At 41.9% G+C, this 69,532-nt stretch overlaps 8 protein-coding genes and 1 non-coding gene across 13 annotated transcripts; 5 read left to right on the top strand and 4 right to left on the bottom strand.

Moving 5' to 3' along the window:
- The first annotated feature begins 1,980 nt into the window (after positions 1–1,980).
- LOC133906123 (DEAD-box ATP-dependent RNA helicase 9-like) lies at positions 1,981–6,607 on the top strand. 2 transcript variants are annotated; one of them, XM_062347916.1, is made up of 8 exons: positions 1,981–2,378; positions 3,380–3,507; positions 3,604–3,809; positions 3,888–4,012; positions 4,817–4,915; positions 5,029–5,253; positions 5,373–5,534; positions 5,643–6,607. In XM_062347916.1, exons 1-8 carry the CDS (start codon positions 2,043–2,045, stop codon positions 6,153–6,155), a joined length of 1,794 nt encoding a protein of 597 aa, XP_062203900.1. In that variant the 5' UTR covers positions 1,981–2,042; the 3' UTR covers positions 6,156–6,607. The 2 variants fall into 2 exon arrangements, with proteins under 2 accessions (XP_062203900.1, XP_062203899.1); XM_062347915.1 differs by having other exon boundaries at positions 3,604–4,012.
- Positions 6,608–23,717: 17,110 nt separating this feature from the next.
- On the top strand, positions 23,718–27,230 carry LOC133906216 (cold-responsive protein kinase 1-like). 4 transcript variants are annotated; one of them, XM_062348040.1, is made up of 7 exons: positions 23,718–23,926; positions 24,101–24,231; positions 24,299–24,435; positions 24,536–24,746; positions 24,828–25,065; positions 25,149–25,299; positions 26,680–27,230. In XM_062348040.1, exons 2-7 carry the CDS (start codon positions 24,165–24,167, stop codon positions 27,034–27,036), a joined length of 1,161 nt encoding a protein of 386 aa, XP_062204024.1. In that variant the 5' UTR covers positions 23,718–23,926; positions 24,101–24,164; the 3' UTR covers positions 27,037–27,230. The 4 variants fall into 4 exon arrangements, with proteins under 4 accessions (XP_062204024.1, XP_062204023.1, XP_062204026.1 ...); XM_062348039.1 differs by having other exon boundaries at positions 23,719–23,926; positions 24,134–24,231; XM_062348042.1 differs by having other exon boundaries at positions 23,723–23,926; positions 24,320–24,435.
- A 350-nt stretch (positions 27,231–27,580) lies between these two features.
- Positions 27,581–30,590, bottom strand: LOC133906215 (septin and tuftelin-interacting protein 1 homolog 1-like). The gene has a single exon (XM_062348038.1). It carries the CDS (start codon positions 30,333–30,335, stop codon positions 27,813–27,815), a length of 2,523 nt encoding a protein of 840 aa, XP_062204022.1. The 5' UTR covers positions 30,336–30,590; the 3' UTR covers positions 27,581–27,812.
- A 109-nt stretch (positions 30,591–30,699) lies between these two features.
- Positions 30,700–34,668, top strand: LOC133906218 (protein LOL2-like). The gene is made up of 7 exons (XM_062348043.1): positions 30,700–30,967; positions 31,365–31,478; positions 33,057–33,170; positions 33,670–33,779; positions 33,878–33,955; positions 34,052–34,123; positions 34,238–34,668. Exons 2-7 carry the CDS (start codon positions 31,367–31,369, stop codon positions 34,280–34,282), a joined length of 531 nt encoding a protein of 176 aa, XP_062204027.1. The 5' UTR covers positions 30,700–30,967; positions 31,365–31,366; the 3' UTR covers positions 34,283–34,668.
- A 739-nt stretch (positions 34,669–35,407) lies between these two features.
- On the bottom strand, positions 35,408–35,494 carry TRNAM-CAU (transfer RNA methionine (anticodon CAU)). The gene is given in 2 exon segments: positions 35,408–35,443; positions 35,457–35,494. It is a non-coding gene; the product is annotated as a tRNA-Met (tRNA).
- Positions 35,495–35,904: 410 nt separating this feature from the next.
- Positions 35,905–37,637, top strand: LOC133906107 (CASP-like protein 1B1). The gene is made up of 3 exons (XM_062347890.1): positions 35,905–36,224; positions 36,328–36,439; positions 37,004–37,637. Exons 1-3 carry the CDS (start codon positions 35,971–35,973, stop codon positions 37,235–37,237), a joined length of 600 nt encoding a protein of 199 aa, XP_062203874.1. The 5' UTR covers positions 35,905–35,970; the 3' UTR covers positions 37,238–37,637.
- Positions 37,638–38,739: 1,102 nt separating this feature from the next.
- Positions 38,740–43,041, bottom strand: LOC133906104 (NAC domain-containing protein 21/22-like). The gene is made up of 3 exons (XM_062347889.1): positions 42,641–43,041; positions 40,251–40,528; positions 38,740–39,438 (listed from the first exon to the last, which is right to left on the bottom strand). The coding sequence occupies exons 1-3, from the start codon at positions 42,828–42,830 to the stop codon at positions 38,956–38,958; spliced, it is 951 nt and encodes a 316-aa protein (XP_062203873.1). The 5' UTR covers positions 42,831–43,041; the 3' UTR covers positions 38,740–38,955.
- A 6,367-nt stretch (positions 43,042–49,408) lies between these two features.
- On the bottom strand, positions 49,409–55,485 carry LOC133906596 (uncharacterized). The gene is made up of 11 exons (XM_062348542.1): positions 55,298–55,485; positions 55,102–55,197; positions 54,916–54,999; positions 54,461–54,535; positions 54,249–54,329; positions 53,430–53,557; positions 53,109–53,342; positions 52,793–52,967; positions 52,041–52,124; positions 50,602–50,949; positions 49,409–49,905 (listed from the first exon to the last, which is right to left on the bottom strand). The coding sequence occupies exons 1-11, from the start codon at positions 55,424–55,426 to the stop codon at positions 49,702–49,704; spliced, it is 1,638 nt and encodes a 545-aa protein (XP_062204526.1). The 5' UTR covers positions 55,427–55,485; the 3' UTR covers positions 49,409–49,701.
- A 12,044-nt stretch (positions 55,486–67,529) lies between these two features.
- Positions 67,530–68,891, top strand: LOC133906358 (uncharacterized). Its single transcript, XM_062348231.1, has one exon. It carries the CDS (start codon positions 67,598–67,600, stop codon positions 68,789–68,791), a length of 1,194 nt encoding a protein of 397 aa, XP_062204215.1. The 5' UTR covers positions 67,530–67,597; the 3' UTR covers positions 68,792–68,891.
- Positions 68,892–69,532: the final 641 nt, after the last annotated feature.

Genomic DNA, 69,532 nt, shown 5'->3' with positions numbered 1-69,532 from the left:
CGAACAAGATCCTTCTTCGCCTTTGGGCTTTGGAACCATCCACCTTACAAAGCGACGCGGCTGGATTGGGTCTGATCGGCTTTTCTGTCCAGCATTGCTTGAATTAAAGCTGGTTCATGCAGCCAATGATTGGTTGGGATGGGATCGGACAATCCCAACTGGAAATGGGGTAAAGTCCAAAGCAGGGTTTGGCTTTGTGTATGCTTCTCTGTCATCTCGAAAAGCCAATGCGCTCCTACAAAATCTGTGGAGGGTAACGATGTTGGAAAATGGTGAAGTTCCAACATTTATGCGCGACGACTTCCTCCACTCGCGATTTTTTTTTGCTTGCTTGTCAAAAATCCAGTTCTTCTGTTACTTTTGTGTGCGTGCCAACGTTACAGTTCCAGGGCCTGGTTGGTTCTGGATTCTAAGAAGCCAAGTTAAAATTTGGTCATGTTAAAATCAAAGTAAATAGAGTGGAGTTAATTTTATAAACACACCACTTTTTTAGCCTAATTATCACGAAACCATCATAATCTTGTCCTGTATCACAGACTTACCAATGACTGAGGCTCCCTTATCGCAAAACTAACATTTCGTTATACTCCCTATTCCTGACCCAGTGGGTGGCTAGCTTACGTGGCATGCACCCAGGATGGCATAGTGATAGTATTGTTACTGGGATTTCTTCTTCACGACACTAGCAAGTGGGTCCCATTAGGTCAAGAACGGGGAGTGTAACGAAATGATAGTTTTGCAGGAAGAAGCTCAAGTTATTTGTGGATCTGTGATACATAATAAGATTATAGTGGTTTCATGATAATTAGGCTAATAAAGTGGTGGGTTTGTGAAATTAACTCATAGTAGTGTTTTGTTTGAGGCCGAGCCAAAAATTTGATTGGCCAAAAGTTGGGGCAGCTATTTTGGTCGCTAAAATCTTGTCTAGCTTTTCTATAGAAAAAATTTTGCCAGCTAATTTTTCAAGATATGGCCAATTGTTTATCTTGATACAAACGGAAGCCAAATTTTTTAGACAGGATCAATTTTTGACTTTGACTCCTGAGTTAAGAACAAACAGCCCTAGACTTTCATAAACTACCGTGTGTAGGACTACAAGTTTTAAGGTGTGCTTGAGACCATTGATCTGAAATCCGACGGATGAGAGAAATGTAGGCAAGTGCTACTCATATGCAGCGGTATGCACTCAACTCATAGCCAGTAATTCCCTAGATTTTTTATTTTTATATTTCATTATTTTATAATAAAAATGGGGTTTGAAACTATTGCCACCCGCCAGAAGGCAGAGAGGCACATGCCGCTCTTCTAACGAGTGACATGTTAAAAAATAAAAATACATCATTCTAATGCTCTCAAAATTCTTTTTGTCTGAAAATTTTGGAGAGCTAGATCATAAGTCTTATACACCATCATTTTTTTCAAAATTTTTTATGACTACTTTGATAGTATTTTGAATTTTTAGAGTAACGGAACGAAATATTATTTCCGAAATTTAAAAAATAAAAAAGCTCCAATTCCCTGATCCCATGTAATGGCCCAGTCAGTGCAAGGCCCACATTTGCCTAATGGGCCTAAACTTCTGTGGAGGCTCACAATACCTGTCAACCGGCCCAAACAAGTAGTAAGCCCATCATCACCTTCCCAACCGCCATAACTTTTCCTCCAAGAATTGCCGCCATTCCCCGAGAAACCAACCATCTCTGCCCCACAACCAACTGACAGTCTGGTCCCACACAATACTACCCCACATGTCATTGACGTGTCTTTATGTGGCCCCACGCCCACCCTTTCACCAAGTGCCGCCCGCCTGTTACTATCGACACCAGCGATAGTCGTAGCAACCATGTTTTCCTCAATGACGTAAGGGCCCACAGTCGGACTGAACACCGGGACCCCACATGTAAGTGAGGTAATACCGAACGCCGTTACATGCTGCGCACGTGACAACAGAAATATCTCTTCTCCTATTAACCCGTTCCCTTCTCGCCCCACTCCCCAAACCCTAAACCCTAGCCGCCGCCGTCACAGCAGCAGCAGCAGCCATGTACGCCGTCCTCCGTCGCGCGGCGCCTCTCCGGCGGCGCGCCGTGTCCATCCTCGCGGCCGCGCTCCTCCAGCAGCAGCCGGCGGCGTTGGGGGCGGCCGCGCGGTTCCACTCGTCTCCGGCGTGGCTGGGGTTCCGGGAGACGAGCGCTGCCGGGGCGGCGGCGCGCCCGGAGTTCGCGGCCGAGGAGGGGTTCTTCGAGGAGGGGAAGAGAGCGAGCGGTGGAGCTGGCGGCGCCGGGGAGGAGGGGCTGGACGTGGCCAAGCTGGGGATCTCGTCCAAGATCGTGCAGAGGCTCGCTGCAAAGGGCATCACCAAGCTGTTCCCTATCCAGGTAATGAGGAGCTGTGGATCGCTGCTATTCTTTCGATCGAAGAGTAACCACATGTCGGTCGAATCACCTGATCACTGCGAAAGTTTATTCCTTTTTTGCAAATTTGTGGTATGATTAGATAGTAGCAACCGTGTGCCAAGATGCTTGGCTAGGTACAGTTCATATAGATGAAATCGATATGTGATGAGTGGTTATTAAGAGAAAAACTGTTTAATTACAACAAAGTTGCATCTTTTTATTTTATTTTTAACAGAACAAGTATTATGTATGATGTTTCAATTGATCTGAATTTGACTGCTCTTGTACGTAGGCCAATCAAAGAGTAGCTCTGATGCCGTGGTATTGTCATGTCCCAAATTTACTCCTTTCTGTCAATTACATTTCCATTTTGTTTGACTACATCAGCATGATGATTTGATGAAATATTAAAAGTACCGGGGTTCGTTATTGGGTTTAGGAGCTAAAATACCAATGTTAGAGTAATTGTGTGCAATTTCCATGGTTCTCAGATATGAGGAACAGATGTCTGTATTGGATCCATACTGAATGAACATGTAGTTTATTGCTAATCAATTTTCTGCACTGCAAGATAGTCTACACTCCACACCTTAGCAATGTACTTACAAAATAGATTGGAGCTTGCATCGCCAAAATATTGTTTAGCACTCAAATTAATTGATGTGTTGATGTTGTTCCACACTCAAATTAATTGTTTTGCTTGTCACTTTGTATAACCTTTCATGCATGTCAGTGTTTTTTCATGTTCTACTTGTAGATTGCTGGCTCATTGAGAGCAGTCTAGTATGCATATTAAATGGACATGAGCACATGATGTAAAATCACCAATACAATCTTTTTTCTTTTCTGCTTCTCAAGCAAAATTCACTTGAATCTTTTATCTTTTCTGCTTCTCTTCTGGTAGTTGTGTAGTTTATCACATCATGGGTGAGCTTTTCATGTTTTTGATATTAAACTTTGCCTTCTATTCTGCCTGTACACAGAGAGCGGTTCTTGAGCCAGTGATGCAGGGAAGGGACATGGTTGGTCGTGCCAAAACTGGGACTGGGAAAACTTTGGCGTTTGGAATCCCCATATTGGATGCAATTATCCGCCACAATGAGAAGTACAAGTAAGCTTGGTTCTTTAAGCATTATATACATGCTATTTTTTTTTCATTTCTTCTTGTAGTTCTCTTGTGCTGTATTTAACCTTGAGTGATTCACAGACCTGGAAAGTTTCCCTTGGCTATTGTTTTGGCACCAACAAGAGAACTTGCAAAACAAGTTGAGAGGGAATTCCTCGAATCTTCCTCCTTGGAAACAATCTGTGTATATGGAGGCACTCCTATTAACATGCAAATGAGGAAACTTAATTATGGTGTTGATGTTGTCATCGGGACACCTGGACGGGTGATTGATCTGCTAAACAGAGGTTCCCTGAATTTGTCAGAGATAAAATTTGTTGTTCTTGATGAAGCAGACCTGATGTTGTCGGTTGGTTTTGATCAAGATGTCGAGACAATTTTGGAGAGAGTGCCCTCACAACGTCAAACACTGATGTTCTCTGCAACAATGCCGACTTGGATACGAAAGCTCACACAAAAGTACCTAAAAAATCCTGTTACAGTAGACCTTGTGAGTTCGAATTGTAGTTTTGCACTTACTTTTGCTTTACACACATTTATTGTTAAACTTAGTAACTTGAATTTCACTGCATAAGTTGTGAAACCATCAGTCCCTTTTTATAATGCATATTCTGTCCGTATGCTCTAGTTACAATTTTTTTTTTCAAACTGGGAACTTGGGAACTTAATCAGCCATTTCTAACAGAAGTATTTGGGTTTTTCGTACAAGAGTTATATTGATAGATTCATCATAAAGAATACTTTGAGTCCATTTTGATTTTACTACTAATTTTTATAACATATGCTAAGAAGTTGTAATGGGTCAAAGATGGGCATTGAGAAACAATTGGATGTTCTAAATGACAAGGCAATTGGACCTGAGGTAGTAGTTTTGATGAAAGTTAAAAAAAATTGGTATCAGAACAGATCTGGAAAATTGGTTCTAGTGGTGTCAGTAGCCACAGTGGCAAATGCGTACAAGCCTCTTACTTAATTCGTATAGTGAAAATATTTCAATGTTTTTTCTTGACGTGATATCTGATAAAGACAAATGTTCTGGAAAGTAGCATGTTGAGTTGGGCTTAGCATGATATTTCCTGCGATGTGTGGCACTTCCCCTAAAGTATAATAGGTGTGAATCCGCCCCGCTAACTGTAATGCCGTAAACTTCTAAAGAAAAAAATATATGGTCGATTGCTCCACATAGTTTCATCTTTGATGAGTTATTTCGTTATACACAGATAGTTCCTATATGCCCTTCCATTAAGAAATCATTGGCTAATACATGGGATTGATTTACTTGTTCCCTTCATAGGTGGGTGAGGATGACCAGAAGCTGGCCGAAGGAATTAGTCTGTATTCTATCAGTTCAGAGAATCGTGAAAAACCTGCTGTCCTTGGACAACTGATTCAGGTGAATATAAATTAGCTTTCTATTGTTTTTGTGTCATTTCTACTTAAATACTTTACCAGGTTATATCTAGTTTTTTTTGCTGGAATCTGTTTGTAATTTATTAATTCATTCAGGAACATGCTAAAGGTGGTAAGTGCATTGTGTTCACGCAAACAAAAAGGGATGCTGATCGATTGTCACACACCATGGGTCGAAGTTTCCAGTGCGAAGCCCTTCATGGGGATATCTCACAAGCCCAAAGAGAGAGAACACTTTCAGGATTTCGTGATGGGCGGTTTAATATTTTGATTGCCACTGATGTTGCTGCTCGTGGATTGGATATCCCAAATGTAGATCTGGTTAGTGCTTCCCCCCTTCTCTGAGTTATTTCCTTAGTTTATTTGTTATCACTGTGTTTTTGGAACATGGGTGATCGACAGATATGTTGAACGTTCACTTACTGGCTCTCCTTGTTCAGGTGATACATTTTGAATTGCCAAACTCTTCAGAAATATTCGTTCACAGGTCTGGCCGAACTGGCCGTGCTGGAAAGAAGGGTACTGCAATTGCGATGTACAACTATCAACAAAGTAGAGCTATCAGGGTTATTGAAAACGATGTTGGTAGCAAGTTCACAGAGGTGAGGGCTTTTGGTTTGCATTGCGTAATGCTGATCACTGCACTTGTTTTCTTTGTTTTTTTACTGCATTATGCTCATGTAGTCATGTGGTTTTCCATTGTCTCGCAGCTTCCAAAAATCAATGTTGAGGGGTCTGACCTGATGGGTGCTGGCTTTGATTCCTTTGGTGGTGGTGGTGGTGGTGGAGGATTTGGTCGTGAAGGGTATGGCGGGTCGAACTATGGGCGCTCACGGAGTTTTGGTGGACGTGGTGGTTTTGGCAACTCGGGCCGAAGCGGCGGGTTTGGTCGATCAGGAGGTGGATTTAGCGATTCTGGATTTGGCCGCTCAAGCGGTGGATTTGGTGACTCTGGGTTTGGTCGTTCAGGTGGTGGTGGTGGATTCGGTGATTCTGGATTTGGTCGCTCAAGCGGTGGATTCGGTGACTCTGGGTTTGGTCGTTCAGGTGGCGGTTTTGGGGATTCTGGTTCAGGCCGGTCCAGTGTTAATCGTTCGGGTGGATTTGGGGATTCTGGATCAGGTCGGTTTGGTGGTGGTTTTGGTGGTTCTGGCTCAGGTGGCTTTGGCAGCTTTGGTGATAAGAAGTCGGGACAATCTGGTGGCTTTGGCAACTCGTCTTAGTCTCTCAACATCTGAACTAGGGGAAAAAAATAACCGCTACTCGCCTACTCTACTGAATGAATATCCTACTGCAGATTCTGCTGGTGATTCTTATATGACAACACGATCAGAACAGACAATGGGATTGCCTAGTCCATTGTTTGCTCCCTCTGAAAGCGGCACAAGGCTGAAATTTCCAGTACAAACAGCATGCTTATCCTTGTGGGCGTAGAGGGAATCAACGAAAGTCAGCAGGAAATAATCAGAGTAGTATTTGTTATTTTTCTTGTTTTTTTTTTTTTTTGCTCCTGCAAGCTATAGCTCTAATCATACCTGTAAAATATGCAGAGGGTCTTCTGCAGATGCTATTCTTATATCGCTTTTTTGTAGCACGTATTGTATGATGATTTGGTACTTTGTAGGTCCTATTGACCAGACTGATGGTCCCTATAAGCATGTCATATATCCGCATAGTGCCCCTTTGTTCTCCCACCTTTCCTCCAGAGTTCCCTTCAGTTGTTTTCTTGTCCATCCAAACTGGTTGCAGTGTTGGTGTTGTCATAGCCTGTGGCATTCTTTCCCTGTTACTAATGCTCCCTTTTGGCATGAAATTACTGTGTTCCACCCTGTTGCGGGACGTTATGCAATATGTTTATTCATGAGCAGAAATGTTGTCGTAGCCTGGAGCTGTGAAAAAACTGGTACTTCAACTGGACACTGCTGCCTGTTCTTGTGCAATAATACAAAAGAGATAAACAGTTTTACTAGTGTACTCTCTCTAGTCACAAATGAGTGCTTTGGGTTGCGTGCATTCAATATTTTCAAATTTAGCACCAAAATAATATGATTAGATTTGTCTTAAAAAATAGTTTTATAATAATATAACTTTGATATATTATATAAAGCAGTAGTCAAAGATGTGTCTAGGAAGCACTTATTTGTAATTGAAGGTAGTATATAGTAAGCACAAATAGAAGGAAGTTCTAAACTAAGTAAACAAAAAATATTACAATAGCATGTGGAGTTGTGGACATAACTCTTCTTTACTAGGCATATGATATGCTCTAAGCTTCTTATCCATCGTGTAAGTTTAATCTCCGATTGAACATTCATGCAAGTTTCTTAATTATTTGTATGAATAGCTGTTTTCTTCAAGATTGTGTAATTAGTTTATCTGAAATTTTGGATGAAAGTAACCCTTGTGCATCGGTTGATCTTGGATACCAACGGCATGCAAACCAAATAAAGCACGTCGTGTGTGTTGTGTGTGTTTAGGTTATAGATCTAGCGTAAGTCTTAGATATGCGCTGTAGGAGTGATCTGTGTTTGGACGTGAGATGTACTCCAATGTTAGGCTTAAAAACAATAAAGCACGGATTTGGATCCTTGTTAAATGCCCGTGCTTTGCTCTACGGTGAAACGTTAGTTCACTTGGCGCTGGGTGCGGACATGAACATGAAGCTGGAGAAGGTGGCTGCGACGGAGGAGGACGCCGGGAAGGCCGCGGAGGGGAGGCGAGGGTAAGGGCGGCGTTGCCGATGGAAGCGGAGTCGCGGAGAAGACGCTAGTGGAGGGTGCTGTGATGGTGCGCGCGCCGGCGAGCCGGGAGCGCGCGCCGGCGAAGAGGGGGACGGTGGTCGGTATTTCATCCGCCGACGACCCTGGCCCGTTGGATCGAAAGGCCACGGCCAGGATTCGAGCCCACGAAGTGAAGCACCGGGCCAAATTCAAAGCCCAATAATCTGATCCGGCCTTCTGTGGAGGCCCGTCGATGGATTGGCCGTGCGCGCGGGACGGACGGCGAGTCGGCGACTGCGGCCATGAGCCCAGCCGACAACGGCGACGAGTGCTCCGCCACCGCCGGCGACGGCCTCGTGCGTGCTGTCTGTCTTCTTCATGGTTCGCCGTCCGTGAGCTCCTGTCTCCTGGCATCTTTGCGTTTCGACAACGTTGATTATTCGTTTGGTTGTGAATTATTATCGACATTAGTCATTTATGTTACAGAAGTCGACTTGTGAGCTGTTTGTTGTAGGTGCTAGACCTCTACTGAGCATACACTTTCGGGCCGGCCGGCCTGACCAGTTAGTTCAGATGTTTCAACACTCAATACTCTATGAGTTTGCTCTGAGAGGTGTCATGTCAGGTTATGTGGACCACATTTGATTCCTAGGGATGAAATAAAAAGTTGCAGAAGGAATCACACGTGTAAATTCTACATCTAGGCGTAGAACAGATATGCGTTCGATCGAGCCAGTTGAGTCTTCTGCGAGTCAACAAACCTAAAGAGTCAATCCGCTGATGCTATATACACATCAAACTCAATCCATTAGAGCATGCAACAGAGATTTTTTTATTCATTTAAATCGTTAAAATGCGATATCTCTAGAACATAGATCCGATTTTTAATCTGTTTGAAGTATATTATTGGAAAAAATACGCTTAACAAAATAAGATATATGAAGACTATATTTTGATGAAGTTTTAGAATCGCAATACAATTACAACATGATACTGCTTCTGTAGTAACTGATTTATCTTTATAGATCACAACTATACTATTTTTAGATCGTAACTGGGTCAACTATCTCAAAAGCAGTATAGTTGTGATCCCAAAAATATTATAGTTATGATTATATATATTTGTAGTAACTGATCTATCTTGTGGATCGAAACTATATTGTTTTGAGATCGTAACTTAGAGTGGACATAGAGGTGAACAAGTTACGGTCACATGATAAAAATCATATAATTATGACTATAGAAGATACCAAGTTACGATCATATATATTTATAGTAACTGACCTATTTTATGAATCATAACTATATTATTTTTGAGATCTTAATCGAAGGTGACACAACAGTAAACTGCAGTGCCCTATACATTCCGTGCATAATATATACTTGGGATTCATTTGCCATGGAAATTTAGAACGACAAGCTCTGTGTTATTTCACTTGATCGAACATTTGTCAGATGTTTGTATTTTTAATTTGGAACATCAGATTTTTGGTCTACTTTGAAGACTCTGGTTTTGGACGTTTCTTCTCGAGCTTAATGGTATAATATACTAATGATAAAGACTCAACACGCATACGACATTATTTTTCATGTCATGTAATCAGACGAAGGCTTGTTTCAGTTGTCACGTAAGGTTGGAATGACTTGTCAAAACTTCACACTAAGTCTTATTATATTACCTTTCACTTTACTGTGGCACAAGATCGATGCAGTTACATTGAGAATAAATGTCGAGAGGTTCCAACGAATTTGTGCTCCTGGTAGCGATGCAACACCTCCATGTAGGCACACATACGTCACTCTATTTGTGGAAGGCCGATATGTCCCAATATGTTTCATCGACAAGTAACGAGCGACTCATCTGATATCTATCTACTGCTACATATTATCAATAAAAATAAGAATAATTTGTAAATAATTTTGCTGCAAGCAAATTTTAAAACAAATTCGTAAGTAATTTTGTATACTTTCAGAACAAAATATGTACGCATGCCATAAAACTAAAAGACATGAACATACAATTTTCTTTTTCCTCCTTGTCTACCTCTTCTTCTTCCTTCTCCTCCTTCTACTCCTCTTTCTTCAATGGCATTCCAGCCAGTATGAGGCTTGAGCAGGGGTGGAGACCAGGGAGGGCGGCCAGTGCCAGACCACTATTCATGTATTAGCCCCCTGCATCTATTAGCAATGTAAAAAATGTATTTGTTCTCCTCAAGAAAATAAATTAATGATTCAACACCTAGAATCAATCCGTAATGTTGTTTTACACTATACATGTATGTAAATTTTGATTGTCTGCTAATCAACCAATACGCTTGATTTCTAACTCATGCCATTATACTCTTTTTTGCAACAACTCTTTTATCACGGAATTAGACTTGCTATTACTATTGGTATAACCAACAAAAACCTCAAGTTTTTTAGCTGAGCAGCATATTGCTAAAGAACTTAAAAATTCATTGCTATATAAACTCATTTTATCTACCACGTATGCTCAAGTATTATATGTCTTTTTTAACACAAATTTACTACCTATGGTTATCGTGAATACACATAACGAAGTGTTTTTTTCTTGCCAAACTTTACTAAGTTTAAAGTGTTTGTCCTTAATAGTCATGATTCATGTTCTATTACTCTATTCTTTATTAATATGAGCTATAGTTGAAAAGATTTTTTAACAACTTTTATGATAAATTCATATTAAACTAGCAAAGATAATATCAAAACGTTGAATGAATATATATCATCATCTATTATATGAAAGATCGCACATTTATTAATGTGGTTCAATTTGCATATAAACAATAATAAAAATATTTTAAGCTAATTATAGAAAATAGATTCATATTAACACTTGTATTTTGTTCGAATAAACCTAATTCAAATTTGTGTATTTTGTTGGAATACCTGATTCAAATTGGTCTCTCTCAGATCCTTTTATCGACCCATCCTAACTTCACCCTGGGCTTAGCCCCTGTGGCTCCGCCCCTCCATGAAGAAAAAGAAGATAGCTCTCAGCCAGCAACCGAGGGAGGTAAACCTGGGAAGACGATCGAGGTTTACTGCCACACGTTAATTTGGTCCAATGACTTGCAGCAGCTAGGGTAATATTAATTTCGGTCAGTTGGTTATTTGTGGCTGTCGCTTGTCCTCTGTATGCTCAGCTGAGCTAGGCAACGACGCAATGTGAATTTGGCCTACTAAAAATCCCGAAAGACGATTCAACTTAAAAATTTTTTTAGCTTCCTGTTAAGAATAAGGAGTAAGTTTAAAAGTCTCAGTGATCGATGTTTAGCGGTCCCATTTCTCCCTTCCAGTATTACCTAAACACCCATGTCTAATTTTTTTTTTACCGGATCAGACATGTGCCAAATTCTAAGTTATATTTCAGATGTCCAATTCTTTTTACCAAATCGAACAATAAAATCCAAATCAAATTCTCACATCCATATCTGCATCCAAATAACACTGTCCATACTTTCTCCCCCCTTCTTTCTGTGGACTACATGTAGCAGTTTAATCCATGGCCCAACGCTAGCTCCAGTGACAAGGACAAGGGTTAATTTCCAGGATGGCGGCAAAAACGACGTTCAGTGACCTTTTTTGACCGGAGACGTTTTACACGTCATTCTCTTATCCGCAGGCAATGGAGCAATCCAACACGTAAATCTTCGGACTCAGCGAACATGTATAGCCAAGTCAGCAGCACTAGCGAAGCTACGTATATGTTACTGGTGCACATGCACCACGGGAAAAAAACCAAAATCCTCCCTTAAACTTAAAATTACCAGCTTTAAACAATAAAGTAATTAATATTCTAGCTTCGCCACTGGTCAGCAGTGAAGAGGTCAAAAGAGTTTTAGACACGCATGCACTCTCAAGGTAGCAGTGGATCTATGCCATCAGCAAAGGAATAATATTTTTTAAGAAAAAATTTATCACTAGCAAAATCAAACAAGAAACACTTGGTCTATTTTTTTTCGTCAATTCCTTTTTTTTATATGGTGTAGTACTGGTTTTCAGTCAAGGGCAATGATCAACCATGATGGACCTTTTCATGTCCTGCATTGGATAGATAGTCTGAACTGAACAAGTCAAGCAGCAAGCAATGTACATAATACAATCTAGATGTATGTATGTTATATGAATGCCAAAAAGAGGAACAATATAGTTTCTCAATAAAAAAAACAGGAATGATTTGAAACTTTATTTTGCAAAATTTATGAAGAATTCAGGGGACGAATTCTAGGATTATTTATTAATTTCCACGCTCTCAAACCATGAATTATTTGACCATTGCTAGACAAATAAGTGGTTCTTAAACAACCGAGCATAATCTATACCAATAATGATCTAATAAACTATCAACTGAGACTTGGTTGCTTCGTTAATCTGGTGTACAGAAGCACATGCATAAAGCATACATAACGATCAGTCAAACTCATCTAGAAAGAATGATCAGTCAAGCCAAAATAATTTTCCCTCTTCGTTTCGCTTTCGCCCTTGACTAAATCAAACAAATTCTTCTGTAGCATCCATGCATGATGATGAAACTTTGGATCCTATGACATGATTGGATCCTATGACATGAGGCGAATACATCTGATAAATGGGAAAAAAATCCAAAAATAAACAACAAATATCACTATATTTATCAAAATAGATAACGTATTAGCGTATTTGCAAATCTACCACCTGTATTCGGTACCTCAAATACCCAAAAATCGATTCCGGTACCTTAGGACCCTTTTGCACGAGCAGCATCAAACGTATCTCAGGGTGTGTGAACTGACCGATCATCTTTATGTTCTAGATTTCTCTAAGAGGTAAAGAACGATTGTGATGTTGCCTGATCAGGATGCATCCCACATTTACGTAATTTTCTATGTGCTTACCCTACTTATTTTTTTTTCATTAATTCGAATGCTCATCTTTTACATTAGGCATTCCTGAAAGATGCACAATTGATCAACAAAGATATCACAAACTTCTTAGTGATGTATATGCTCTTTGATGGAGGTGTCATGCCTGGTTTGCGTAGAAGACGAGGATGGTTAGTGAACCTAAGGGGTACAGGAGCGCCCTCTACTACTCATCAGAAAAAGATGAGGACGATGAAGATGATGATTTCATACCTCCAATACCTCGATGTTTCAGCATCAATACAGGAGAATGTTCAATGATCACTACAAGAGAACGTTCATGCACCACATTGAGATGACGTATAACCGATAAGAAAATAGGACGTGCTACTACTGTGATAGCTCAAGATGACGACAACGACGACGATTTGATGTCACAACGACCCCTTCATCCGAGGCCTCCATCTTCGGAGGACATTGATGACCCTAAAAATAATGGTGGATTTGTTGGTACCCATCCTTACAACTTCCTATTACCACCTCGGAGATAACAAACATCTTACCCTGATAGCATTGACTGGCACATCTAGCATTCTTCCACTAATTTGCGTCACCACATTCCTCCGCCATCTTGAAATAATCTAGGTATTCAACATCTATGTACTATGCACTATGCAAATGCCAGGCTAAAATATTTATTTTGTTTATTTACCTTTCTATTTTATTAGTTCAGTTCGATGGGTATATGGTTAGTGTATTATACTAACATACTATACTATAAATTATTTGTGAATTTTATGTCTAATCAATGTGATGGTAAGTTTATTATATTAACGTACTATCTAAGTATAATTCTTTTCAATATATGAAAAATATTTGTGAACTCAGGCTTTAGACACGCCAATGCTTATGCTAGTACCCTCTTATGACTAATATTGTAGCATGAGCACCTTGAGGACTGGCATAGATTGGGGTTGTATCATTAGCACCTCAGAGACTAACATTAATTGCAGCTCTAGCATCAAATATGTGATTGTATGAACCATTCAATCTCGGGTTGTGCTTGCTTTAGGATGAATGCTTAAAGCGGGCTTTGGCTTTGGATTAAGATCAAAGTGATATATGCTACTTCTACACCAACTCAAAATCAACAGATTTCATAGGGAATGCTTTCATAGGATTATATATCTTCATGCAGAGGCGCAATAACTCATTCCCGAACTTTTGCAAATGAAATGATCACACCAAGCATCAATGTCACCACTTATCCAGCTTTCATAGGAAATCCTATGCTCCAGCCCTTAGCCAAGCCTATGCACTCTGTAGCAAACATGCCCTTAGGGAGATTGTAGCGGAACATCTTAGGGCATGCATGTGATTTTGGTGATTAATAACAACATAATCAATGAGACTAATATATTTATCAAGTATATATCTTAGTTGGTCTCATGGATACAATATATAAAAAAGCCACCGTAGTCGGGACAAATATTGATGAAATTAAAAAAATCCTAGAGAAATTGCTCTCACCGGATGGTTTGGTGCTCGGAGTGTACACACAGAATGCTTACACCAGATCATTTCTTATAGAGAAGGTTGAAGCTATTGAAGATTATAGATCAACTCAACGGATATTTTGGTGTTGAAGGTATACACACCGGATAGTTTTGTCAGAGCATTTTACACAAAGAAGTCGGGACAACGAGAGAAATGAATTGAACTTGTTCCATGAATTTTTATATGATCAAATAGGATGGATTTCTATATAATCATGTAGAGGTCTTCATAAGCTTTTCATATAGCTCAAGATCATCAACATCGGAGTTCGGAGCGAAAAGTTATACCCAAAATACATAATGTGTTATGATGAAATTTACCTCAACAGATAATCTGGTGCTCACAACAAAAATAGTTCGGTGCTACACCGGATAGTCCAGTGCTCACAAAGTAAAACAGTCACGTGTTCATAGCAAGTTTGGAGCGGAGTCTAATGCCTCACCAGATTATCCGGTGTTCACAAAATGAACACACCAGACTTTTATTTGCAGAGGGCTCTAAAATGAACATATGCACGTAGAATGATCTTGTACATGTGTCCGGTGTTTAGTAAGTCATCAAAGGATAATCATGTGTTCACAGATGAGTCTGAGTGGGTTCTAACGGCTAGTTCCTTCTACTATACTTATTGGATGATCCGATATTAGTACTACTGTTATCACCGGATCATTTAGTGTTTATAATTTTTTTGAACCGTTGGGGGCAATAATTAATTGGCAGGTTTGAGGCTATAAATACATATCCACTCAGTCATTTGAAGGTGTGGTATACTACTAGAGTCTAGAGAATCTCATAGATACTTGAGAAAATATTCAAGCCATCAAAATATTTAAAGTGATAATCTAAGGCGATTAAGCATAAGATTAGAGAGTGATTAGTGCTTATAGACCTAGAGATAGTTGTAGCTAGGTGCCGCAACTTTGAGAGGGGATCAAGGAGTGATACTAACTTGTACCAAGAGGTATGCCGATACCTTAGAGTCTTGGTGACTCGCCGGTAAGCTTATTGACCCTCTAACTTGATGTGGAGCGATGACAAGGTGATTGTGCAGGGACACGGAGACCCTTGCCTTTGTGGCTCAAGCCTCTGAAGTGATCACAACAGTAAGTGACCGGAAGAGAGGCTAGTGGTGAGACCTTGCCTTGGTGACTTGGTGGCTCATCCAGCTTGAGGCCTTGTCTTGGTGGTTTGGTGGCTCAAGAGTCGTGACCGAGTGCCGACCAAGATCATATCATTTGTGGAGATCCAACGTGGACTAGGAGTGGCGTTTATGCCATCAATACCACGGGATAAAAATATCTTATACCAAGTTTGCTCTCTATACCTTATTTATGTTTCCGCATTTACATACTTGCAATCTACCTTTACGCATTTATCTTACTAGAGTAGTTTAGCAGGATTGGCTATAGGTTCTAAAACTCTTTTGAGTGATAGAGTAGACACATTAAATAAACATAGAACACATTTAAATAAAATTTGATATAGATTTATCTTGTGAAGCTTTTGGAGCCAATTAGGTTTTAACTGTCTTAATTCACCCCCTCTTAGGACGTCAGCGATTCCTACACACTTAGTCCATGCATCAGCCCCCAGCCACCGTAAATAACTCCACCCTCATCTATGGATAGACTACTCCTTCCTCACCTCTCTCAACTGCAATGTCTTTCTCAGCTCCACTAAGCCCACCTAAAAAACATTAAGGGATTTTCATCCCCTAGAAGGTTGAACCGCCGATGTGCTTTTGTGACGACCCTTATAGGTTTCGCGAGTCTCTGGATATCTCCTACACCTATGACCCACGCTTCTTCATGTGTGTCAACTACAAGTACGACAAGTCTCGATATGGATCGTATGAGTATCCTCCGGTATAGTGACATATATTATTAATGTGGCACTTTTCATACGATTTCATGAACTGTCTTACTAATCTCCCATCTTGTTTCATTTGTCTAGTCTCCTTTACCTATATGTGACTTTATATAATAGCTAGACATGGAGCAAAATACGCACCAGAAGCGGTGGGTCGACGTAAGCATGTGGTGGAGGAGAGAAGCGTATGAACGCCGGGAGTACGAGCAACAGCAGGAGAAACTATGGCTCAAGCATCAGGAGGAGGAGCGTACGAGGAAGGCAACAAAGGAGTGCGCCGCGGCTGAGGCATGCGAAACAGAGAGGGAAAGAAAGCGAGAGATGACCCTTCGTGCTACTGTATATGCCAATGTTTGTTGTCATCATCTCTTTATGGTTAGGGTCTATTCACGAAGCGACGAAAAACCACATATCCCATATAATATTTATCAGCGTATATAACTTCTATACCAGGTTATATGGTAATTTTACTTCACAAATATTATTACTCGACAAATTAGAATTTATATCCTCCCAATGTTACTTCACTTAAAAGTTACCTACACAAATATATTAAATGAATAATAAAATGTCGACAATGTTGAAACAAATTCACACACTATAAGACACGATATGAGGGATGGAACGCGTTGGGCTGCATTCGGCATCTGAGGTGCTAAATACGGCACTATACATCGTATTTGACACCGCAGACATCGAATACAGGGAGTTTTCGGCACCTGAGATACCAAATACAGTGAACAATGTCGTATTATAGGTCAGGCCTATCATTTTTCGATGTCTCGGGTACGGAAATTGATTTTTCGGTATTTGAGGTGCCGAATACAAGTTCTAGATTTGCAAATACGCTGATATGTTGTCTATTTTGATAAATAAGATGACGTTTGTTGTTTATTTTTGGATTTTTACTGTGATAGATGTGCTCTGGCTTTACAAGTTTTCCGGTTGCTACAGCCTACAGCTGGTACGGAGACTGATTGATGCGTACATCTCCTGGCTCTTGAATATGCATCCGCTGTGATGTCAAATTTATCCTTTTTTAAGCTATCCACACGACTAGGAATAGGTTTACTATCTTGCTTCGAATTCGCAACTAGAAGTGTTAAATTTTACCATTTTGAAAGTTCAGATACTAAATTGGTTCAAATCTAACCACAGTTTTTTTTTTCAAAATGTTGTAATGACAATAGGGAATTGGTAGGTACATCGTACACATTACGATGTTCAAAGACATTGGAAATTTTGATGCACTATTTGTTTCATTCATCAAGAGTCCAAATGCTATAAATGAGAGAGGAAGAGAAGGAACATTGTGACTTGATCAATAGATAGATGTGGTCAATGGCTCACCTATTCCCTGTGAGATCTACAAATATAAAATGCTTGAAGATTTCATAGGTCATACTGTGAGCTCTTGAACAACATCTAAATTTACTTTGACAGCCAGCAATTGGCAAGGCTGCTCCAGAGCCTAGAACATTTTTTTTTCGAGAACAGGCTGTTCAAGAGTCTGGACTTAATTTTAACATTTTAGTTTCAACTCAAAACTTTTTCCAGGCCACAAGTCAAATTCTGGGTGATAATTGTGATTATAGTTTTATAAGGTGAGAATCAGCAGTAGAGTATTTAAAAAGAAAAAGAAAAGGTAAACATAAAGAAGAGTAGATTTTTTTTCTCTCTTGAGGAAAAGTTGAAGATTCGTGCATTGTACATGACTGAACTTTGAAGATTATGAATCTATAACTAATTTAACTGCCAATTCTCATCTACTAGCCATTGAGTGATCTGTTAATCTTATTTTCAAGACAAGAGTTATACTGATATCTTGCACGCACACTTTGATGTGAAAATACTGTATATTGTTTAGAAGAACAATCCAAAACATAACTTTTCAGAAAAGTATTCTCCTTATCTTCTTTCTCAATTATTGAACAATGAACAGTGATCAGGAAAAAGAAAGGGTCAAGTCAAACTGCAGCTAAAGGGCAGATGGAGTTAGGATTGGTGAACTGAACCATTCCGAAAGAAGACCAAATGAGAAGTATATGAACACGGGTCGTATTCAGCCTTCAGTTTTTTTTTCTCGAACATGTAGAGAGCTACATAATTTTATATTAGATAGAAAGAGAACGGATCTAGTATCATGATTTTTCCAAAAGGAAGAAACCAAACACACATACCCCTCATACTTGTGATACCATGTGCGCCACTTACAAGGATAAAGAACGACCATGACCTAAACCACTTCCTGATCTAACCCAGCCACAACGCTTGTAGCCCTTTTGCTCCTGCCATGCACCAGAGCTTGATATCATTAGTTATATCTCTCAGTACATTCAGAACACAAGAAGAAGCTCCATTGAAAACACAAGTATTTCGTTGTTTCCAAATCCACCAGGCTCCCAAATAATTAGGGAATTGAAGCCTTTATGATCTGGTTTGCCATCCGACATAGCACACGCCACCACCAATAAGCGAAATTCATGTCATGGGTATATGGAGTGAGATTTTGTAGGCCAATGCGTGAGAGTAGTTGGAACCAGATGTGATGGGCAAAAACACAGTGGTAAGGAGATGTTGAACCGTTTCGTCATCTTGGTCGCAAAGTGGACAGTGGGTTGGATGCAGTAGTCCACGGCTAACCAAAATGCATCCATATATGTTGATCTTGTTCTTCTAGGATCAAAGTCACGCCCTCCATATCATCCCATATGATCAAGTATTCAATCAGCACCTTGACCGGCAGACCCCCCCCCCCCGGGAATATCTTGTACCCATCTGTGATCAACGAGTGCTTCAGCCGCTGTGTGCATTTTAAGCGCTCTTTTGGATACATTAGAGACTAAGGTAGAAGCTATCTCAAGTAAAGAGTGATCGTGTATCCATCGATCTATCCAGAAAAGTGCGTTGAGGCCATTACCAACTTGAGGAATGATTGAAATTGCAAATATGGCTGAGATGTTAGGATGAGTAGGAATCAGCAGTCCAGTCCATGGGTGATTCAGTTGTGATTTTTTTCAGCCACAACCATCACATTCTCAGCGCCCATCCAAGCGTCTCTAAATTATGAATTCTGAGACCTTTGAGTTCCAATGGCCTGCACTCTTTTTCCCATGCAACAAAACAACATCCATTGTTGACTTGTTCTCTTTCTTTCCATAGGAATGCTTGACGCCTCTTATCTAATGCTTTAATAGCCCATTTGGGTATGTCCATGGCTATGAGAACATGAATGGGGATGACAACGAGGACCACCTAGACTAAGATTAATCTCCCAGCCGTATTCATTAGCCTGGCCTTCCATCTAGGAAGTTTATCCGCTACCTTCTCAATTATAGGCAGCAAGTCTTCTTTGCGAAGTTTTCTATGTGAAACTGGTAACCCCAAATATGTGCAAGAAAAATCAGCTCTGGCACATGGCAGGGAAGTATCAATGGCCTCAATGTCTGGGTCTTGGCATTTGATGGGAATAGCCAAGCTCTTTCCAAGGTTGGTGCGCAGATGTGACGCATGCCCAAAAATAGTGAGAATCTCCCTAATGAACTACAAGTTCAGCAAAAGAGGGCCAAACAAAAAGTATGACATCATCTGCATATAGAGAAACCGGTACTCTGGAGCATGAGCAGCCAGTGGTTGAAGGAGACCAGCCTCGCATGCCTTGCTGATCAGAGAATTCAACACATCCATTGTTATGATGAATAACATGGGAGAGAGTGGGTCTCCCTGTCTCAGCCCCCGATGATGTTTGATCACTACTCCAAGATTACCATTAAGTAAGATCCGAGTAGTTGCAGAGGATAATAAGTTGCAGAGAAGCTTGCACCAAGAACGCCCAAAACCAAGATGAAAGAGAACCTCCAAAACAAAAGGCCAAGATAAGGAGTTGAAGGCCTTAGTGATGTCCAATTTCAGCAGCACTCTAGGTGCTTTTTGTCGGTGTAAGAGCTTTACTGTTTGCTGCACCAAGCCGTAATTATCATGAATGCATCGACCACAGATGAAAGTACTTTGATTAGTAGAAACTATAGATGATAGTCTTGGAGCAAGATGGTTGGCCATGAGTTTAGCAACCATTTCTGCAAAACTGTGTATGAGGCTTATAGGTCGAAAATCTTTGGCTTGCATAGCATCAACCTTCTTGGGAAGTAGTGTCAAATAAGCTGAGTTGAGTAGCCCAAGATTGCGCCCATCCCCCTGCTGTAGGATCAACAATGCAGCCAAGAGATCATACTTGGTTACACTCCAACATGTGCGATAGAACCTACCTGTATAACCATCAGGCATGGGGCTTTATCCAGTGGCAATTCTTTGATCACCGACCAAACCTCGTCCTCAGTGAAAGGGTCTTCAAGATTAGAGAGATCTAATGCCTTCCGATGGGAGGATGCTAGATTGAGTGTAGAGGTCCTCGGTTCAGCCGTCCCAAGCAACCCATCAAAGAACTTATGCATCACTTCATGTTTATCCTCTTGAGCTGTCATAATATGATCGCCATCTTGGAGCTTAGCAATAAAATTTTTTTCTTACGAAAACTTGCTTGTAGGTGAAAGAAAGATGTGTTAGTGTCACCTTCTTTCAACCAGTCTATACGAGACCGTAGTCGCGCAATTGTTCTTTCAAGTGATGATAGCCCGAGGCAATGACACTTCAGCTCTCGTCTTAGCAAATTCTCATCAGAGGATAGGACCTGAGAGTCTTGGGCGATCTCGAGGCGGTGAAGAAGCTTCATGGCCAACAACAGTTGAGACTTGATATGCCCAACTTGACGTTGTCCCCATGATTGCAATGCATAGCTTAGCCTTTTGAGTTTAATGGAGAAGCTCTCGAGAGGGCAGGATGCACTCACTGGAGCTTCCCATGATGCAACAACCGTATCATGGAATCCTTCAATCTTTGGCCAAAAGCTTTCAAAATGAAATCTTCACTTGCCGTGGGTGCCGCATCTCAACCCCAATATGAGAGGACAATGATTGGATATTTCTGTAGCATGGCTTTGTAACATACAGTCCGGGTATAGCAACTCCCAATCTGATGTACACAACACCTTGTCAAGCTTCACAAGAGTTGGAGCCTCCCTTCCGTTTGACCACATGTAGCGGTGACTAATCAGAGGAATTTCTTTAAGTTCCAGGTCATCCATCAATCTTTGAAATCGCCCCATCATGGCCCTATTGAGATTGGCATTATTCTTATCTTCAGATTGGTATATCATGTTGAAATCACTGGCAATAGCCCAAGGACCGGTGCAAAAAGAGCATATATCCCTCGGCTCTTCTAAGAATCCGATCTTTTCCGCATCTAATTAGGGATCGTATACACCGGTAAACCAACATGTCGGGTCCTCTGATGTTTTGAGTTGTACCGACAACGAGTGCCTGTCCACCTGTGAGTCCAATTCTTGGAATTCACTGCCTTTCCATGCGATGACGACCGAGTCTTTGTGATTTAGCTGCAGGGAGGAACACAAATTTGTTAAATTCAGAACCCATCATTAAAAGGATGTCCCGGTCTGTGATTTATGCCAATTTTGTTTCTTGTAAACAAACAAGATTTGGACAACAAGAAACCCCCACTTCACGGAGCATGTCACACCTCGCTTTGGCATTCAACCAGCGGGCATTCCACACCAAAATATTAGAAGAATTCATTGGGAAGAAACCAGAAAAGACGACCAAAAGAAGCCCAAGCTGGGAATCAGAGCACGGCGAGGGGCTCTGCCGTCCTGACTTGTGCTATATGAGCGCGACACAATGGCTTGTCAAAAACACGAGCGTATCTATCTAGAGCCTTTTGATTGAACCTTTCTTGAACTCCGATGAGTCCCTGTTCACATCAACTTTGATGAGATGAGCTGGTCTAGGGAGGCAACAACAACACTTGCTCGGTTGGCAATCCTCCCACTGCGCCTTGGGACGAAGTCCGGTGGCAAAGTTTTCAAACATCGTTTGTTGATTGCTGGGACTAGGAGCAGTCCCTTGCATTGTTGTGTGATTTTGCATATGAAGGCGGCAGTAGGAGTGTGCTCGGTCGAGGTGCCAGCACCATCTGTGACCTCCTTGCTTCTGGGGATGGCTGGTCGTCTAACCCTTGTTAACTCGCCCTTTCCTCTTTACCAACCTACACCATGTGTAGTTTGAAAGTCCCAAAAAATATCCTTGAAAGCATGGACAGAGCTAGGAAGCATTGCTTGTGGAGAGGATTAGATGGAAACTCCAAAGGAAAAGCTCTGATTGAGTGGTAACATGCTTGTACTCCAAAGGACAAAGGTGGTTTGGGAATTATCAACTTACAGATTCAGGATGAAGCTCTTTTTGGTAAAACACCTTCATAAATTTTATAACTGGTTGAAACATTCATTATGCTGATGGCAAAATCCCACACCTTGTTGGACCTAAGGGATCTTTCTGGTGGTGTGATATTATGGCAGGATGTATGGGATGGCAATTACCTAAAGCAAGACCTTCCAAGGCTCTATACTTTCACACCCCCCTTACAAACATTTCCATTGCTCATTTTTTGGCAACTCCTGCTGGTCAGAGACAGAGAAGGCTTCCAAGGCACTATACTTTCACACCCCCCTTACAAACCAAGCTATGGAGGAATTTCAATCTTTACAAGAGAAAATTATTTCCATTCAACACGGAGAAAATCAAAATGATATCTGGACAAACGCCTGGGGCACACAACAATATTCTTCTAGTAAATTTTAAGTGCCTTTTACATGCATATGGAAAGCTAATGTATCAAAGAAGATCAATGTTTTCATCTGGCTCCTCTTCAGGGATCGTCTCAACTCCAGAAACCTGCTAAAAAGGAAAAGAATGAGAATTGAGGGCAATGATTATACTTGTGTACTCTACAATCTCCAAACCGAAGAAACCACTTATCACCTCTAATTTCAGTGCCCTTTTAGCGTAAGATACTAGACTGCAACATGAATTATATGGAATCTTTCGGCAAATTTCTTTGACATGATTCAAGAAGCCAGGACAAATTTCCAGCAGGCTTTCTTCATGGAAGCCTTCTCTATCTCTGCCTGGGAAATCTGAAAACAACGAAATGCAAAGATTTTCAATAGGGCTAGTCCTTCTTTCCCTGGATGGAAAAGAAATGTCATAGATGCAGTCCAGCTTCAGACACATAGAATGAATAGGTCCCTCAGAGATTTAATTTTGCCTTGGTCTTCTTCGCTTGTATAGCCTCTCTTTTCCCTTCTCTCTCTTTGTACAGTTCCCTGTATCTTTCTTTCCTTATATTTTAATATAATTACCGCAGTGGGGGCCTCCCCCACTGTTTTCCTTAAAAAATGATAATAAAGAATTTTCAAGACCAAATCTTTTTCTATTTACAACGATCAGTTTATATGGTCTTTGAGCAACCTAAACATTGTGTATGACTCTACTTGGTAACACGTTCAATCCATCGATCGATCCATCATTAAGATGTGAACAGGATTTGAGCACCAAGCGTCATCTTAAGATGTGAACAGAAACACTACACCTTCACAGCCAGAGCCAACAGCCCCAGAGCATCCACACTTGGCACCTTACAAAAACAGCTTCAACTTCTCTATCATCTTGGCTTCTTCTGAGAGGAAAAATGAAGTAAATTCTTGACCCTGGTTTATTTTATGGTTCCTGGTGTGAGCTGAGCACAAGTCTTCTCATGCTCCGCGTGTTTTTATTTTTTGAAGGACCTGTACTGTACTCGTCAAGTTGCAAGAAAATTGAACTCTCCAGGGTCAGAAGAGAACAAGCCTGGTCAGTCCCAGTGGGACCTTGCCTGGTGGCTGACATATATTTAAGGGCAAATCCATACGGGTCTTCTCCTTCTACCATTGCAGTCTTGCAGAAACATCTCCTCCTTTTCGCTAAACATCTCTTACTTCTATCCACGACTTCCTTGCTGGGTGTAGGATGTTCTTGGCTCTTCCTGCCGACTTCAGCCCATCACAGTGAAGCCTTCCACTGATCAATTATTCTGCAGGTGATATTTTGTTCCTCGGTTTCGTTTCTCTCGTTTGCCGAATCAGTTCGATCCTCTGTCTAGCTATGTATTTTTTGTCGTGGGAATTGCTGAAGGTTGTAATTCATTGAGGCAACTGTATTACGAAACCACCAAAGCACCAATTAACCAAAACCTGTTGACTTTTCTTCTCAGGTAGTAACCATAATCTTTTTTGCATATCTGAAGACCTGAAGAAGAGAAGCTCCAAACAGCAGCAATGGCTTGCTTTCCGGTGTTCCGGAGGAAGAAGAATTCCAGGAGCCAAATTGTGCAGCACGGCCAAGGTAAACTTCGTATTTTTTGTTTTCATCAAGTCATGTTCTTCTTGAACATCTCCGAACCTTATTGTAGTCCATCCGATTCTGTTCGCAGACATCCCAATTGCCGGGAACGTGAAAATCTACTCATCCAAGGAGATGAGAAAAGCCACAAGAAATTTTAGCCCGAGAAACATACTTGGGCAGGGTTCTTTTGGCTGCGTCTACATGGTAGGTTGAGTTGCCAATTTCTTCGAAAGCTATGCACTTCCATCATTGTAACATCCGGATCAGCCATTGAAACACTCATGCCCTGATATGAATTCCGCAGGGAAAGCTGCAAAACGGAGAGAAAGTTGCTATCAAGGTGCTCTCCTCGCAGTCGAGGCAAGGAACGAAGGAGTTCTTGAACGAGCTGAGTGTCATATCCAACATAACCCATCACAACCTTGTGAAATTACACGGCTGTAGTGTCGATGGAGGACAGAAGATGCTGGTGTACAATTACCTAGAGAATAACAGCCTAGCACAGACGCTCTTTGGTAATGCCTGAACCGAGGTTTTCAGTGGGGATGTGATGCCATTTCTTCACCTGGAGCTCTGAATCTCTGATGTTTCTTCAGGCAATGCCCACAGTGGCATCGTATTTGACTGGAAGACACGAGTGAAGATCTGCATCGGCGTCGCCGATGGGCTCGCTTACCTTCATGAGGAAGTCCGGCCACCGATTGTCCACCGGGACATCAAGGCGAGCAACATTCTACTTGACAGCAACCTGAGCCCCAAGATAGCAGACTTCGGGTTGGCAAAGCTCTTCCCCGGCAGCATGACACATATCAGCACCAGGGTTGCAGGAACACTGTAAGCAGTGGCACTTCTTGTAGATGTTCATGTTCTTCTTAATTTCATATTGTAAAAAATAGTTGACATGTAATTTTGATCAGAGGATATCTGGCACCGGAGTACGCGATCCGAGGCCAGCTGACAAAGAAGGCCGACGTCTACAGCTTTGGAGTTCTGCTGCTGGAGATTATCAGTGGCAGATGTCACACTGACCCCAGATTGCCTCTTGAAGACCAGTACCTCCTAGAAAAGGTAAAAAACAATCCCAATAATAGTTTGTGCTTGATACTCTATTATAGTTTATTTGCATATGATTTATCGCTGACTAGTGTCTGATTCTCTAGCAAGTTTAGACAACTACAGGGAAAACCATTCTTTTATGTAAAAAATACTGTAGTACAGCCATGCTAAATTGCTAATATTCAGATTCTCCCCATCAGACCATCAGGAATCAGGCCAGGCATATTCTTTACTGTTCACATAATTTATCAGTCTAGGTAATCACATACTAGACAAGCACTAGGGCTAGACGAAAAGCTCGAAGCTCGCGAGCTAGCTCAGCCCGTGTCTAGCTCGGCTCGGCTCGTTCTAAAATCTAGCGAGCAGAGCCAGAGTTTTAACTTGTTTAGATAACGAGGTGGCTCGAGCCAGCTCGTGAGCTGCTCGCGAGCCAAATGAGCTAGGACCATCGTCTGCATCATATCACTTCCTTTCACTGTGGTCATCAGTTTGCTCATTGATCATCTTCATCTTCAATGGAAAGGCTCCTCGCCAGCCTACATGGCTTTCTATTGGTCAGCTCTTCGTTACGATGTAGCTTTTATCTTTTGTCTTCTTCCATTGATCGTGCCTTTAGTCTTTGCTAAACAAATGTGTGGGAAAATGTTGTTTCATATATGTTTATGGAGGAATGTTTTGTTCCAGTAGCATAACATATATAGGTGAATTTGCTTGTTGTTATGCTGCATATGGGTTTGAAAATATTTAAAAAAGATTTAGCTTACAACAATTATATCTCTGATTGAACCATGGAAAGAAGTATTATGTTTGTAGATGTCATTGCTATTGTTGTATGATTTTATCGATGCATTTTTTCATAGATGTTTATATTCTTTTTATCCTAATAACGAGATGCTTGCGAGCCAAATGAGCCGAACTGAGCTGGCTTTTCTACTCGTTATGTTAACGAGCCGAGCCGAACTAGCTTAGTTATCCAGATGAGCCGAGCTGGCTGTTATTCAGCCCTACTTGTTACAGTTGGAAGCGGTCAGTTGACTGGCCTTATAAGGGCCAACTGGTTCTGGAACTATTTCAGAAATTTGTTCTTGTGTACCTATTTTTTTACATTTAGGTCCGATTCTTGTGAATACAGCTGATTTATTCGGAAATGAGTGATTTTGTGAGAGATTAACTTCTAGAGCTGATTTTGGTTCTTGCGTACTTATCCGTTGATTTTGGTTCAATTCTTCTATCTACAGCTGATCCACCCAAAATCAGTGATTTAACATAGATTCATTACTTCTGTAAGAAAAGAGTAAATGGATGGATTCTTAATACCTTGAAATGCCTGAAGTATTAACTTCCTGCCATGGTTACCAGACTGAATTCAGAGATTTCTTCTTGTTCTGCCAGGTGTGGACGCTCTACGAGTCCACTGATCTTGACAGCATCATTGACAGGACCTTGAAGCGCGATTTTGACAACGAGGAAGCACATCGGTTGCTGAAAATAGGGCTCCTGTGCACCCAGGATACCTCGAAGATCAGGCCCTCCATGTCGACGGTCGCCAAGATGCTGAAAGGTGAGTGCGCCCTCAGTGACAGGATCATGAGGCCGGGCCTGATCACAGATGTTATGGACCTGAAAATCCGGACAGTAGAGGCGGTTCAGTTAAGTTTATCTCCATTTATGTCTCCTGCTGCAGAGAGCAACTCACTGGTGTCCACACTTGCATTAGCTGGTAGCACTGTGGTAGAGAAGAGCCCCTGATGGAAAGTCTGCAATCTGAAGGAAAAGATGCCTGAGAAAAAAATCAGCTGTAAATTGGAAGGATAGTGTTTTCAGTTTGCCAGTTAGTACATTGTAAGAATGTCAGTTTATATATATGACATCCTAGTTTGATTACCGACAATAGAGGTTCTTGAGTATACAAGTTTCAGTTGCAAATCAGATATTAATTCAAAGGACTCAGCTCAAAAAGATTCAGAAGCTCATAACGGTGTCGTAGACATGAGCTAAATCTGCCATTGTCAAATCTCCATATCAGCATCAGCACAATGAGCCAATGAGGTTAAAGCCTATAACAAACAATTAGTGAAAAGCTGGCCATGCTGTAAACATGCAAACGGAAGATCAACTTTTACACATCTTGGTGAAGAAGCAAAATCCAGAAATTACAATCAACCAAGAATTTCAGGGAGCAGTAGCACCTATGTTCAATTATCTACCCATTTCCCAGAATTTTTCATAGTACAATTACAAGTCGCAATTGCCTTAGTTCTTCAGCAATAACAACAGTGCTGCAGTGCAGAAATTTAGAAGAGCACCGGAAATCGTATTGATGGCATCAGCTTAAATATAAGCAACGTACTGAGACGCACAGCAGCTGTCCAACCCGTTCAGATATACATCATCAAACCCACTTTTCCTAAACAGTGATTGTTAAAAAAAAAGCTCATGAATTGACATCTCTGAATAGTTTTACACAACAGGAAAGAAAATATAAAGTATCAAAATGCCATAAAACTCCAAGCCTAGGTGATCTACTAGCGTGGTCTCCCCATCCGATTCATTTCCATCAACTGAGTAAGAGTTACAGCACTCCATCTCTCAATTCCCTCTTGAAGTTGTGCATACAGTAGTCGCTTCACAGAGTCTATGCAAACACTTACAGTGCCAAACTCATACACCGGCATGCCATTGTAGAACTTACCAACTCTAGGCATAAACAGCAGACCTTGCTCCATTGCATATGCCTGGATAGACTCCTTGAAACTCAAATCTGCCATGGCTGCCCCTGGCACAGCATGGTAAGCTTGCTGTGCTGCATCAAACTGCCGCTTCTCAGTTGCTCTCAAGTAGCCCACATTCTCCCTAGCCCCAGGCTGCACCACCTCTAGTCCTTCCGCAGCTTGGTTCATCATGTCAAGACCAGCGGTTAGAAGCATCCGTATGCGCTCATTGGCGAGCAACTCAGGTGGAAAAAGGCCCTTCCAGCCCTTATACCAGTTCATTATCTCATTGAAATCAGGATTTGGTGAGCACAACCAATGGTATAGGACCTGCTGCCACTTGCTGAACAAATCAATTTCCAATATGTGAACCATATGGTGTACTGGTATTGCAGATGCCCACATCATCACCCAGTTGAACTGATCCAGCTTCTGGTTTGCTGGGTTGATCTGGAACTCTTGCAGTGCCAATCTCAGTTTAGGAATGATATAACGCACAATCAGGTCTTCCCAGCTCGCAGAATCAAACACATCCTTCCATGGAGACAACACAGCATAAGCTGATGAATCATGTGCTTGCCATACGTGGAGTACACTGCTCAGCTTGTACCGAATAGAATGGCACAAGGTCTCTATCCTTTCCCTTAGCATCGGCAACCATGGGTGTACCCACACATGTATTGGTACATTCTCCCTGCGTGGGTCCCAAGAATCCACGGCAGCTGAGAGCTTTGGCATGATCACATGCTCTAGTATTGATTGAAGCACAATAGGAGGCAGCAACTGCTCCTTATCCCATAACTCAAGAAAGCAGAGCATTGGTTCTGGAACCCTTGCCTCCCATGAATTGGTTCCGGATATCCTCACAGCTGGAAGGATGACCTCACTAACAAGCTGCACATATGGCCCCATTGATGCAGCCCCATCGGAGAAGTCATAGGGTTGGTCCCCCTGCAGCAAGTGCTTCCACTTTTTCATGACATCCAACCCAAACTTCGGATCCTGCAGAGGCTGCCACCCCTGGAAGACCCGGATTAGCAGTGGATGCGCAAATCGGCAAGCAATCCATGCAATGCTACACATCTTGAACTCCTCCTCAAAGCGCACCTTCAAGCCCTGGAATGTCTGAAGCAACCCATCCAGAGTGAGCATGCCAGCTGTCTCATCCATGCGGACCTGGTCTAGTGTCTCTGCAATCCTCTCCATCACCTGCAGCTGGCGTTTCTGCAACGTCTCCTGCTTCGACACTTTCTCCTTCTCCCGCACCAAGCTAGCCACCTTCTCCTGCTCCCGCCGTAGCTGCCCGTCCAACCTCACAATATCAGCCTTAGCCTCATCAACAAGCAGCCGCACGTTGTACTGCAGCTCTGGCATCGGTACGTCATTAGCCTCCATCTCCTGTTCAATATTGAGCCCCTTCAAGTCTGTCAGCACACGCGCCTGCGGCCCTCGCATGTCAATCACCTTCTGCACAACCACAGGCTGCTTGTCCTGCTCCTGCTCGGCACGCATGGCCAGCAGCTCATTCTTCGTCAAGACCGGAGCTTTCCTCGCGCTGGCCTTCTTTGACCATGGCCGCTGCTCTTTCTTGGCAGACGCCGGTGGAGGTGGTGGGGCCGGCAGGTTCTCCTTAGCCACCATGGGCTTGGGCTCCTTAAAACCCTCGACACTGCCAAGGCCGGCGTTCTTAGGGCGCAAGGTGCTCTGCAGCGGCGTGACCATCCCCTGCTCGTTCTTGCCGAGGCCCATGCCCTTCTTGTACCCCATCATCTCCATCATCTTGGCCACCTTGGAGTTGGCCTGCAGGCTCCCCGGGGCCGCTGCCGGCGCCCCCGCCCCCACCCCTGCTACCTGGCGGCGGCGCTCGGCGGCGACGCGCTCCCGCTCCTTCTCCTCCCGCCTCGCGCGGGCGCCCTCCTTGATCTTCCCGAACATCGACGGCAGCATCTCGGTGTCCTCCTCCTCGTCCTGCTCCTCTTCCTCCGCCTCCTCCTCCTTGGCGGAAGACGCGCTCCCGAGTCCCGGCCTCTGCTCGGGCTCGGGCTCCTGGGTGGGCATGAACTTGCCGGTGGAGACGAACTGGACGGGCTTGGTGAGGTCCGGTTCGGCGCCGTCCCTGCGGCGCTTTCGACGGCCGCGGCGGCGGGACCCTTCGTCGTCATCGGAATCGTAGTCGGAGTCGCCCTCTGCGAACACCCCGTAGATGGCGTCGTCCCGGGTCTGCGGCGCGCGCTCCCGGCGGGCCTTGTAGTAGAACTCCCCATCGCGGCCGAACCTCCCACCCTCGAAATCCCCGTCCATGTCGAACCGGTCCATCCCCTCCGCGTCCTCCTCCATGGCGGCTCTCCGCTCGGCCCCGCTAGGGTTAGGGTTTCGCCTCTGGTTCCTCTTTTTTTTTTTGAAATCTGGGAGGACGAAGAAGAATCGCGAAGACGAACGACGCGGTCCGACGGGCGAGATCTCAGCCGTCCGCACTCGCTTCAAGCCTCCTCGGCCGCTCGATAGATTCCGCCTCTCGCTGGTGAAAACGTAAATTACCTATACGTGTCCTCTGCATGGAGACGTAAAGAAGTGCGGCGTACGCTTCCTCCGCCGCCCGCACCCGCTTCACGCCTACTCGGCCGCTCCATCGATTCCGCCTCTCGCCCTGAAAACGGCGTATAACTATACGTGTCCTCCACAGGGAAACGGAAATGAGTGCGGCCTACGCTTTCTCCTCCGCCGGTCGTCCCCAACGGCCCAACCTCTCGTCGGCCGTGTTGACCTGACCTGACCCATTGATTAACCGCCCCACCGCGCTTACCATTTTCCTCCCTGCAAGAACTGTCTCGAGGGGCACGTCCTAGATCGGTGGCGCCTCCTCCTCGCCGCCGCTGCTGGTGCCTCTCCAGCAGTTCTTTTTTTTTTTCTCTCCTCCTGTTGATTCTTGGAGGGGTTTCTTGCCTCCTCCTCCTCCCGCGGTTCTTGAGGTAATCAGTAAATCCGGCGCCTTTTCCCCCCATGTTTTTGTCTTGGGGCAGGGATTTCGTTTTGAAGCAAGATCTAATCGCGTTGCTGTCCTGGAGCAACCGGTGTGGGACTGGATGCCGTGTGCGGGAATCGGAATTGGAAAAATCGGAGCTTTTCGTGATGGCTCCAAGCTCCCTGTGCTTGCCGGTGCTAATTTGGACGATATTAGCTCATTCTGACGCTAATACTCGCTGTCTCGTTGATGTGGGACGGGATGGCATATGCTGTTTGCTAGCCATTTGATATGATAGAACAATAATAGGATAGGATTGAGTTGTTGGATTGGGATGGAACAGTGACAGGATTGGTTTGATTGTGTATACACATGCGCTCAATTCTGTGCGGCTTTGGTTGCAGGCATGCAGAGCCAGATCGTGTGCCATGGGTGCAGGAGCCTTCTACTCTACCCGAGAGGTGCCCCCAGCGTGTGCTGCGCGATATGCCACGTGGTCACCAGCGTGTCGCCTCCAGGTAACGCGTCTGAGCTTTGGTTTCTCAGTAGCATAATTGACCATCAAAGGCGCACACATTGGCTCAGGAAGAAAAAGGGGTGGAATCTGTATGTTGGGATTTAGAGTCTTGTTGACGATGATATAGATACATGGGATTTTCAAGCACCGCTAGAAACCTGATGCTGCAAAATCTAGTGTCGGGACACAGGTGATGCAAATCCCTGAAGATGGCACAATGAAAGGGGTGGAAGGAAGGGGTCTGGAGTGTTGGATAGGACGAGATTCTTATTGGAAGCTGGTCTTGCATGGGAAATGCTGTACTATGTTATTCTGCTTCCAAGGGAAACGCTAAATTTAGAGATGTATGAGAAGTTCACGGGGTTCGGATGATTGGAGGTGGTTGAGCATTCGTTAAATACATTTATCTAAGCTATCTGTTACGTGTTGAGTGTGTGCAGGTAGTGGTATGACGTATGGTCTATGGTTTAGGGTAGGATGCTGGTATGATGCTTTGAATGACCAGTGGTAGAGGGATGAGCTCAGCCCTGCATATATTTGGCCCCAACCTAATGGCTAATTATGTGTGATCACTGCAATTTGCCACTCTCTTGCTCACGGTTCCCTTTACAGAATATTTGTTGCTCGATGCATATCAGATTTTGCTGCATCATATGAAGTTCATGTCCATCATTCAGTATAATAGTGCAGTGCTAGTAGAATCTGTGTATTTTAGATGTCGCTGTTTCAATGGTCTCACTGTTATTCCAGATCTATTTATCACCAAATTGTCTTCTGTTTCATAACGTACTGCACAAAAGGAATATACTCTTTGGCCCCTTCCCTACTGAACAAGATCCGCTTCACAGGCTGCTTTGTTATTTATCTTTTATCAACAAAAATCTATTCTGATTGTGGGCTGTCTGCTGCTCATTCGCAGGCTAATAGCTACTTGGCCTTTGTGCTAGCATACATTTGATTGTTTTTGGGGGTTCACTTTTCATGCCCTCATGATGAACTCTGTCCCTCTGATTTGTTGTCATTCAACATCCCTTGTGATGGGGTAAACAAAATTAAATTGTGCTTTGGAGAAAAGTAAGAAAATGTCAGATGTAGCCACAAAAACACGAATGTCCTGTGCTTTGAATCACGGTGATGCAAACATCTCTGTAGAAAGTTCTAGGAGGAGCAGCAAGTGTTTCAGTAGAAAGTTCGAGGAGAAGCACAACATTATCTACATTCACACAATTATATCTACTTTTTGCCTGTTCCGTGACATTCTCCTTTGCCATGTTTGACACCTCTTCATTGCTCTGGGAAGTTGTATGCTTCCATGTATGGTTCTATTTTTCTACCACCATGTAGCCAAAGTTCTCATTCTATTTACTAAAAGTGCTGCTTTTAGTATTTCTTGTGCTGTTGATTGACATTGATTGAATGGGATTGCTCGTGTAATTAGAATGAGACCTTCTGCTATCTTCTAATCATCCCTAGCCTTGTAACTGCATACCAATCTGATCTTTGAATTTTTTCATAGTGGCAAGTGCTTCATACATCAAGTTGACACGCTTATGAATGAGCTGGTAAATTTCTTGTGCAGGAATGGAGATGGCTCAACTTATTTGTGGTGGCTGCCAAACTTTATTGATGTATACTCGCAACGCAACAACTGTTAGATGCTCATGTTGTGACACAGTCAATCTTGTGAGACCAGGTATTGATGTATGTGTATAATTATTTTTACAGATCCTTAAGATTTTGAATTCGATTCATGGACATGCTACGATGTATGAGTAGGATGCATGTTCTATAAAGGCAGAAAGGGTTAGTTAGGCATAAAGGTCTAGAAGAACCATAATTAATGCTGTGGTGTGTTAGGAATCTATCTTCCCTTATGTGTGTGGTTAAATCAGGAGAAGTTTATTGCATGTTGAAGTTCTCTTAGGCTGGTTTGCCAGTAGATTGAACTTTGGACACATCTCCTTGCCACCAGGCAGCAGCTAGAACTAATGCAGGTACTCACAATACTCGTCGAAGAAATCCAATCGTGGAAATACAAGAACAATAAGCTGATTACTCTCTAAAATGTTATACCCCTCTGTGTGTGCGTGCCTCCTTCATAATTGGAGTTTCCTTTATGTGTGCGCACATGTTGTATAGTGTATATCATGTGTGATCTATATCTTCATGTATTTTATCTATCCATTGTGCAGTGAGTAATGTAGCTCATGTGAACTGTGGCCAGTGCCAAACAGTGTTAATGTATCCATACGGAGCATCGTCTGTCAAATGTGCCGTCTGCAACTTTATCACAAATGTTTGGGTATGTTAATTTCTTTTCTGGGTCTCTTTGTGCTGCAAATGGTCTAAGTGCCTAATGACGCCCAATTCATTTCAACATATCGTTGTTCTTAACCTCAGGTATCTACTCTAAGACCTTTGCCACCTACGCTACCTGCACCAAGTGGAAATTCATATAACATCCCTTCAACTTCCGCTGTACGTTTATTTGATGAGTTCTGTGAAAATTCATACAAGGTTAAGGTGATTTATCTCTTCTAGTTACTTACCTTCCTTTTCTTTCATCTTGGGCAGCCGACCAGTCAATCACAGAATGTAACTGTTGTCGTTGAAAATCCAATGACAGTAGATGAAAAGGGAAAACTGGTAAGCTTATTATGCAGTTTGCTCTGACTTGTCCATCTGCCTGCACACTATTTCCATTGCCGAATGAAGTTAAATTTGCCATTGCGTGCTTAGATCATTTTCACTTTTACACAGGTGAGCAACGTTGTAGTTGGGGTTACAACTGGCGGGAAAAAGTAATGTACCATCACCCAGTGCAGCTTTGTTTTATGTTTAATATCTGAAAAAAGTTGGAAATACCTTGTATTATACTGCCGTTTGGTGATCGATCCCTTGACGAAGGACCCCCGAAGAGCATACAGGCACAGCGCGCCTTTGCCTCTGCGATCACGCCAGAACGAAAAAAGTGCGGGTGTGGATACTAACTAAGAAACTGTAGCTTATTACCCTTGATTCTTTTGTATGTATAATATGGGCTCTGTTAGACTTCAATGTGTAATCAAATCCTCTCCCGTGGGCTCTTGCTGCCTTCTCAGTGAATAACAACAACGAAATACATTGCAAATGGCTCTTGAAATACAGTGTGTTTTATTAATCTGGATGTGGATGAGAGTTGATCTGGTAAACGGTATTGCTGCCTTCAGGATTTGGACTCATGCTCTATGTCTAATTCATTGAAGCCAGTATTTCGATCTCAAATGTGAAATTTATTTGCACGCGGCTCGTACGAATATGGACTATGGACTGTGCTTGTACGTACTATACTTTTAGATATTTAAATTCTTTACATGCTACTGCAGAATTGCTGGAAGTACAGTTGACGAGAAATTATGTCATGGTCCCAAAATTGCCAATTCTGTTATTTTAAAAAAGAAGTGGAAGTGCTGAAATGTATATTTTTTTCATAAACCAGAGTGTCTTCCTAAAAAAACAAGCGTTAACAACCTAAAAAAAATTATTTTTATCCTTTCCCCGGTAACAACTGAAGATCCTGAATACAAGGATAGGTCGCAAAAGAGGCAATGGAAAAATTTAGTGGACAGGGAAATGGAACTGAAAAGGAAAAGGTTTGAGAGATCCACTGAAAAATAGTGTCATAAATGAACATGATGTTGTCCGAAAAAGAAAAGAAATGAACACAAACCTGATGAATCATCTTTCTTCCAGTGTTCTTGAGGTAAAAAAGGGAGAGATTTTATGATTTTTCACTGAATAATTTATCATGTTCCTTATATATTATTGTTTTGTCATCGATATTGGATCCAGATTTTATATATCATCCTTACAATAAAATAGTATATTAAAAATTAAGCCGTTTCGATGATATATCGTAGATTTATAAAAAAAATACAAGAAAGAAAAAATTGGGGTGAGAGAGGCTCGAACTCTCGACCTCAGGATCACTCGCTTTAGCTATGAGACCTACGCGCTAGCCAACTGCGCCACCACCCCTTGGTGCTCCTCTTTCCGAGAAGTTTATAACAAATTAATCTGCAATTCAGCAAGCACATGCTTTTCTTGGTAGTTGCATCTACCGATGAATTTCGTGTCCGTTTACCACATTTTCTCTCTCATAGTATTTCTTCTCTCGTACTCCGTCAAACCACTTACGTAAACCTGAAACATTTCTTCTCTGACACTTCCTTTCTCCTCAGGTCCTCCCAACTTATCCAAAACACTACCCTTCTTGAATAATGACCTGGATACACATGAAACAGAGATGAGTAATCCAAAACCAAAACTTCTTCAAAGAAGAACGAATCGCATAAGTGACCCAAACTTGCAGAAACTGATTACCCAATAACATGCACCATGGCCACCACCATTACCAGCTACCATTTTTTTTTTACGTAAATTACCAGCTAACCATATAATCTCACCACAGATGCTTCGATTCTCACTGCAAGAACAAGAAGACCACTCACTCCATGGATCTTGAGCATGGCAACAAGAAGCCCTCTGCGCCGGCTGCAACCTCAGCCTGCACGCTCCTGCAGCTCAGGGACAGGCTCATCACACTGCAGCCGATCGTGCTGCGCGCAGCTGCGGCCCTGACCACGGCGGTGGCGGCCGCAGTCATGGCGCTGAACACCCAGTCCTACACCGCGGTGGTTGCCATCGTGGGCACCAGGCCGCTCACGCAGACCTTCACTGCAAAGTTCAGAGACACGCCTGCGTTTGTGTAAGCCTTCAGAAGTTCAGGCTTGGCATGCATTTCTTTTTCCTTCTGCGTTATTGATGTTTCGGCGCGGTAACGAAATGGTTCGGGTGATTTTGATCTGCAGGTACTTTGTCATAGCCAATGCCATTGCCGGTGTGTATAACATGGTGGTTTTGGTCATGAGGCGCCTTCTGCGGCGAAGGACGGCGAGTTTGGTTGTGCATATGCTTGACATGGTGATTTCTTGTTTCCTCTATCTCAGTTAAATCATGTCATATTTCACAAACGCATGCCATTGAAATCTTGTCTAAGATAAATGTATTAACACTAACACTACCCATACTTCACTTAAATGTTTTTTCGAAAGGACATACTTCACTTAAATAAAAAAACTTATTTCATTTCATAATAAGTGAGCTTTGAAATAGTCCTCTGAATAAGACTCAAGATCATCGACGATCAATCCGGTCTGAGGGAGTCAATACATGCATGTGCATTCTTCTTAGAGATCATTGCTGGCGGAAAATGTGAGCCGCCACGCTACAAAATCCAGCTATATCTGATCAGAGAACTGAAGTTACTGAACTTTGGATCCTTCTGATGGTGCCACTGTGCTACTATAAAAGGACAAAGTTCAGATTAATTAAGAATCTATTGCAACTGTCCACAACCAGTTGTTTGACTGAAACCTTTGTTACTATACTTATACAGAAATGTACTGTAGCAAATCTGACAAACTTCAAACCAATATCAATTCATATGAATACGCAACATTTTTTCCTCTGTTGTCACTGGCCCAGGTGATCATGGCTCTGTTGGCTACCGGTGCTGCCACAGCAGCCTCGATGGCCGAGCTAGGCAAGAACGGCAACTTGCACGCGCGGTGGAACCCGATATGCGACAGATTTGGTTCTTTCTGCAACCGTGGAGGCATCGCGCTCGTGTCATCGTTCATCGGCGTCGCCCTCATGCTGGCCCTGAACTTACTGTCAGCTGCAGCCAACGCTCCCCAGCCCAATATGGCGGGCCAATGAGTAGTCCATTTCTCAGACAGCTCATGAGTAGTTTCACTACACTGCACTGTTTCTGTACTTGGATCTCACTCTGGTTAAGGCAACACAACTGTGAGTCTCTCTGGTAGGCATGTGGAACTGGATCACAGCATGGAGTACTGCCAAATTTGGTGTCAAACTGTTTCATCCTGCTTGGCCTGAAATGGGTAAACCAATAGTGCACAAGCACATAACTGCAATTGGTTATAGATCTTTGATAAATTAAGTCATCGCGCTATTAAAATTCTACTACTCTGTGGTTGTAAGTTGTAACTGGTAGTATTGTATAGATGCTAGTTTGCTTTCTTCAGGAAATCTGTGCTTATTGTACTCAGAATTTGTTTTGTTATCTGAATACTGAAACTGTGCCTATAGTTCTGCATCGGAAATCTGAACAGTATGGTTGTTTGGAGTAGCTTGGAATGATGATCCATCCATTACCAGGGACTTATGCACTAAATGAGAAATTTTTTAGATTTATCAGAGAAGGAACACATGAATGCATGGAAGGACTCCTATATACGTCGGAAGTCGGCCATGTGTTCCTTTCAGGAATCTCCACAGATTAAGAATTCAATTAACCTGTGGCTCAAGAAATAAACCTAACAATATGTTCAATCACAGTCTAGATATGATCATGTGTTGGACTGACATGGACAAAAAAATGTGATATGGTATCATCTTGTATGCAAGCGAATCTAGAGCGCAACCTTACATCTGGATAACTAATTGTGGGTTACCTGAAAAAATAACAAATAGTGCGTGAAAAGACCAGAGATGACTGGACTATTTCAGTATATAGCGGTTGTCACCTTGATGCAAATACATCTTACTCTTTCTTTTCAGCCATGTACTCTTCCAAATCATTACAAGGTGATTAAGAGGGGTGTACAAGACTTGTACGTATATGCATTCCGGTACTATTATTGATGACACAAGGTACAAGGAAAAAAGAGCAATCGGATCAAGTCCTCTTTGGCTCTTTCTGAAAGGTGCGATGAAGCACACAGGTGGTCAGTGATCACTCATGCAGTTGGCCGGCAGCATATCAGAATTCAGAAATAGTGCACTGAAAAGACGGCCTCTCAACTTACTGCTGAAAGTTTTTTGCTTATCATTGCAATAGTACAGCAGAAAAGAAAGATGATGTAAACAAGAGATGCTTGGATGCGACTGCCATGCGTACTTTTCTGAATAAATAGCATGACTGAATACAAATCGGTACTACGTCCGGATGGCAACTTGTGCATTCTGAATTATTGTACAAGCTCCATTGCTGTTACTATGAATGTAGACTCATTTGTAGAACCAATTGCACAAAGTACACCAAAGCGGTCAATCCTTGTATGTTCTAAAAAAGAGAGAGGACGAGAATGTGATTTGTTCTTTTCTAAAGTAAATGAACAACATATCGGTGTATGGAGGAGGTAGCAACCTATCTATATAGAAGAATAGATAGCACAGGATATGCAGACACAGCAAACTACTCAATCTGAAATGCTCTTGATCACTCAAATCTGTACTTCTGAATATACACACTTCAACAATCATCACAGACTTGTACTCCTAATTTTCTCGTGCCATATGGAAAAATGTTGCATGCTCTACTACTCACACTTAAATATTGTACCACACAATAAGTATATATATTTCATATGCAATCACCATTCACTTATGGTGCCTGAATAGATTTAATTTCCCTAGAAGTGATTCATCCAAGTGGAGCTCGCAGCAGCAGCAGCAGCCATTTCAGGAGACAGACTTGGCATCACCTCACCTCCAAATTGGCTCAGCACTGCCTTGAGCAGCTTCTTGTCAGAGTTCAGAGGATCAAAGCAGCTGCCCAGTTCAGGCAGGCCATGGTCCAGGTAGCTCATGCCATTGCTGCCTGTGGCCATGGGCAGGTAGCATGGCTGAGCACTGTTGCTGGCAATATTGTTGAAGCTGGAGAAGCAGGGCACCTGCTCGATTGCTCCGGCGCCGGCGCAGGCGCCGCTGGCGGTGTTCATGGAGACCTGGAGCTGTGCTAGGGTGGTGTCCATGAGAGGTGGCAGTGGTGGCGAGGTGGTGGTTGTTGCAATGTCATGGCCATTGTTGGTGAGGCTTCTTGCTGGTTTGGAGGTTGCACCTCCTCCTGCTGATTTATTCTTGCAGATGACTCTGCACAGGACCCAATCTTCCTCCTGTTGGTGACCCATGGATGCAGGGTCAATGAAAGCATCGATTAGTTCGTTGATTGATGGTTGCAAGTTGTAGCTTTACTAGCTCTGATCGCAATCTTGATCATTGTTTTTTAGGGGAATCTTGAAAATTGTGGTGGATGTACTTGCTCTGGCAGCTTCACTGATCTGGTGAAGACTCTTTAATGGTACAACCATGATTCAAGCCTAAGTGTAAAATCATGCATTTTTTTTGAGCTAGATATTTACTCTTTTCTTCTACTTTGTTAATTTGGTCAAAGGTGATCAATGATGAAATTTGTAGCTAGTTGCAACTTTATGCATTTTCAGAGAGTTCACTAGCTTAATAATAAATGAACTAAAACTATTTATGAAAACGATTTGGTACTTTGTTCATGCCATCATTTCATAAACAAATATCTGTATGCCAAGATAAATTATTTTCTATTATTATTTAAACGAAAATTAGCCCTATAAGATCGATGTCTACTGCAAGCCTACATTTATTAGGTCAACATATTGATCTAACATGACAAATGTGAACAAACGAGTGGACCAGTGAACCGGTGCACATATATATTATTGCCAAGAAATATTAAAATGTAATTGTAATTAGCAACCAATAAATAAATGAAGAACTGTCACTGGCTGGACGTAAATAAAGGACGAAAAGCGACGAGTAGAAATGCTCATGTCATATGTACTTTTACCAAAGTCCTGACAGTAACCTTTAATCCCACAATTGCAGTAAGGTGTGGCATAATCTGACTGTTTCATACATGAGCTAGGTGAGGTGGCTACGATGAGCAATTTACCTTGGAGGAGGAGAGATTGGAGGATTGGTCATGGGCAGCCTCCACCCTGTACTCATGCATCACCCACTCCGTCTTCCTTCCTTTGGGTGCTCTCCCCTGGTAGAACACCAGCGTCTTCCTCATCCCCACCAGCGCTCCTCGCCGCGCCACCGCCCGGTCCTTGCCGGTGGCCTTCCAGTAACCGGACGCCGTCGCGCGGTTCGTGCGTTGCCCCGTCGCGTACTTGCGGTCCTTGAGGCTGAAGAAGTACCACTCCCTAGGCCCCACCGACGCCGCCGCTGGCCGCCATGTAAAGAAACACCATGGATCAAATATTTTATTAGAAACAGGTGGTAATAGAGGGGAAAACTAGTCTGCACTTACATGTATATATTTCTGAGTATATATACTTCTTACTTATTCTCTAATGGGTGTTTAGAAAAAAGTATATACATCTTAAAAATAGTATATATATTTTAGAAAGTAGTATATACATCTTAAAAAATAGTGTATATTTCAGTTATAATAATATCAACTATGGATTGAACGAGAAATATGTATTCTCGGAAATATAGACTAGTTTTCCTTCTCTTGTGTGTGGTCATCTTTCGATAAATCGTGCATTTGGAGGGTCAATTTCATCTCTAGATTCTTTTCACACTTTTTTTCACAATGTCATCATTTTTTGCCCTGTTGAACTGTGATTGTACATGCGAGTTGATTGCATCTCTCCCTGTGGTCACAATCACGTACTCCATGAATACAAAGGGGTTTGTTACTGGATGCTGAGCTTTGGAGCCACTAGTAGATGTAGTATGGGGACTGCCTTGCTAATTTGTTATAGCATGAGCTTGGACCTAGCAGTGATGCAACCGTTCATAAAAAAAACAAAAAGAGAAAAGAAATGAAAAGACACGTGTCGGTCCATACGAAGCGTGTGCTCAGAATCTGAGATCTCATGCGTAAGATGTGATTTGCAGTTTGCAGCCAATTATCTCCATGTTTTACCTTTATGATAACTTTAGAATTAGTGCAATCAAACTTTAGACCTATCTTAAACTACAAAGGGAATACTATATTTCTGGTAATATATAAAATTTAAGAAGCACTAGTCGATTATTAGCCATGCATATCTGTAATTAAGACAATGAAAAGCCAGTAACGACATTTTAAGAAGAAAGTATTGAGTATGTCATATTATGTCAAATTCCATAAGATCAAATGCTAATCACATGAACTAGCACATATTACAATTATATGTGCATCTAGATTGTGGAATTGGAATGAATACGAAACCTTCAAATCAGTTATTTTTTCAACCTCAAAGGAAGTACGTATTTTTGGACAGAAACTAAAAGAGGTTGGAGTGAAGGTCCAACTATCAGACGTTAAAAATTGGCCCACAGATCGAGTATGTAACAAACGGAATATTTCCCATTATATGGAAGGGAAAAAAATGTCAAAGTATGATAAGTGAGATCATTTTATACTATCCATCATGGGAGGTCATCAGGGGTATTCATCACATCTCTCCATTTGATTTCTTTTCGGCGCATGCTTTTCTTACTAACAAAGACGTATTTTCATGAGTTCCTCGCAATTTTACATAACATGGGTGCATATTTAACTCGTACGTAAAAATAGGCCCAGGGGTGAAGGTAAATTACTCTGTATTTCCTGTCAATTACACGACGTGTTTTAATTCTTCTTTAGTTGAAATTGCTACGATTGTTCGTACTTTAGTGCACTTAAATAGATCTATATGTACTTTCATTTTTGGAAAAGACTTCACTTGTTATTATACTCTTCTATCAAGTATGCTTACCCTGATAGTGACGTTGATTTTAGACTGCCACATCAAGGTACTAAAAAAATGCGAGAAAAAAAATAAATCGATCATTTGATCCCAATTTTGTATAACTACTTAATTGTTTCCTTTGTTAAACTTCAAATTATCAACTAGTGATTGTAGGCGACATCTATCAATAAGTTCGTATTCAAAGCGAATTTGAAGTATAAGAGATACTAAAAAGGCAGAAGAATTAAAGAGAGGATAATATGCAGTAAGGGCATATATATATAATTGTCCTTGGTGCAAATGGAAAGAGAAGATGCGGGATTGCGGGCACAACGCATTGGGGACTTGTGGTGTTTCTTGACGCTAGCTGAAGCAACCAAAGGATCCCAAATAGAAATGGAAAATCAAAAGACATCAGAAAAAGTGATCAAAATGTAGGAGAAAACCTGCAGGATTAGCTACGACGAGAAGAAAGGATCAAGATCGTTTCATCTATCTATCTATCTATCTCTCCTTGCATGGACGTGGTGCAAAGTCAGGGCCATTAGTTAGAAGCTACAATCGAGGAGACAAAAGGAAACAAACTTAGGGGAGATATGATGGACGGACTCACCGGGGAGATCCCATGGCTCGACCTTGTTGAGATCAACGTCGACCATGGGCGGCCGGCGGCCGGAGAAGCCAACCTTGCTGCTGACCTTGGGAGCAAGGTAATCGCAGATGAGCTCGTCGTCCCTCGGGTGGAACCGGAACCCCGGTGGCAGCTCCGCCTCCACCATGCTCAAGAAGCTGCTCATCGACATCTCTCTCCTGCTGCTGCGAGATGAGAGAGGCCGGGAACAGGAGAGAGATGGAAGAAGGGGAGATGAGAAGAGGATCAAGAGAGAAACAAACCAAGATCTCCTTGTGCTTGTGTCATGTAGCAATTGAGAAGAGGGGTTTATAAGGTGGTGGGTCTACCTCAAGGTGCTCGTCTCTCCTTTTCCTTTCCCCTTCATTTCCATTTTGCCTTTTCTTTCCTCAAATAAGGGCGGCACTTGCAGGTCAGCACAAAGAGATCAGTAGATGCAAGAATATGTGCAGAACTCTCCATATATGCCAGTAAGAAAAAATAAATCCCTAAAAATTAATATGTTAGAGCATGTACAATACTAGAATACTTAGAAGATGTGCTTATGAAGAAAAAAAATAGGTTTTTTTCTTAACTGCACTAGCACATGTGGTGCTTAGATAGAGGGAAAATGCTTACTTAAGTATCATTACTTATATTAGTGCTAATAAGATATAATTAATCATGTTTAAGCACATGTAGTTTTTGTTTTATTAAAAATTACAAATTTTATGTAGGTATTTAACACTATCTTTTCTTAAACACCTAGCCATAAGCACATAGCATTATCCGTTCATGCCCTTAATAAAACATAACAAGAAAAAAGGGGAAAAGGCCATCTTGTAATGGAACTGAAAAGGCCGTTGCTATCCACCATGATGTACAACCAAGTGCACGACTTGTCAACCAAATACAACCAAATAATGCTAAATACTTTTGAAGGAACACGAAAAAAATATTAGTCAATCCTGTGGCTATAAGAGGGTAACGTGGTTTCTTCTAGCCTTATTAGGTGCAAGTACAAGAAAACCTTGACTTTCATTTTAAGCTCTAGTTGTATGCAACCTAAATCGGAGCACATAATAGAAACAAGATTTTTGCGTTTTTAATCAAATAATAAATATCGCTATATATACCATCTTTGTAAAGCCATCGTAGTAAATATCACCTGAGGGCTTGGTGTCGGACAAATATTGTGAAATATTGCACCCGGAATAAACAAATGGGTATTACTTGAGGGCTTGTCCTAAAGACCTAAACGACAAAAGGATAAATTCATGGAGAATATCCTTTTTTAACCACTCAATTGAAGGGTAATATTAGTACTAGTAGTTTCTTTCTTTCGGTACTTTAAAGAAAAAAAACTAGTTAACATGTTTCATTTTGTTAATGATAAGATAACCCCAATTAGCGCATTACAATATTAGTAGCTGCTACAACTGCTGCTGCTGCCCCCATTTCCTGTCATCATCCAATCCCAGGCATGACTTCATGAGTTTTGGCAACATCATTCTTCTTCTTCACCTAGCTCGTGTTAAAGCTGCTGATCAGGACCGGGTTTTGTTCACACCTGCGAAGAACCAAGTCCAAATATGACTTTGGAGTTAATCCAGCAGAGAAGAGGCCAAACTGGGTAAGCAGACAAGATCAAGCTCGAGACTGCGATCGAGATGGTATCCGGGCAGCTAAGGACGTTGAAAGTGCATGGGCACGGGATAGCCAAGAAAAACCTTAGCACCTCGAGATTGGAAATTTTTCTCAGCCATCACTGACCCGACCCATCGTAGAAATTCTTCCTCGAATCCCATGGGAATTCAACTCAACTATTTTCTACACAACTGTAGCATAGTTCCTACCCTCCAAATAAGTGGTAACAATTATATTCGTTTCATTTAGTTTCCGCGACAAGTGGTGGCACAGTGAGAACAATTAAAGATAAAAAGGAGAAATTCCACTAGCTCTTGTGTATATATAGACTATCAAGATAATTTATCTATTTTTGAGATCCACTGATAAGATAGGTAAAAAAAATTGTATAATATATAAAAAAAATCAATAAATAAATATATATCATATGAGATAAATTGACAGACGAAATAACTGTATGTCTAGACGGCTCTCCGCCTCCCCTCCGAGAAGAGAAGTGGGCGTCATCCTCGTGACGAGCAGCGGCAGGAAGCCGAAGCTGACCACCACCGCCAGCGCCACCATCTTCTGAGACTGCCACTGCTCCTGTCGACACAGCTGGGTCGGGCGGGGTGCCGTTCGGCGTTCGGTTACGCGCGCGGAGGAGGGCACGCGCAGCCGTCACGCGGACCACGCGCCTCCCGCTGCCATCCGTCGCCGCGGCAGCGGCCGTTGCGCAGCCGCATCTCATGAGCAACCGAGCAGCTTCCCCTCCATCCATCCCTCCTCCCCACCGGCACGCCACGCCACGCCTCGCGACAAAGTAATCAGGCCCGTCGAAAAGCCGGGACGGACGGCGCAGATGGAGAGAGACACACTTCACTCTGAAGCCCCATAGGCAGCAAGCAGCTCGACTTTCAGCTGAAATGCTCTCTTCTCATGACCATGTCGTACGTCCGAATCGACAAGGCGCCACCAACCAACGAATCGATTTGATCGATCTCAAGGAGAAAAGTGCTTCCAGCACCAGATTCCCCTGCCTGTCCAGTGTCCAGTATATGATCATAAGCCAACCAACAACTGAAGGCATGGTTCTTCTGAAAAGCTCTTCAATGGACTTTGGAGAAGTCAAGCATAGAAAGTCAGTGATAATCCATTTCTGTACGTATTTCCTGTAAAAAAAGGCGGCGATAAGATTGCATCACACGAATGCAGAGATGCTGTTCCACATATCTATCCGAACCAGGAAGGAAATAGAAACTGTTCTTGCAAGACCTCATAATTATAATGGGGAATTTGTGCCTTGCTGCTCTACCCCAAGTGAAAGAGACCTGGAAATGGGCATGACAGCAACAGCAGAAAGCTCATCCACATACCTCCCCCCTCCCCGCCACACGGCCTAACATCCCCAGTTCCAGTCACTTTTAACCAACACCGATCAATCAGCTCGCGCCAGGAGCTCAGCCGAAGAACAGTCTTTCGCCGCATATTCCAGGTAAAAAAGATCCTGAAGATGTCACCATGCGCTATCGGCTGGCCGCCATCACACCACCATGTCCAGCGCAAGAAGAGGGTGAGCTTCCAGGTCTTGCAGGTCAGCGAACGGGTATGGTCTCCGGTGGCAAAGCTCCAGGCGTGAGTCAAGCCCACCACGTTCGATCCCTGGCATCGCATCCCGTCAAAAAGTCTCCAATGATAACTGCCAAAGAGGCTGATGTAAAAAAAAAAAGTCTTGCAAATCAAAGGTTGTGTATCATTACCTCTCATGTGAATTGACTTACGGCATATGAATTGACCTACGGCCTCATCGCTATACCAGCCTGATTTTTTTTCCCACTCCATTTATCTGATCTCTCTCTCTCTCTGACCCAAGGACCCCACTTGCCAGCGCCTCTTCCTACTCCCCTTCCAATTTTGCCGGCGCCCGATTTGAATTCCGTCGACCCCGTGGACAATGAAAGCATTGATTCATCGATTGGAGCTAGGGATGGTAACCGGCAACACCTGATTGAAGAGGAACATCAATACGCGAATATTTGGGGCGAGACGCGGGGAAACCGTAGTGAATTCTCTCTCCCGCCGCCGTCGCCTTTAACCCTAGCCGGCATGAGCTCCCCCTCTCCCGTCTATTTAAGCCACCCCATCTCCTCGGTCAAGCGCCCTTTTACCCCACCGCACCCAAACCTCAAACCCTCGTCACGTTTTAGCCTCCACACCAAGCTTTAGACGTCGTCGAACCATCATCGTAGAAGCCGCCGTCGCCGGGCTTCTTCGGGCTTCCCTGACGTCGTTCAAGTTCGCAAACAAGGTTGTCGTAGCCCCCGTGTCTCTTTCGTCGCTCACTGTTGACATCCGATCATCCCAGCGCCCTCCCCGTCTCTTCTCTGTCATGCCTGACTCGCTGTCGAGTCATCCCGAGCCGGAGTTGAGGTAGATCCAACCCCTGTTGTCGGATCGGCTATGTATGCGCGCGATTATTACCCCTCGGTGTAGTTGTCAGATGTGGCCGCTCAGTCAGCACGGTCTTGCCCAATCAGCGTCGAGTCTGCAGGGTGACCTCATCGATTACGTAATAATCAGAGTTTTTCTGTTAAAAAATAATTTGTGAAATAGATAAATTCGAAATTAGGTTTTTCCTTAGGAAAAAAATTCGATAAATTCGATAATAGATTAAATAAATGTTTTTAATATTTTTAAAGTCTATTTTAATTATTTAATTAGTTTTTAGTGTTAAAATAATGCAAATAAAGCTAGAATAAATGTTTTAATTTGGAAAATAGTTTTAGAAAATCTATAATTATTTTAATAATGTTTTAAATAGGTTTCATTTAGTAAAATATATGTTTTTAATCTGTTTTAATGCCTATAAATTAGTTTTAATTCCTAAAAATGTAAATAAATTCTCTAAAATTGTTTAATTAGTTTATGTTGTAAAATAATCTTAGAAAAATGGAAATAAATGTTTTAGGCCTTTTAAAATTCAAGTAAATTAGGATTAACTCCAGAAAAATAGTTTTCACCTTTTTCAGCTATATAAAAATTTGTTTAGTTGTTGTTCTCGCGTCACGGCTCCGATTTTGGTGGTCCTTGTACCTAAATCTTTTTAAAATCGTGATATAGCTAGCCTTAGTGTTTGTGTTGGCTTTATTTAATGTTTGTTCTTAGTGTTGTTTGTTTTATCCGTGTGTATATATATAGGAAACTAGTCTGTACTCTTAGAAGTACATACTCCCTACTATGATATACCACATAAATAAACTGAATATACTTCTTTATCACTATAAGTATATTTATATACTCATTCTAAGATATTCCAATGTGAATTACATAAAAAAATTAAAAAGAAGTTCATCAATTTTAATAGATTTTGATAATATCTTCATATTTGTATATAAAATATAATATACTAAAAAAATATGTACAAATCAATAAAAAAAATATACATACCACTTAGATGATCTTATATACTCACATACTTCATATAAATACTATTTATCACATAAGATATTCCCTACGTAATGAGACACGTACGTGGGAGTTCATACTCCCGAGAGTACCGAATACATATATATATATATAAGTAAAGGATCCATCATCGAAGTACAGGCACGGTCGCTCCCAGGCCGTGGGCCTGGACAAATTCTGCAAAAGAAAAACAAATGACAAAACAAGTGGGAATATTACATAGCTCTCCCACCTTCAAGATCACATCTACCTGGAAAGTTTCAGTTGCCATATGGAAGTAAAATCAGCCAATTACTGCAATGGTAATACAGCCAAAAGGACGAGCATAACAGGATTCTGACAGCAAGCCAATGCAATGAAATAGCTTCGGTCAGTCAAATTCCATTGTAAAATCTCATCCACCAAATCACAGCTTGCTGCTCTTGAGCTATCATGACGTGATCAGTTAGGTTCAGTAGAGATCTTATCCGTCTACCAGTGACCCAAGGGTTATTTTTGAATCCCTCTCTTTACACATGGTAGCTTTGCTTATATCGCTTTCCTCTGAACTAACCACGATAGGTGATTAAGACTGACTAAAGGACTGGTCAACATGGAGAATTGTATCTGCAAATTTTTTTTTTTGGTAACTAACCAAGCCCATTCTTAAAGTTGTCAAGCCAGCAGCAGAAGAGATAAGAAAAATATCGCAAATTGCAGTCTGTAGTACAAACAATTCAAGGGGTTAAAAAAACCATTAAAGAATGCTCATATGACAAGAACAGCAAGTCAAAGCACCGAAGGACTAAAAATGCATACACGCCAGACACACTCACACACGGCACACATGGATAAGCAACGCCAAACCTGAAACTACAAACATACTGATGGACTCATGTGGGTAGCTCATGCTTAATAAACTTAGCCTATGCAAGTCAACATCTTGCAGTAGTCTTCCTTCAGCTTCCCCATGTCGGTAGCATCACATCAGAGATCCAACAGGATTCGATATTTAATGGCACATCATAGTAGATTTGCAGATGAATAGTCAATATGGTTAGGCAACTTACATTGCATAAATGCTCATTTGTCCCTCTCTGCCAACCCTGCTGAACTGACTTCTCCAAATGATTAGTCTTTGAGATCAAACATAACTTTACCAATTGCATCAGGATAGGCAAGGCAGGAAAAATCCTATTTGAGGTTTTTTTTTCCTCCTTGTGTTGTTGTCAGAATAAAGTTTCTTCCACGCAGATATGACTGTACAAGGATCATTCTAGTCTACAGTAGTAACTAGCAAGTAGAACAACAATGAGTAACAATGTGTACATAAGGGTGCATCAGCAACTTTTTTCCGATAACTTGTGGATCTTCCATAAAACACGTGTACACATATTGCAGGAAGGATAATGTCCCATAGCAACTGGTTTGATGGTCACTTCAGAAAATCAAGCAAGCAAGCACTAAAGACCATGGAATCGATCTAGATGTTGACCTAGCATTTAATGGATAAAGGCACACTCTTCGAGAGCAATATCTTGCACATTCCCGTATCTAGGCTTGCAAGATCTTGTCAGGTTGAGTTTTCTTTCTCACCTGTGCAAAAATACTGAAAACCTCAAGCAAACTAGATAGCTTGCAACATTTTTTGCCAAATCTACACATCGCAAGAAGCAGTTTGCATATATATAGCAGGCAATATTGAAAGGGAAAAACATTGCTCTCATCATTCCCAAAGCTAAGACTATCTTCAGAGTTTGGATTTACATTCATTCAAGATCAAGATGAACATGCATATAGCTGCAGATCAAATCAACAGGTTGATATGGCTGCCAGCTGTGGTTATTTTATAAGGCAAGATAGCATGTATAAGGATCGTATCGACATCTAATGAAAGAACAGGTTCTGCCGTAGGACAAGAACCCGTCTTACACTTTGATACCGACACACCATCCCATGAACCTACATATTCCGGCATCAGAAGATTTACCATATCATGCTTCTGAAGGATTTGCAGATAACTTCCAAGCAATTACTGCCATGTTCCTAGGAGACATAGTGGGATCAAATAGAGGAAACAACAATGCTTCAACTGGATCGCCTTGCTCTTGAAGAAACAGTAACCGATCAAGTAAAATATATGTTTCCACCAGTGGACCTAAAGCAGCCCGAAGGCACCAAAAGGGACCTATATATTCCTGCAAGAATAAGAAAAATGATCGCACTAGAAATCAGCAATGGTACAGGGTGCATCTTTTGGTGTTACAAAATCAGGGGTAAAACCACTGCCATATCCTAACTACTACTATACTTTTATGCATATAAAGCCGTTGGAAAGGCATTTCGACAAACATGGTTTCTTATTAGATGTTGAACACATTTATATTATGTATGAACATAATAATATTTCTGATATCTCCACTGCTGCAATGTATAACATAGCATACTTATCTCATCCTAGATTATTTTGCAACACGAGAAATATACACAGTTGATCTCCATTGTATTCATCTTCTCCCAGTATTAAAATACACCAATTAATTATGTTCTGCATAACTGTGTTGATACATGTCTCACTAACCCACCCACATGAAACACAGTGACGTAATTCCAATTCAAAGTACTGTTGAGATATTAACAACCACAATGAGCCTTTACTAGGCTTCCCACACCACGCAATATGTTAAAACTCAAATAATCTCAACAAACATACTTAACGATGCTTACTGAGTACTTGCATACCAAAACATCATACTAGGCAGAGACAGGATAATATTACTTTCACGTCGATTAAGAGCAATCTAATAATTGGAAAATAGGTAGTGCTTGTAACTTATTGGAATTATATTATTATAACAAGTGGGAGTAAAAAAGGGTATTTCAATAAAACCTACAGCAAGGGGTTGCATTTCGTTCCATATCTCAAGTAGACTAGCATCTTCCACTGAACCACAGCCAAGGCGACCTAATCCTGCTATTGTGAAATCTCTGAAAAGGGCAAACTTTCGACATTCATCATGATGGATATCACTTGGTCTTGTGTCAACTCCATATATGGATGAATCAACGTCATCTGTGTTCATGTTTTGTTCCTTTAAAGTAGAACAGGAGAAATCATCAGTTTTCTCCACAGCCATATGGGATTCCATAACTTTACGAAGCCTCTGACGTCGTAGAGCTTTTCCTTGCCTTCCAATTGATGGACTCAGTTTTGAAACCTCTGGAAAAAATTTCTCAAGTGCCTACAGCAAAAACATAGTTAGGTGAATCTAAAAGGTTGAATAGGACACAAATAAATACTGCTAGCTTACAAATCTAAAACCCAAAAGGTCAAGCTGAGAGAACTTCCAACATTTTAGTGCCGTAGAACCTAAATGGTCCATATCTTCTTTCATGAACAATAATCGACACCAAGAACATTCCAACATCAAATTTAAAATCGAAATATTCATGTTTGTGCCATAGAACCTAAACGGTCCATATCTTCTTTTTTATGGACAATAATAAATGCCCAGAAGATTCTTATATTAAAATTAAAACCGAAATATTCACGAACCATAATCCGCTTCCATATTCATAGGGCTCATGACATGAATATGTAATCTAAACAGGAAACAAAAAATAATATAATTAGTTGTTTAGCACTGACATCGTACAAGAAACAAGATTCGGCATGCACCAGGGCTATATCAGTTTTTGTGATGCACGCATAGGCATGCGGCCTTCCCTAGGGCTTGTAGTTACTGTGCCAGATAGCTAAACAAGCTAAACACCCAAAGTAAAATGGAATTGACAAAAGCTGTGGCTGGTGATAGCCTATAAGCCAGTACAACAGCGTGTTCATCAAGTCAGCATAAAGTTGTGATTTATATTAGTGAATTTGATGATGCAATGCAACTAGTTAAATGGGACCACACACTCATCAGCAAGTCCACTATGTCAAAAACCTTTCTTTAGAATTATTCATGTGAAAAAAAGGAACAAATCCATTCTTGTTGACTTGTTGTTTGTAGTTTGTACCTGGTAATATTTCTGAAAATCACTAAGGTGTTAAATGTTTAGTACAGTGCTAAGAAAGGGTAAGAGGCACTAAGACCTGTATCCAGTAAAAAGGAACAGTAAGGGTAGAAAACAGGAATAAAAATGGCTCAATTATTCATCATCATTGGAGGTGATCACTTGTTTGCAACAGTAGCAAGTTAACAACTAACAGTTGTATTTGGCAGTTTTAAGCACGCAAGGTTTGCTTTTCAGCACCAATTGAGTATTTCGGCATTGAATAATATTTAACATGAGAAAACATGAATAGTAACCAAAAGTTAAGCACACTTACAATTTGAAAAGCAGCCCGGAAGGCATGTATATCAAAATTTTGTAGCGCAATGTCCTTGGTGAGACTTCTCCATCTCTCTGCACTCTAGAAAGCATTAAAAAGGTCTTTCAAATAAAGAGCTTCCAGCCCAGAATAACACTAAACCATGCAGAAATAACTTAAGACATGTCAAAGGAATGCATCCTTCATAGTAATAAAAAAAGTATGAAATTGTCATGCTTGCGAAATTGTCATGCTTGCACTTAGTACAAAGAAGAAATATGTTCAAAATACGCAAGTTATTAAACACGCATGTGATGCCAACAAAACAACTGCAGGAATCAATTTTTTTTTTTTTGTGTGATCGTATCAAGTAACAATTAGGTCTACAATCACTAACTGGCTTCAGATTTTTTTGCTGATTTCAACACTTGTAAATTTCCAAAATGACTAGAAATCATGGCCAAGGGTAAACATACTTTGGTGATGAGACACTGAATACATTCTCCGAACATAACACGGATGAAATAAAAACTTGCAGATGCGAAGATAAGTCTCCTCTAACTTAGGGCCATAATGTTTTAAACCACGCTATTGTAGACCATATAAGTATGCTAAAAGGAAACACAAAGCTTCAATTAGGTTTTGAACATTTTTATTCCAAGTCCCAAGTCCACAAACCAAATAAGTTCTGCTAATATATCTTCTCTATGTTCTGAGTGCCTTGAAACATGAGGCACAGGCAGCACTAAGATCATGAATTGCTATCATACCTGACAAGCAAGGTCACGGATGCTTTTCCCAATCACCAAGTTAGATAGTTTAGCAGCCTTGCTCATAGGAAAACCAGGACAGGTGTTTGTACCCTCATAACAATCTTCAGAAAGCAAGTTATAACAGCAGCCAACACTTACCAATGCTTTTACTTGTTCACATGACACAAAGACTCTGTCAAAATAAGAAACCATGTTTTAAATGACTTTCAACAAGGTGAGAAAAATTTCAATTCAGGATGCAACATTTAGCGAGTTTGGAAGAAAAACCAAACTACATGGATTAACGGTGCTCTCACAGGTAACATAAACCAACCTTAGCATGTTAACTGAAAGATCACCACAGGCATGAAGACCAGCAAGTATTAATGGAGGAATGCTATGATTTGGTTCCTGAATTTGAGGTATTTTCTCAGTACAGTTCTTAGTTTCTCTTGCATGTTCAACATGATCATCCTTACACACATCTAACATGACAGCTGCCAATGTGTCACTAGAAAGAACATGACAAGTGACAGTCCTGGGTACTATGAGCTGTTGCTTCTCCACACTGCAAAAATAATGAACAACAATTTACAGCAACAGACACCAGCCCCAAAGATAGTAAAACTAAAATTAATTTTGACGAAGGTTGCACCATTTAGCAGCGTAGTGCTTCTTTATTCTCTCTGCACGAGTGTTTGTAACTGATGCATGATGTGACGAAGCATCTATCGCTATAACTGGCAATTGATACTCAAAAGATAAAGCTTGCGCGAGATAACCCTGATACATCAAATAAGATGAGTAAGAAACGCGTGGCATAACACATTGTTGTTGAAATTAGGATAAAATTCAATCATTTCTTTCATTCCCAGAAAATAACAACAGAATCAAGGCATAGCCATCCAACAATGAAATTAGGAAACATGCAATGCCTACAAGAATATCCAGATGACTTGACTCTTACACACATAGCCCAGGCAAGAGGTGGCATATTTTCTAATTTCGAGTGCTAGAAAGGAAGGCCTGACTTTACGCAGACATGAGGTGGCATAATTTTCTAATTTCCAGTGCTAGGAAAGGCCTGGCTTAGCACAGTTTGATTCCAAATTGCAAATAAATTTAACTAACAGAAATCACAGACCATGTAGGACATAGTTTCTGTCTAAGACTTGGAAAAAGAACCAGTCCATATTTTGGCAATCAAGTCATTATTTATTAAGGGAAAAAATAACGAGTGACCAGATGTGCCCATTTCCATAGCATAACCTTAATGACCAGTATTTCTAGCTGAATCCATCGGGAAATTCTTGCTCAGACTTGGCCATGAATACATAGATTTAATATTAAGATGACATAATCACAATCAAAAGCAATGAAAAAGATTCCAACTATCCAGGTATTAAAAATTGAATTATGTTTACATTAAACCTGGTTACAATGGCACAGCTGCTTCTACATGCAGATGACATACCTGGCCGGAACCTACATCAACCACTGTCTTGGCTCCATGACTCTTAGAAATTGCATGAACCACCCCAGCTAGAGTTTCAATCTGCATAAAGCAATTTCTTCAAACATGAGAGTGCAAAGGACAAATGAAAATAATGAAAGCTTTGTGAATAAATAGGCATGCATAGTAAGTACAACAACTACCAAGCTTTATCAGTCAAGCTGATTACCTACTTCGTGCTTCTTCTTTGAGTTCATGCCTTGAGCGAGAACAGTACCAATTGAAGCTACATGCAAATCAGGTACGAGCTGCAAGCATTCGCATAAAATCATGTCAGGATTAAACAGAAGGCAGCAAATAGACAATTTCTAATGACTAGAAATGATGGCAAAGCAATCTGCAAATGTAATGCAAATTTTATCTAAAAAATGTAATGAAAACAGATTAAGAAAAAGCAAACTCATGTAGTGAATTTGTTTGTACACTGAAACCTAGTAGCAGGACTGCAAGTGGAGCGTGTTGAAACCTAGTAGCAGGACTGCACGTGGAGCGTGTGCGCGGTAAATTTGTATATGAACTACACGACTAGTATATACAAACTCATATGCTGCTAGTGTTGTTCCCCGAAAAATGACATGCTGTGACCAATACACAATACCTACTAATCCGATAGATTCAGGATACGTACTGATTGTGGTGGCTTCTGCTCCCGTGGAAGAACAAGTGACCTGGCACTAAGCACAAATTCTTGTAGTGTACTGGGCCAGTGTTCCTGTAAAACAACAGACACTCGAGGACGTCAAACCGAGAAGGAAGTAGACAAGGAACGATGAACTTGAATACACCAAGCCACTGGGTGCAAGCAAAGCCGTGCCTGAACGCATCCGGAGGGTAACTTGAGCAGACTCTCCACGGGCTCCCGGCGGAGGCACTCCATCCACTCGGCGTCCACCATCTCCCACAACCTATCCTGCTCAAACCGAACCCCCGGCAGATCGAAACTTTGAGCAGACAACCCTCCAATCAGTTGCCTCCGAAAACTCACGGGACGGGAGGTGAGGGAAGGGGACCTTGAAGAAGTTGACGACGTGGGCCTCGAGGAGCGGGCGGTGCCGGCGGAGGAAGGCCGCGAGCGCATCCATCCACTCGCGGGTCCGCGCCGCCGTCTCGCACGAGTACGCGCCGCCGCTCGCCGCCATCGCGCGCGGAGGAGGGTGACCGGGGGAGCAGAGCCGAACTCCAAAGTGAGGTCCGGTCCGGTCCGGTCCGCGAGTCGGGTTACTCTTGCCATTTGGGCCGTATTTGCAAGGGAAAGGTTCGTTTTCGGCTCGTTTTCAAAATGGCCCTTGAATGCCACTTGTTCTCGTTTTCAAAATTTCTACGATCCTTGTTACAAAGCATGTTATCATCCACCATAATCTTATCTTTAACAGGATCTTCCGCTTCACCGTCGGTGATGTTGTCACTGTCTTTTCGATGTTCATCATGCTGATTTCAACATATGTACTTCTCAATAAAATCTCTTTGAATCAAGTGTGATTTAATATTCTAAGTTCACTCCACATCTCTTATTCTCGCAATCAATGTATATACAAAGTATATGTTGTTTTCCCTTCTTTAGCATATCCTTCTCGACGGCACTCATAAAACCAACCATGCCATCGATGTACTCGTTGTCAGCTCAGGACGTATCATATATACATCTTCTGTACATCTATAATTTTAAATAAAAAAGTATCGATTATCAATTTAATTAAATTTTAGCTAAATATGGTACAATTAACAAAAATGCATCCAATGAGATGGAAAATTTCTCATCTAATACCTATAAAGAATTATACCTAAATTCAAATAGATCTCTTTCGTCCATCAAGAATTATACCTAAATTATTAGCTAACTTGGCATATATATTGACCTACATAACTAAATTCCCCATTCATGAATCTTCTTAGATCCCATCTACATCCAATGAATTAAACCTCAAATTGAAACAAGATTTGGGATCTCTACATGAAGAGATCACTAAATTCAAGTGGATCTCTTTCATGGATCAAGAATTATATCTAAATTTCAAGCCCTGTAGTAAACTAACCAAAAAGCTAGGGCAAACTAACCATGAATTTAGATATATCTAAGTAATCAATAAACTAGGTAGATCACTTACCTTAATCCTCCTCCAGCTCCTCCAAAATTTTCTCCTATAGCACCCTCTTTTAGTAGAATAGAGGAGCACCCCAAACACTCAATGTTCAGATCATAGCTGCACTATCTAAATAGCACTTCTCAGGGAAGAAGCTGCTAATAAATGTAGGACTAGCACTATCACAATCGGTTAAGGAGAATAATTGATTGTGATAATGTCATGTACTATCCCAGTTAGTTTGTGTAAACAACTGACTAGGATAATATCTTTCCAACCGCATGTGAAAATCCGATGGCTTGTGGAGCGAAAAATCGACTGGGATTACATATTTTGTAGTAGTGCCAAGTCTTACAATGGAGGTCTAATGTGTGCTTGATAAGAGTTAACAAACCAAACCTGTCTTTTTTTTAAAAAAAAACAAGCAGGGGAGCTACCTATTGTATTGATGAAGAAGAAGTTAAAGCCCAGACGATCAATATACCACCCCAGGATGGAAAAAAATACTAAGGAAAAAAACTACCACTACCTAGAACAACACTAATGCCCATTGCGATCAGTTGGGCAAGAAACCACACCAACACATACCGCACTCCACACTAACTAATTACGCACCCCATCGGTCTCCGAACCACCACACCTCTATCGGCCTCTGCACCACCGCAACATCACCGACTTCTGCACCAACCCCACCATCATTGGCTTCCACACCAATTTCACCACCGATGGCCTCCACCGGCCTCCACACCATCGCACCATCGTCGGCCTCCACGCCATTGCACCACCATCGGCATTCGTCGATCGTCTGCCTCCAAACCATCGCACCACCAGCAGCCTCTGCATCATTGCATGCCTCCACACATCTGCACCACCTCTAGTCTCCACACCAACCGCACCACCGCGCGCCTAACAGACATGATCCTTGGGCCGCCACTGCGAAAAACCACCAGCCATTACGCCATTTTGGTCATCACCGTGCAGATCCAACCACCACCACCACATTGTCTCCTCATCATCGTTAGCATCTTCCATGAACAACACCGGCTCTGGCCGACCAAATCTGGTTGCCATCACATGGATCTAGTCGCCACCATGTGGATCCAACCATCGCCGATCAAATCTGGTTGCCACCATCGTCAGCCATCCTCGCTGTTCATCTGTGTCACCTCCTCCTCATGCCACCTCTCCGCATTGATTTGTGGCCATCTCCTCCGTAGGCCACCTCCCCCCGTGGATCCGCAACCACCTTATCCTCTGTCCGCCTCCTGTGCAGATTCGCGGTGACCTCATGATTGTGGCCGCCTCCTCCTCTTGCCACATCCCAACGTGGAAAGGAGGTGTCGCTACGAGAGTACATGCCACCACCGACGGTGAAGCAACAACGGTGGCAAGGGAGTGAGGGAGCAAGGTGGTGTTTTCTCGATGGAACAAGGCTATCACCTCTCGGTAACCCACAAGAGCAACACAGGAGTATCGTTGTCACTAGACAAGAGTATTTTTTCACCAAGCTCGTCTTCACCTGGATCCAAAATGGCCCGTAGTTGCCACAACTGTTGGGCGGGAGGCCAAAAATGGAAAACTTCATCTCATGTGTGTCAAGCATGAGCAAATTGTTCCAAAAGAACTATGCATCCAGTAAAAGCAGCTGCATGCAAAGTGGCACACCAACGAGTGATGGAATTGAATCCATCCATAAGGTAGAAAGCTAAAAGACATGATGGTATGCCAATTTTTGGTGACTGAAGAGAAGACAAGGGTCATGACCTTCTCTTTAGATAGCACATTACATGTCACTCTAAATGGCAACTCCTCCTCCTCTTTCTCCTTCTTGTTGGTTGGACTAAGGAAGGGCTCAAATTCCTGCATGAGACCATACTCCACGGAGGCAACTAGGTCATCAATGAGGGGGGAATCAGGAAGTACTAGCGGTGCTAGGGGTTAGGGGTCATAACCACGAGGTCAGTTAAGATGGTAGTCCACTAGGAAAGGAGGACGTGACTATCATGGGGCATTGTAAATGCACCAGCGGTTGTGGTCGGGAAAGAAGAAGAAGGTGAAATTTGTGACCTGCGGAAGGGCATGGGTGTCCGGGATAGAGTCGTGCAGAGGATTAGTGGGGAGGAATCCCCGAGACCTGTTAATGTAAAGGAGCCAAAGAATGGGGAGGGGTTGGTGAAAGGACAACGATGTCGCCTATAGGAGGGTGAATAGATATTTTTACAAAAATCCGTCCCCTTTTACTGTTGGCCTAAACTTGCAGTGAAAAATAAACTAACGAATTTTTCACAAGTGAAAATCCTAAATATGCTAGGCTCAACTAGTGCTAAATCACTTAAATAAGTGTAAAGGTTACAATTCTAGGATGACAAAGATTATTCAAAATTAGCAAAAGATATGCAAGAAAACTCTGGTTGAAAATCCTGAAAACACTGTTCACCGAATACTCCGAGTTGACCCGAATACTCTGGTTCAGATCTGATTGTACAATATCTAGAGTATCAGGGTTCAATCCGGAACCTCCGGGTTCAAAAGAGAATTAACTCAAAATTAAAATTAAACAGCGCCTAAAGTGTTCTAGCTCAAACCAAATGAAATCGTATGTTCCAAGTAAATCAATGGAGAACCTATAATCAAATATACACGAATAAGTGATCAAGTAAAATGCATAAATATTAAGTAAGAACACAAGAACATGAAAATAAGAGAGGGGACACGCGATTTATTTCTCAAAGTTCAGACACCTCCTCTAGAGGTTCCTACGTATCCGTTGAGGAGCTAGGTCACACTTGAGCTGAGTCTCTCTCAACAATTTTTCTCTCCAAGCTCGGTCACACTTGAGCTTATATTTTCACTCTTGATTTCTTCCCTTCCGAAAGAGAAATTGAAGCCTTCACAAACTTCCCGTGGCACACCACAACCTTGGGTGCTCGCCGGTGACGCCTAGCCGCCTAGGAGGTTCACGCTCCAAGAGTAACAAATACTTCGCGAAATTCTTGTCGATAAACCCGAGTGCTCAAGATGGGAGATACGCTCATTTGCACTCAAACTTGTAATCTCTCAACCCAACTCACTTTTTTCTTCAAATCACACACTAGATTAGAGTGGGAGGGAGTTCTTTTAGCTCTAGAAGGTTTTTCTTTCATGCCCAAGCAGCAACCAATAAGGGTAGGGGTGAGGGGGTATTTATACTATTCCCCCAAAAACTAGCTGCTACACAGCTTTTTGTACTGACCCAGAGTATCCAAATGAACCAGGAGTCTCCAGGTTGGCATTAGAACACATAACCGATAGCCCAGGTCGGAGTGAAGTCCGAAGACTCTGGCCACCTGGAGTATCTAGGTCAACCCGAAAAATCTGGATAAAACACTTTGGCCCTAATAGACCACCTGGCTCGGAGCTAAACGCGGAGACTCCGGTCAACTTGGAGTATTTGGGTCAACGCGGAGAGTCCGAGTTCAGCACAGTTGACCCTGTGAAAACAGCAATAACTTTTGATCTCGAAGTCCGATTTCGACGATTTTGAACTCTACAAAAAGCTTATTTAGAGGGCTACACATCCCAACTGAATTCATAATCTAAAACACATTGAATCAAACTAAGAACACTTCAAAACTAAATTCAGACACTTCCACATTTTTCGCATCAAATTTCTAAAGCGAACTCTCATTTTGGGTTGGTTAGAAAACTCTTGAGCACTGAGACACGATAATTAGCTCTACGTTGCATCTCTCTTAGTAGTGTGAAATATATATATTCAAATTCAAATGTAAAACTTGTTTGAACTAATTTGAGCCTCGAGGGTTGCCTCCACAATGGGTTTTTTCTTTCAAAGTACCGTTTTTTTCTTTCAAACCTTGAGGGTTGCCAATTTCTATGTAATCTTCACTCCATCTCTTTTTGATTTTTCATATGATCGATGTGAGTCACCCATAGCTTCCTATAGCCACACATGGTCTATTAGCGTAAAGCCTTCACTCTCTCTTCATCATCGTCTTGGTCCTTCGGCGCCAAACTATTTGGTTTTCCTTCACCACTGGATGATTCATCGCAGCCGAGTCTTGCTTACCCTTCACTATCTTACCATGAAAAATTATTTTGTATCCGACATCTTCGATAAATTCACTTTATCATATATGGAGTTCAATCTTGTTCTTCACTCTTGGCATATATGATTTCAATTCAACTTATGTCTTCTTATGAATTCTAACTCTAACTTACTCTCAAGCACAAAAACACATGAGTTAGTTCATAAAACTATATTGATAATGGCATACCTTTAGTTACTTGATATTCACAAGTAACTTAGCCTTCATTCTTCAAATTTCTTTTTCTTATAAACATCACTAAGCTCTCAATGACTTTAATGCAATTATTTGAACTCATGATATTTCTCAATGAATCTATACTTTATTTCTTATGCATCTCTTATGAAATACTCCCTCCGATTGTAAATATAGGTCGTTTTAGACTTATGCACAAGGATTAAGAAAGTAGATCAAATGACCTTGTTGCCCTTCATTTATTCTGTATTGGAAAATATAACTCATTCATTTGTGAAAACATAATAATAATTTTCAACATCACTGTTAGTTCATAGGTATTATCGTCACTTATTCGAATATCACCTAGAACTCATTGATCTTGATGCATATCTCTCCTATATACATCACATATAGAATATCCTACTAATAATTCTTAACAACATAGTTAGTCTATAGATATTATTATTAATTATCAAAATCACACATAAAAACTAGATGCACTTTCAGTTAAAAGAGGTAAAATTCATAGAGGAAGTCGTGGACGGAGACGACACAACAAAAGGAGGTGTAGGTGGTGGAGGCGCTGGTGAGGTTCATCGAGGCGGATGAAGATCTCCTCCCTGATCTCGTCGGGGAGGTCAGTCGAGGCCAAGTCGCATGCGCGGGTCAAAGATTTGTTTGACTCATCTAGCGGTGGGTTTGGAGCGGAGATAAGGGGCAGAAGCAAGAGCTAGGCTAGTCTATCTCACTTCCATATATTGATGGACATTTAACGGGCTGGCCAAAGCTTCTCAATGTTTCATCAAGAATCAACAGATCCTGGGCTAGTGGACTGCCCTGGCTCAAGTCTGCTTCTAGCCTAATTATGTGGTCTTTTCCTTTTGCCGTTACTAAAGTGGGGATAGGCCAAACACGAGGATGCTCTAGACTTAGTTTTCATTTGGAATGCGAAAGTTTCTTGGTAAAATTCATGAAATGCGCCACTCCAAAGAGTGGATTCCACGTGTTGTCACTCAAAGCAGGGTTGCTTCATACCGTGTCATTATCCTATCCCTTTTCATATTTCAATTTTGGGTGTTTGTGCCCCTAGCTAGCTCATGGGTGTTGGTCGAATGATCTTTGATTTTTTTTGTGTTGACCTATTTAACTGGATATTTTTTGGCAGTAATGCTTATGGCAAAATGTAATATTAATGTTTGATTGTCGAGGATCATCTCAACTTGTTATGCCTAGACTCTATGGATGATCCTCAAGCTGTTATGCATAGACTACATGGAATGTGTGAAATTTTGACAAGAATTTGTTAGATATACATGGCATTTGACATAATATTGCTACATACTAACCTACAGCGGCGAAGCTAGAGAAAAAAAAGGACGGAGGTGCACCACTTAGCAGCGAATTTTTTTGGCCGATAAATATGGGGTGATTACTAGCTCGGAAAAACTCATTTGAACCCTAGTGCCCGTGCACCACTCTGGTTGTGCCTGGCGCGCAGAGAGAGAGAGAGAGAGAGAGAGAGAGAGAGAGAGAGAGAGAGAGAGAGAGAGTACATAGCTGGAGCACAAAAGAACTTAACCAAGATTCATGCGATTTAACCAACACCCATGAATCTGGGGCACAAACGTCCAGTTCCATGACCTTTTAGGCTGACAAAAAATTGAAATATGGAGGAGGATATGATAACGGCATAGTATGAGCAATCTCAATTTGGAGTGACATTTTATGGCATCCACTATTTGGAGTAGCATAGTGTGAATTGTCACTCTTTGGAGTGACATTTCACGAATTTTCCGAAGTTTATTTGATGCCTACATAAATTATACTATTTTAGCACATATCAAAATATTTTTGTATTCAGTAGTTGTTCTTGAAGTTATACTGTGCAAAGTGCACAACTGTTTGTCAATTTTCAGTCGCATATAAGTAGAGAAATAAATAAAATATGTTTGTCAGGTTAATGCCTCTATTGCTGTTTGCCGGGTTAGTCCAAATTTGAACTAAATCCCAAACTTTCATAAAATACCCCTAAATCCCTAATCCAAATAGGCCCTTAGCATTAGCACCCAGAGTAAAATTTCAACTCAAGTCACCATCCTCTGCTCGAACGCTCCTTCAGTTAAACCATCTGTACTCAGGCCCTTGGAAGACAGATATGACAGAAATGAAACGGCAACAAGGCGTCTGTTGCCATTTACAATTACAGCCAATCGAATATTGAACAATATTATAATAATTCAAAATTCTGGATAGAATCAGTCGACCCACAAAAGAAATTGATAGAATTAGACAAGCTATGTTAAACCAATTGCCAGGCATGTTTATTCCATGCCCACCAATGAACTCCAACTTCCAAGCCTTACACCAGCTCCTGGAGAAGGCTGTCACCAAGGAAGCTTTCTATACTCGAAATTCATGATAGTGGATTATTACATTAAGGACAAGTGGAAGGGCTCTAACAAGCACAAGAGGCAATCGATAGAAGACGGCTATAGCTATCCCATTCAGTTTTCTCCATATTGTATCCATTGGACAAACCTCCACGAGTACAGTTTAAGAGCATACATCAGTGCGAGGGGGCGCCTAAAGGTCTACACTGCAGATCGAGTAGTTCCAGATTACAGCATAAGTGCAAAAGGGAGGAACAGGACTGCAGCACAGCTAATCAAACTACAGATAGATGTCATCACTGCCAGTAGCAGCGGATGTCTTCCGCAATGTTCTTCAGCAATCAAACAGATGTTGGAACGGAGGTCTTGCAGATGTTCTTCAGTCATCAAACAGATGTTGCCAAACCAAAGATTACATTATTAGAATCATCAAGAGGAATTCTATCAAACTATCATGTTAAAGTGTTTCCAGATGGTCCCAAAAGAAGTAACCATATGGCACTGCCGATCAAACAAACTTATCCGGACTGTTTGGGGATGCAAAATTTGAATTTTGTGAACAGAGATACATAGGATTGCTACTGACTCAATCCATTCATTCCAACAAAGACGAGAAAAAATTTGTCTGCTCTAGTACTCAACAAATGCTAGCTACAGCCTACAGTACAAAGTACACAAAAAAAAATGACACAAAGAGTTGTACTTGTAAAGGAAGCATGTATTTAACAAACATGATAGCTTCAACAAATTTAAAAAACTCCATATCCATATATCTTACAGATGTCAAGTTCACCAGTAAGCTTGTGTAGGAACTAGACCAAAGAAAGCACATACTACTATATAGATAGACACCCTAGGAAACATGACTTCATATGCAATAAAACTCTCCATGTATACATTCAAACACATGTGAGGGTATGGTCAAAGTGCCCTGAACCCAAGCAACGCGACCACGCCGGCGAGCGGCAGCCACACCACAAGGGTAGGGGTAGATAGGGGACTGGACTAGATAGATTGATCTTTCGCTTAATTCCGAAAGGGAAGTCAGCTGCCCTTTAAATAGGCAAGTCGCCACGCCAACAAACTCGTCTAACTTCATCTCCAAACAGATATCCTAACTGAAGTAAATCAAATCAAACCTAATCTAAAAGAAGTAACTAATTACTAGGAGATTAGGAGATAAGAGGCCTTATCAATCCTTGCTACACAGGAACCGCTGGAACTGTGAACACTACGATATTCCCATTAACTCTTACCTGGTTTGAAAGAAAAAACTCAGGGGATATACTCGTGTCACATAGACAGTGTGCTAAACACAGTTAAAACCTGAAATTACTAGTGAATGATGGTTGGTTAGAATTAGAACAACTAGTTTTTGCACAACAATCCCAATAGTCATTACTATACTCCCTAGTTTGACTACCTTTCCCAAATCAAAGCAGCACCTAAGAATATAAAATGCAGCCATAACTCTAGTGAATCATCAAGCAGCAGGCGGCGGGAACGAGCTTCCAAAAAAGCGAGCCCCGGGCTACATTGATGGTGGAAGCGAGATAATTTGGATGCCCCAAACGTAAGTGCGCTATGCGAACAAGTAGGAAGCAAGAGCACACCAACAAAGTAATCTGATTCCCAATGAGTGAAGAGAACAAAGAAGGTTCTTACCATTTCATATACTTGGCAGTGACAAGGGTGGTGGGAAGCTTGCATACAGGCGAGCATGATACATGGGCAGACACGACACAGGCTTATTCGACACACACAGCCTCTCAACCAGCAATGTTTTGAGGTCCAGTGTGAAAAACCATGCTTTTGGCACTTGTTGCAAAGAGCTGGCGAACTGGGCCGGTTTTAGTGGAATCCCTTCTAGTAGCAAGTAGCCCTCAGCTGCGCCAATGGTGAGGTAGCGATAGTTGGGCTCTGGCAAGGTGATGGACTTGTCGTGCTGCCACTCCTCTGCGCCGCCACCATTGTTTTGACAAGTTTTAGAATAGATATCTACCGTGCGGAGACGAAGAATTAGCAAGCCAAGCCTGTCTTCCCCTGCATCAACAATGGCCAGCCCTTGCTTACGTTTGCCATGCGGAAGCTCAACGAGCGAGAATTTCATCTCACGTGGGTCGAGCACAAGGATATGGTTCATCCAATTATGCGCCCAGTAGAAGCAGCTGTGTACGTAGTAGCGCACCACGGTGGCTGGAGACGACGCGCTGGAAGGAGGGGCAGGAGGCGGCGGCGCGGGCGAGGTCGGCCGCGGCGTCGAGGCGGAGGAAGATGTCCTCCAGGACGTCGTCGGGGAGCACCGGCTGCGCTGCGGGGGCGGCGGCGATCCGGTGCCCCGCTGCCGAGGCCATCGCGCGGTCGGCGCGGCGGTGGAAGAGGTGGGCTCGATTCCACTCGACGGCGGAGTGGGACTACACTGTACGAGGTGGCAGGAGTTAAAACTGACCTGGTCTCACTCCCACTGCTGACTTTGGGTATTAAACGGTCCGGGCCGGGCTGGGCCACAGCTTCGCAATGGTCATTCATCAACAAACTTTAATGTTTCCTCTAAAAAAAACTTTAATGTTCTAAAACTTGTGGTGTAGTACAAACTACAAAGATTGCTAAAAACCTATAGAAACTTTAATGTTTTCTACAATCCTACTACCAATGAACAAATGCATGTGACTGTGTAAATTTTGCAAAAAAATAAAGGTCATCATGGAAATTTCTTTAAAAAAATTACCATATCCATGTAATCATCCAATAAACTTCTGCGGCGATCTATGTAAATTAAACTATCTTATTATAAAAATTAATATGCTTTACGCCAAATGGCATGCATGGGACTTCCTCGTATTCTCTTGAGATGTCTTTCTTTTTTAAAAGAAAAATGTGATGCAAAAAATCTGAGAAACCATATTGAAAAGAGGTGGTGCGAAAATTTGTGGAACTTTATCCAACAAATTGCAAAAAAAACTTATATGTCATCGGCTAAGATTTTGTATTTAAACCGTTACATTTCAAAGAATAGAAAAGGTAAAGTACACTAAAATATATAATAATATGGATATTATTTAGTAGGACATGAGAGAAACATTATGGACAAACAATTTTCAATATAAGTAGTGGTTTCGAAGACAAGACACTCAAGTTTGAATCATACGAAGTTAGGGATTTTATTCGTCGATATTCAAAGCAACATCTAGAAATACGAACAAGTTTGATCGCCCAAGTTCAAATTCTGCCTCCACTCCACTTAGGCTCACTTTAGATGGCTTGATGCATCAATATGTGAAACCCAATAAAATAATTTAAAATGCTTGATGTTTTCTATATTGTTTATTAGATAATAGCTTTAAGTTACTGGGATAATAATACTTATATTAGTCGATGCCCATTTGATGCGTACATGGGCTCGCACGCTCATTAGGAAAGCTGATGGGCGGGCGCTGTTGATACAATTTTTTATTGAGTAAATTTAAAAAACCTGTGACAATTTTAATATATGTTATAGAAAATTATAATTTTTTATGTTCATTTAAAAAACTTACAATTATTTTAATATATGTTATAAAAAACTATAATTTTGTCATTGTATACCCACCTATTATTCTCTGTGGCATGTAATAAGAGGATTAACCGTGGACCTACCTGTTGGCAGAGGAGGACAGGTGAGCTCACGATGAGAAAGTTGTAGTTTTTTACAACATATATCAAAATAGTTATAGGTTTTTAAAATGAGTACTAAAAGTTGTAGTTTTGCAATATGTGTCAAAATAATTATAGATTTTTAAAATTTCTATTTTTATTTATATATTTTTAAATAGGAAATGTTAATATATTAATCTATTTTAAAAAATTATAGATCTGCACTCATATCGCTTGTTGGAAGAGCTACATGACGACAGGGACATGTCGCCCCTCCAACAGGAGAGGTTTGAAACTAAAAAAATTGTTGTGTTTCAATGCTTTTAAAATTCAAACACTATCGAAACCGTTATGAAATAATTTTGAAAATATTATATGGTGTAGAAGATGTTATCATCTAAGAGCATATTTGGTTCGTGTGGCGTGTCAAAAAAAAGTGTAGCTAAGAAATTATTAACTACAAGTGTGTCAAAATTAGTCAGAAAATCAAATGTATGATGTGTGAGCTAACAAAGTGTGCATTGTCACAGTTGTGATAACCAAATAGTTACCAAAAAAATTAAAGCTTGGTTAATTTTAAACGTGGTAAATTTAGACGCGAACCAAATATATCCTAACTCTAAAAATATTTGCTAGAGAAAATAAGTAGCCTTTTCAATGGGCAACATAATTATAGATCTGTATTTTTTCTAAAACGGATTCATATATTTGTAATTTTTTAATTTAAAACTATAAACGTAAAAAAAAAGTTCGTCGTGACACGGCCTTGGGCCTATAACGTGTTGACCCTTGAGAAGTGTGGCCCAGCCCAGCCCAGCCCGTTTGTTTATGTACAACAGTGGTAGGAGAGCAAGATGGGCCCAGATCGTGCTTCGAGCAAATGGTACAGTTCCACTCCAGTGTCGCATCGAATCGATCTCTGCCATCGCCGCGCCGACCACGCGATGCCCTCAGCGACGGCGTGCCCGGTCGCCCCCACCCCGGCGGCGCAGCCGGCCCTCCCCGACGAGCTACTGGAGGACATCTTCCTCCGCCTCGGCGACGCGGCCGACCTCGCCCGCGCGTCCGCCTCCTGCACTTCCTTCCGCCGCGTCATCTCCAGTCGCCTTTTCCTCCGTCGCTTCAGGTCCCTCCACCCCCCGCCCGTCCTAGGGTTCCTCTACAGTAGCGGCGGTAACGTTGGATTCCACGCCGCCCAGCCGCCGCGGCGCTCCGCGCCGGCCGGTCGCGCCTTCGATGAAGCCGTCGACTTCACCTTCTCCTTCCTCCCCGACCCCAGCTGCTGGCGCGTCGGCGACGTCCGCGATGGCCGCGTCCTCCTGTCCCGGTACACCGCTACCTGCTTCATCTTCGAGGACCTTGTGGTCTGCGACCCCTTGCACCGCCGGTACGTCCACATTCCCCCCATCTCCGGCGACCTAGCGACTTCTACGGGGCACGGTGGCATGCAGAAATTCGAGCCCTTCCTCGCTCCAGCTGGCGACGAGCAGGAGGAGGCGGAAAGGTCACTCCGAGTGATATGCAATGTGATGTCCAAATACAAGGTCGTCCCCTTCGTCTACTCTTCAGTCACCGGAAAATGGGGATGTGTCACGCCTTTTAGCATTGTAACCGATGAATGGATGGTATCCCCTACATCGTTACAGCACCGCTGTGTGCACAGCTGCTTCTACTGGACGGGTTATTGCGAGAAAGTTATGCTCATGCTTGACGTGCGTGAGATGAAATTCTCCGTCATTGACCTACCACCTGATAGCAACCAGCGATACAAAACCATTGTGGAGGCAGGGGAAGGCAGGATTGGTTTGTTTGTTCTTGGTGATCGCGAATTAGACCTTTACAGTAAGACTTGGAGAGACAATGGTGTCGGCGCAAAAGAGTGGCGGCACGACAATGTAATCCCCTTGCCCAACTGTCACTGGACCATCGCTGGCGCAGCTGAGGGCTACATACTCCTACGAGGGATTCTACGGGACTATTCCCAGTTCTGGAGCTTTCCTTCTAAGCCAGACGCGCACTATTTCACACTGGAACTCAAGACATTGCTAATTGAGAGGCTCTGCGCGTCGAAATTCGACATTTTGCCGGATTACCTGTATGCTAGCTTTCCACCACCGTTGTCACCGCCAAGTATATGAAATGATATTGTTTTCTTCACTTGTTGGGAATTTATTTATGTTGTTGGTGTGCTGCGTCATGCTACTTATTCTCATAGTGCGCTTTTCTGATGTTGCAACCAAATTTGGTCTACTTCCTGCACAGGCTTACTGGTGAACGTGACATATCATGTTTGTCCAATGGAATCCTAATCCGGTTGTGATGGAAATTAGTGGAATGGTTATAGCCGGCTTGTATCTGTTGGCTGCCTCTCATGCCTGCGAGTGTCCTGCTGCTATTTGCACTTAAAATCTGTAATTCTGTATGATGAATTTTTTACTGCGGAGATCTCAAAAATAAAATCTTTTACTGCAGAAAGCTTCTTGGTTATATACCTAACGTTATCTGTGTAATAGTAAGACTTCGACTTGGTGCCACTTTCCCTTCCAGATTGTGTAAGCAAATACGCTCAGGAGTCCCTTTGAAACAAGACTTGAACTGTTTGAGGTGAAATTCTTGCAAATTTCTGCTGAAATGTTGTAAACAGTATGCTTTGAAATTTGTGATCAGACTGTACAGGAACAATCTGCGTTTCAATTGAATGAACCTGGTCATCTCGTTCGTTGCTGCATGAACATGCACGACATGAGTGTGCGAGTCGTGAAGGAAGTTGATATTACTGATTCGCTTTATTTTCCTTTTGAAATTTGACTAGTTGTTCTTTTATTTTCTATTTGAGAGGAATGTGACCAGTCCTAGATGTGATAAAAGCCCATTCCAAA

Source organism: Phragmites australis, chromosome 23, assembly GCF_958298935.1.
Source record: "Phragmites australis chromosome 23, lpPhrAust1.1, whole genome shotgun sequence".
NCBI lineage: Eukaryota > Viridiplantae > Streptophyta > Magnoliopsida > Poales > Poaceae > Phragmites > Phragmites australis.
Note: the sequence above shows the minus strand (reverse complement) of the source record. Positions and strands in the feature narration are given on the sequence as shown.

Coding starts and splice junctions, on each gene's coding strand:
- LOC133906123 (XM_062347915.1), top strand. CDS start 2,043: ATGTACGCCGTCCTCCGTCGCGCGGCGCCTCTCCGGCGGCGCGCCGTG. Junction 2,379..3,379: donor CCAAGCTGTTCCCTATCCAG/GTAATGAGGAGC, acceptor GCCTGTACACAG/AGAGCGGTTCTTGAGCCAGT. Junction 4,013..4,816: donor ATCCTGTTACAGTAGACCTT/GTGAGTTCGAAT, acceptor TTCCCTTCATAG/GTGGGTGAGGATGACCAGAA.
- LOC133906216 (XM_062348040.1), top strand. CDS start 24,165: ATGGCTTGCTTTCCGGTGTTCCGGAGGAAGAAGAATTCCAGGAGCCAA. Junction 24,232..24,298: donor AATTGTGCAGCACGGCCAAG/GTAAACTTCGTA, acceptor ACCTTATTGTAG/TCCATCCGATTCTGTTCGCA. Junction 24,747..24,827: donor CCTAGCACAGACGCTCTTTG/GTAATGCCTGAA, acceptor ATGTTTCTTCAG/GCAATGCCCACAGTGGCATC.
- LOC133906215 (XM_062348038.1), bottom strand. CDS start 30,335: ATGGAGGAGGACGCGGAGGGGATGGACCGGTTCGACATGGACGGGGAT.
- LOC133906218 (XM_062348043.1), top strand. CDS start 31,367: ATGCAGAGCCAGATCGTGTGCCATGGGTGCAGGAGCCTTCTACTCTAC. Junction 33,171..33,669: donor AGTCAATCTTGTGAGACCAG/GTATTGATGTAT, acceptor TCCATTGTGCAG/TGAGTAATGTAGCTCATGTG. Junction 34,124..34,237: donor TAGATGAAAAGGGAAAACTG/GTAAGCTTATTA, acceptor ACTTTTACACAG/GTGAGCAACGTTGTAGTTGG.
- LOC133906107 (XM_062347890.1), top strand. CDS start 35,971: ATGGATCTTGAGCATGGCAACAAGAAGCCCTCTGCGCCGGCTGCAACC. Junction 36,225..36,327: donor AGAGACACGCCTGCGTTTGT/GTAAGCCTTCAG, acceptor TTTGATCTGCAG/GTACTTTGTCATAGCCAATG. Junction 36,440..37,003: donor TTGTGCATATGCTTGACATG/GTGATTTCTTGT, acceptor TCACTGGCCCAG/GTGATCATGGCTCTGTTGGC.
- LOC133906104 (XM_062347889.1), bottom strand. CDS start 42,830: ATGTCGATGAGCAGCTTCTTGAGCATGGTGGAGGCGGAGCTGCCACCG. Junction 40,529..42,640: donor CGAGCCATGGGATCTCCCCG/GTGAGTCCGTCC, acceptor CATGGCGGCCAG/CGGCGGCGTCGGTGGGGCCT. Junction 39,439..40,250: donor CCAATCTCTCCTCCTCCAAG/GTAAATTGCTCA, acceptor GGTCACCAACAG/GAGGAAGATTGGGTCCTGTG.
- LOC133906596 (XM_062348542.1), bottom strand. CDS start 55,426: ATGGCGGCGAGCGGCGGCGCGTACTCGTGCGAGACGGCGGCGCGGACC. Junction 53,558..54,248: donor TTGATGTAGGTTCCGGCCAG/GTATGTCATCTG, acceptor TTGATGTATCAG/GGTTATCTCGCGCAAGCTTT. Junction 52,125..52,792: donor TCCGTGACCTTGCTTGTCAG/GTATGATAGCAA, acceptor AATGCTTTCTAG/AGTGCAGAGAGATGGAGAAG.
- LOC133906358 (XM_062348231.1), top strand. CDS start 67,598: ATGCCCTCAGCGACGGCGTGCCCGGTCGCCCCCACCCCGGCGGCGCAG.